Genomic DNA, 72,089 nt, shown 5'->3' on the forward strand with positions numbered 1-72,089 from the left:
AATCAAAGAACAGAATGCACACTTTCGGGGGTGGGGGGGGGGGGGGGGGGGGGTCAGTAGGAAACCCAGGAAATAGACTTCATGCCTTTGCAAGAAACAAAGTAATTTGAGATGAGCAGCTTCATTACATGGCGCTCAAAAGGGTGGAAGTTGAATTTGGAGGCTGCTGGTACTGGAGTGCGGAGCAAATAATAAAACCAACTGCAGGAGAGATTCAGCGGGTCAGGCAACATCAATGGGTGGAAATGAACAGTTGACGTTTTAAGGTTGAGACCCTTCATCTGGTCTGAAAGATAGGATGGGAGGTACCTCCCACCCCTCACTCCCTCACCTGTTTATACTTGCTATCTCCTCCACTCTTTCAGTCGAGATGAAAGGTCTCCTCAACCTGAAATGGCGAATTTCTATAAACATCCATAGGTGCTGCCTGACCTGCTGAGTTCCTCCAGCAGTTTTTTTTTGGGGCTGAAATTGAGCTTTGTTGTGTCTGTAATGTATAAAGTGGTTACTTGAAGGGCTACCTGCTAGTTTTGTCTATGTGTTTGGGTGACACTGCTAAATTGAATCTGGTGAGTTGTTGCATGCTGCTATAGATGTGATCGATCGAACTGTTTTCTCCTGAATAGCGTTAAGCTTCATAAGTGCCTTTATTTGAGGACCCAATTATATAGAGTAGTTGATGGGTCGGGGGATGAGTATGTTATTACAAAATATACTTTCTAAACTGCTTTTGTTGCTATTTGAATGTGAGTGGTTCAATTGAGCTCAAATAAACGTTGGTAAGAGAATGCAGGGCGACACAGTGGTGCAGTGGTAGAGTTGCTGCCTTACAGCACCGGAGACCTGGGTTCGATCCTGACTATGGGTGCAGTCTGTACGGAGTTTGTACATTCTCCCTGTGACCATGTGGGTTTTCCCCAGGTGCTCCGGTTTCCTCCCACATTCCAAGACGGGCAGGTTTGTAGGCCAATTGGCTTCTGCAAATTATCCCTAACATGTGGGCGGCACGGTAGCGCAGCGGTAGAGTTGCTGCTTTACAGCGAATGCAGCGCCGGAGACTCAGTTTCGATCCTGACTACGGGTGCTGCACTGTAAGGAGTTTGTACGTTCTCCCCGTGACCTGCGTGGGTTTTCTCCGAGATCTTCGGTTTCCTCCCACACTCCAAAGACGTACAGGTATGTAGGTTAATTGGCTGGGTTAATGTAAAAATTGTCCCTAGTGGGTGTAGGATAGTGTTAATGTACGGGGATCGCTGGGCGGCGCGGACTTGGAGGGCCGAAAAGGCCTGTTTCCGGCTGTATATATATGATGATATGATGATGATGATGATGATCATTGTTCGGTGCGGACGAGGTGGGCCAAAGGGTCTGTTTCCATGCTGTATCTCTAAACAAAACCAAACCCACATTACTGCGCAGTTGGCGCCTAGAAACAAAAGAAGGTGTAGATAGTGTTAGATATTACCTGGTCCATCATGGGTACTGACCACCCCACCATTGAAAGGATCTACAGGACAAACTGCTTCAAATATATCATCAAAGACCTACACCATCCTGGCTCACAACTACTATCAGGAAGAAGGTACGGTGTGAGAATTGTGGAAAGAACAGAGCTGTTCTTCCATTTTGTCATGAACATGGGCAGGATTCCATTCTGTGGGAATCGAACCGTACTCCAGTGAAGTTGCCTAACATGTCTGGTTCAAGAGGTCCACAAAGTCAACATCTTGACCACCTGCATGTCTTTTCTTTTGAGGGAAAAGGACATGTTTTTGAAGTGAAAATGACAGAATGCCGGATCACAATAGTTCACTTTGTGAACAAGTGTACGTGACTGGCCTTACCTTTATGCTATCAAAAATGATATAGAAATGCTGCATGCTTTGAGTCTGTGGAACAGTTTCTTGCTTGACTGTTCTCCTTGTCTGACAAGTTATTGCGAATAAAGAAGGTAACTGTCACTCATGCCTCATCTAAATTATTCCCACATCGGGAGTCTTAAAACCATGACCTCCAAGTTCAAGCACAGATTCTTCCCAGCAACCATCATACTCTTGAACAATGCACAATACTAAACACAACCCTACTTCAACAAGTAGGTGCGCAGCACGATGGCGCAGCAGTAGAGTTGCTGCCTTACAGCGCTTGCAACGTTGGAGACCCGGGTTCGATCCCGATACGGCCGCTGTTTGTACGGAGTTTGTACGTTCTCCCCGTGACCGCATGGTTTTCCCTGAGATCTTCGGTTTCCTCCCACACTCCAAAGACGTATAGGTTTGTAGGTTAATTGGCTTGATATAAATGTATATTGTTCCTAGTGTGTATAGGGTAGTGTTAATGTGTAGGTGTAGCGACCATAGAGAATGGTCCAGGTCGTCGAACCCTCGGATTGGCCAGCGAGGTCACGTGGGAACGCGACCATGGGGATTGGTCCAGGAAACGACATCGCTGATTGGCCAGCGATGTCAGGTGCGCGTTTGGCGCCCGTTTTAGCCAGTTCGGAGAAGTCTTCAAGGAAGACAGTAAGTTTATATTGGTTGTCCTGTAACTTGTTGTTTTGACTCTGTATTCGTGTATTGCGGCTGCAATAAACTTCGTCTACAACTAGCAAGTTTCGGACTCGCCATATTGGTGACCCCGAACGTGATCTGGACGATCACCAACTGAGCAGGAACCCGACGCCTCGTTGACGATGACCGAGCAGGGCACACCGGAGTCAAGCGCGGCAGACGTTCATCTTCCGTTATTTTGGACGTACGCACCGCAAGCTTGGTTTATCCACGCCGAGGCCCAATTCCACATAAAGAAGGTGTCGGACGATTCCACGAAGTACTTCTACCTCGTCAGCGCTCTATCGCCGGACACAACCAAGCGCGTGATGCGGTTTATCATAAATTCACCTGCGGAAGACAAGTATGTAACCATGAAGAAGGCATTACTGCGAACCTTCGGGTTAAATAAGCATGGTGGTGCGGCAAAACTTCTGCACGTACCGGAGCTTGGAGACCAACTGCCTTCCGTCCGCATGGCCGAAATGATGGTGCTAGCCGGTGAGCATACGGATTGCCCGATGTTTGAACAGGCATTCCGCGAGAAACTTCCCGAGGATGTCCGACTGCTGCTTACGGATTGTTCTTTTAAGGACCCCGAAGCATATGCAGCGAAAGCGGACGCGCTCATAGCGGGAAAAAACAAGGCAAGTGATTCAATCAACAAAGTCTCGACATCGGTGACCACGCCACAGCGACGGCAAGATGGCGCCACGTCTCCCGCCAATTCTCCGAAAGCCCGCCAAAAAGATCCGCACAAGCGCGGCTGGTGTTATTATCACCTACGATGGGGTAACGAATCCCGCAACTGTCGTTTGCCTTGTACCTTCGCGGGAAATGCCTCGGCCGATCGTACATAGGGGCAGTTACGATTGGCCAGAACCGGCGCCTGTATGTCCATGATCGATTCACGGACACAGAATTTTTGGTAGACACGGGAGCCATCGTCAGCATAGTGCCGCCGACCGACCTCGAAACCAGATCGGGTAAGACAGGTCCCACCCTCATCGCGGTTAATGGCAGCCCAATTCGCACTTTCGGTACACGGAAGATGTCCCTTGTGTTAGGCCTCCGCACGTACGAATGGCCATTCATCATAGCCGACGTCAAACAAGCGATCCTGGGCGCAGATTTTCTCTGGGCTTTTTCACTGGTTCCTGATGTCCGCGGTAACGACCTCCGAACCGCTGCTGAAGACGAGCACGTCGCTCCGGCAATCGCCTCCTCGCCCAGCCCTACTGTCCAGGCCGTCGTCGCGGCCCCCGACTCGTATGCTGCGATTCTGGCAGAGTTCCCAGAGCTGCTCGTCCAACGTTTTGACGCACCTTCAGCTAAGCACGGTGTGGTCCATCACATCCGCACCGAAGGCCCTCCCGTTTTCGCTCGGGCCAGGAGACTACCGCCAGACAAACTGGTGGTGGCACGGGCGGAGTTCAGGAAGATGGAGGAAATGGGAATTGTTCGTCAGTCTGACAGCCCGTGGGCCTCGCCGTTACACATGGTCTCCAAGGCATCTGGGGGGTGGAGGCCATGTGGCGATTATCGGCGTCTCAATGCTGTCACCACGGCTGATCGCTACCCCATACCGCACCTACAGGACTTTTCATCTGGACTGGAAGGAGCGGTGGTGTTTTCCAAAATCGATTTGGTGCGAGGATACCATCAGATCCCGGTGCGACCGGAGGACATACAAAAAACTGCAACTATTACTCCGTTCGGGTTGTTTGAATGGTTGCGTATGCCTTTCGGTTTAAAGAACGCGGCACAGGCTTTCCAGCGACTGATGGACCGCGTGGGTAGGGGTTTACCCTTTGTGTTTATTTATTTAGACGACATCCTGGTAGCCAGCCCCTCAGTGCAAGAACACCAGGCCCATTTGCGGACCGTGTTCCAGCGGCTCCAAGACCACGGGCTCATTATTCAACCCTCCAAATGTCAATTCGGCCTGCCTGCTCTCGATTTTCTAGGACACAGAATTACCCCTGCCGGCGCTGTCCCTTTGCCAGAGAAGGTGGAGGCTATCCGGGCTTTCCCCAGGCCCACCACAGTAAAAGGGCTGCAGGAGTTCGTAGGCATGGTTAATTTCTACCATAGATTCGTTCCGGCAGCGGCGCGAGTCCTGCGCCCGCTTTTCCAATGCCTTGCAGGTAATCCGGTAGAGTTGTTGTGGTCCCCGACTGCAGAGTCGGTTTTTACGGCAGCTAAGGCAGCCTTGGCAGACGCCACCATGTTGGTCCATCCGAGCCCCTCCGCCCCCACGGCCCTGACGGTTGACGCCTCTGACGTGGCGGTGGGTGGGGTTCTGGAGCAGCAGGTTGGTGGCCGTTGGCAGCCTTTAGCGTTTTTCAGCCGGCAACTAAATTCGGCCGAGCTGAAATATAGCGCATTTGACCGAGAGCTTCTAGCTCTCCATTTAGCTGTCCGTCATTTCAGGTATTTCCTCGAGGGCCGCCCATTTGTGGCATTTACGGACCACAAGCCATTAACATTTGCTTTTTTGAAATTGTCTGACCCATGGTCGGCCCGCCAGCAGCGGCACCTGACTGCTATCTCCGAATTTACCACAGATGTCCGTCATATCGCGGGTAAGCTGAATGCCGTTGCTGACGCCCTGTCTAGACCTGCTTTTCCCCCTATTTCGGCGGTGGACTGCGAGGTGGATCCCCAGGAGCTCGCGGAGGCACAGCTCCTGGCGGATACCGTTTCGACGTACCAGTCCACCACTTCGGGATTGAAGTTGGCCCAGGTAGCTTGTGGGTCGGAGGGCACGAAAGTCTGGTGCGATGTTTCTCTTCCTCGCCCCAGGCCGGTAGTACCGCCCTCCCTTCAGCGCCGGGTTTTCGATGCCATTCATGGGCTGGCGCACCCGTCCATCCGCTCCACCTCTGCCTTAGTGGCAGCGAGGTTTGTCTGGCATGGCCTGCGGAAACAGGTAGCGGGGTGGGCACGTTCCTGCGTGCCCTGTCAGACCGCTAAGGTCCAGCGCCACGTCCAGCCCCCCGTACAGGATTTCGAAGTCCGGGCTTTTCGTTTTTTCCACATCCACGTGGATTTGGTCGGGCCTTTGCCTTCCTCCCGGGGCTACACCCACCTCCTCACGGTGGTGGATCGGTTCACCCGGTGGCCAGAGGCTTTCCCATTGTTTGATATCTCGTCAGCGTCTTGTGCTAGGACTTTGGCCCTTCATTGGGTAGCTCGTTTCGGGGTCCCGGCAGTTATTACAACTGACAGAGGACCACAGTTCACTTCGTCCCTCTGGGCCGCGCTGGCGGAACTGTACGGGTCCAAATTACAACCCACAACTGCATATCACCCCCAGGCAAATGGACTCGTAGAAAGGTTCCACCGCCAACTTAAGGCGTCCCTCAGTGCAAGGCTTGAAGGCCCGGACTGGGTAGACCAACTCCCTTGGGTTCTTTTGGGCATCCGGACGGCTCCTAAGCCAGATCTCGGTGCGTCGTCTTCCCTGAAGGACTGTGAGTTTGTTTTTTTGCGTAAAGATGCCCATCGCGCCCCGTTGCAGAGGGTCTATCAAGGGCCGTTCCGGGTTTTACGTAAGGGAACGGCTACTTTCACCTTAGACATGGGCGGCAAGAGTGAACTCGTCTCGGTGACCCGGCTCAAACCTGCCCATTTGGACCCGGATCAACCAGTCCTGGTCGGTCAAACCCCTAGAAGAGGCCAACCTCCGTTAGTTCCGCCCAGTCCACAAACCCCCGTTCCGACAGTTCCTCCGGGACCCCCAGTTTCGGCAGTTCCCCTAGGACCCCCCGTTTCGGCAGTTCCTCCAGGACCCCCCGTTCCGGTAGTTCCTCCAGAACCTCCCGTTCCGGCTGTTCCACCAAGTCCGGAACCTCCGGCTCCTGTGGTTCAGGCTGTCCCTCTCCGTACTCGTTATGGTCGCGAAATCCGGCTCCCTGCTAGGTTCCGCACCTCGGGTTCTGGGGGGGGTCATGTAGCGACCATAGAGAATGGTCCAGGTCGTCGAACCCTCGGATTGGCCAGCGAGGTCACGTGGGAACGCGACCATGGGGATTGGTCCAGGAAACGACATCGCTGATTGGCCAGCGATGTCAGGTGCGCGTTTGGCGCCCGTTTTAGCCAGTTCGGAGAAGTCTTCAAGGAAGACAGTAAGTTTATATTGGTTGTCCTGTAACTTGTTGTTTTGACTCTGTATTCGTGTATTGCGGCTGCAATAAACTTCGTCTACAACTAGCAAGTTTCGGACTCGCCATATAGGGATCATTCGTCGGTGCGGACCCAGTGGGACGAAGGGCCTGTTTCCGCGCTGTATCTCTAAACTAAACAACAACTAAATAACGATGATCTACTTTGTTTTGGTCGCGCTATGTTTTTCAGTTTTGCACTGTTATGGTCTGGTTGACGAGCATCGCAGATTTTTAATTGATTATATTTTTGATGATTGTAGATTTAATTAAATGTTATTGCATTAATTAGCCTGTAAACCTGCAGCAAGCAAGTATTTAATTGTTCTGTTGCTGGTATATCTGACAATTAAACACTCTTGACTACTGATGAATAGTAATTATGACAAAGTACTGGACCTTTTCTAGTTGGAGATAGGCACAAGCTTGAATTTAATGGTGAGAATTTTAACTGCCCAGATCTGGATTTTATTTCAATATTGTTGTAGATTGTGAAGAGGCTTCATTATTGGAGGCACTGTGCTAAAGCTGAGCACTTTAAAATCATTAACAAGTGAATTTGCTCCAAAGATTCTGATAGATAACATTATGAAAAATCACCGCTGACGAAGCCAAAGGTTGTTGGGCAAGGAAGTAGCCCTCAGCACTTCCACCGGCAATGCCTGGGAGTGACTCTTATTTTACTATATATTAGGTATGTTCCCTGCCTTTGGAAGGTTTTCCTATTGACTTCCATAGGCTGTAGTTTTCATGGTATTGGTCTTGTTTACTACTGTAATGGGCACTGAGACAGAGAAAAAAATTGTTTTGCGTGCTATCCAGGCATATCATACCATAATAAGTATATCAGGCACAAGGGAAAATAAACAGAGTGCAGAATATAGTGTTATAAGGGCAGAGAAGGTGCAGATTTAAAAGGGCAAGGGTTGCAATGAGATGGATTGGAATATTGGAAATTCACCCTTAGCACATGAGAGGTCTGTTCACGAGCGAAAACAGTTGGGAAGAAGCTGTTCTTGAATCTGGTAGTAAGTGCTTTCGAGTTTTTGCATCTTCTGCCTTAGAGGAGAGTGGAAAAGAAAGAAAGACAGGTCTGTGAATGGACCTTAATTAGCTGACAGCATGTAGTGTAGACGGAATCGATGGTGGAAGGTCGGTTTGCCTGATGGCCTGGGCCGCATTCACAGCTCTCTGCAATTTCTTGCTGCATTGGACAGAGGATTGAGGCATCTGGATGAATGAAAAGTGACATATATAGAGGTGAATTACTCTCTTCTCATAATTTTTTGCATTGTGCAATATCTCAATGGAGCTTTTTGAAGATATTGTATGCTCTTTCAATCGAGGCTGTCCTTGTCCTGGTTCTGCTCAGGTTTTAAGTCTGCTCACATGGCTTGTGAAACACAGATACTTCCACAGATATGGCAAGAAGTGGCCAAAGGGGAAGGGCAGTGAGGAGTTTGTGAGGTGATCTCCTCTTGCTATCACTTACATAGAGCCTCTTCTTCATCAGCAGACCGCAATCAGTACATTGGGCGGCATGGTGGCGCAGCGGTAGAGCTGCTGCCTTACAGCGCCAGAGACCCTGGTTCGATCCTGACAACGGGTGCTGTCCGTATGTAGTCTGTGTATTCTCTCTGTGACCACATGGGTTTTCTCCAGGTGTTCTCCAAATACGTTCAGGTACATAGGTTGATTGGCTTCGGTAAGACATTGAAAATTGTCCATAATACGTAGGATAATGTTAGTATATGGATGATCGCTAGTTGACGCAGACTTGGTGGATCAAAGGGCCTGGTTCTGGGCTGTATATGGAGCCTTGAGGTTCTCAATTCCAACCTGAATGTATCTTCTCTACTTTGAATGCTCATGGTCCTGAGGTTCTTAGAAGTTAGTAAGGAAATTGCATTTCTTCCAGGAAGCTTTGTTCATAAGTTCCTAAGGTGTAGGTGCAGAAGTCAGCCTCTGGGCAAAGTCAAACATTATCTGAGGTTTGGGTGACCTTGGTGGTGGAATTTAATCACTATAGTTTCCCATTAGTTTTGAAGTTTCCTCGGATATTTTTTGGAGATAAGATGCCACATTGTGGCAAGATAGATGAACAACGTTTTGGGACATAGATGTGTTTCACCCTTGTTTCACCCTGGGCTTCATTGAGATTGGTTTTTCTGTTGGCTAGGGCCATGGTTGCATGCGTTCAAGAGCAAAGGTAAAATGTGACAAATATCTGTGGGCAGACAGGTGGAAGAAACATTTCCCCAGTCCTTCCAAATAGAATCAAGGTTTTTGTGAGGTTGAAAGGGTCCCTGGCAGTTTTTGCATGGAGAAGATTACTCCTCCATGTATCCATAGGCAAATAAATCGCACTGTGATTTGGGGGAGCAGATGTATGGCCATTGGGATGAGACAATTGAGGAGGACACTGGTAATGACTTTCATGAGTTTATAAGTCATAGGAGCAGAATTAGACCATTCAGTCTATTGAGTCTACTCTGTCATTCAATCATGGCGGATGTGTCATTCCCACTCCTGCCTTCTCCCCATTACTTTTGACACCCTTACTAATCAAGAATCTGTCAATCTCTGCTTTACTTTCCCTGTGGCAGACAATAAAGTGATCCCTCTGGCTTGTCAAGTTGAAGGTCTCCTTTCTGGAAGAAGATCATGATTGCTGAATCTCTGAAGAGTTTGGAATAACCTTCTGATAGGTTGTAGATTTGTAATTGAAGTTCTTCATGCTGATCTTTAGGACTTCAGTGAGGATACCATCAGACCTTGATGGCTTGTTATTTTTGAGTTGGGGTAAGGCATTCCATATTAACCCACTGATCTTTCACTAAATCATTTCCAACCTAATTATGTTGAAATCCTGCACTTGGATCCGATAATTAATAAATCTCCAACCAAGGTTATAATGTCACAATGCAAGCCATGATTTTGCATTGAGGATTTGACTGAAATCTCCAGAACTAAATATTCCTTGAGCTTTTTTATTTGCTGAGGATACTTATGTTTAATGTGATGTACATGAATCAGCGTGTGAATGATACCTCATTTTTTTGAAAGATACAACATGGAAACAGGGCACAAAGTGCTGGAATAACTTAGTGTGTCAGGCAGCATTTCTGGCGAACATGGACAGGTGACATTTTGGGTTGAGACCTTTCTTCAGACTCAGTACGAGTCTCGAAACATCACCTACCCATGTTCTCTGGAGATGCTGCCTGACCTGCTGAGTCAAGCACTTTGTGTCTTTTTGTGTATTAATTAGCATCTGCAGTTCTTTATTTCTAGATGGAAACAGGGTCTTTTAATACTGCTGCGTCTAGTTTAGTTTTTATTTTAGAGATACAACATGGTTCTTCAGCTCACCGTGTCCACGCTGACCATCGATCACCTGTGCACAGAACTTCGATGCTACCACACTTTTGCGTCCACTCGCTAAGCACAAGCAGCAATTTACAGAGAGCTATTAATCTACAAACCCGCATGTCTTTGGGAGCAACTGGAGGAAACCCATGCCCTCACAGGGAGAACATGTAAATTCCGCACAGACAGCATCTGAGGCTAGGATTGTAGCTGGGTCCCTGGTGCTGTGCACTACCAGCTACCCCACTGTGCCCAAATTTGATTGTTGCTCCAATTTTCAATGATCTCTGATGTTTATACTTGCACAAACAATCAGTGAACAGGATTGAAGGTGATTGCTGTTCTATTCTGCAAAGATAATAATTCGAGAAATATCTTGAATTGGAATAAGTGCATTTGTGCAAACATTGTAAAAATATGAATCGATATGTTAAGGACTGTGGATATCTGTTAATCAATTTTATTGCTGCAACAATAATGCTACTGGATTATTATACGGTCAATAAAGTAACATTATAAACAAAGAAACAATCTATTTGTGTTAAATTTGTAAAACATAGCATGATTTTAATTTAATTATTCCTAATTGTGGAAAAAAACGTTGAATTGTCAATTTTTGATGATAGCTAAGAGTTGCAACTGTTTCTATGAGATCCTTTGCAATGCTTTCTCATTTTAATACAGCACTTTTAATAAATATTTGGTTCTGCTAAATATAGCAGGTGGAATAATCCAGAGATGAATGCCGATGTGTTTTATTTGCCATTTTGATCCATCTGACTGCACTCTTGTTTTTGAGGTCATGGAGTTTGAGTTACACCACTCATCAGACTTACCTGCAGAATATTGACTACGTTGCTGATTTGGTCGTGGAAGATAAAGGTAAGAGCTGAAAGGCTGCTTTCCCGATTGGGGATCTGTGACCAATGGTGTGCTACAAGGGTCAGTGCTGGGTCCTCTGATGCTTGTAATATATATATATATATATATAAATGATGTGGATGAAAATGTAGGTGGATTGATTAGTAAGTTGGCAGATGGCAAAAATTGCTGGTTGTGGATAGGGAGGGAGGTTGTGAAAGGATGCAGCAGCATATAAATCATTGGGAACTTTAAGCAGAGAAATGGCAAATGGCAAAAAATTGAGTTTAATCCAGACAAATGTGAGGCATTGCAAATCGGGAGGTTAAATGTAAGTGGAAAGTACACAGTAAATGGCAGGACCCCGAGGAGCATTGATGTACAGAGGGATCTTGGGGTACAAGAGCATCGTTCCCTGATGGTGGAAATGCAAGTGGATGGGGTGGTAAAGGAGGGGTAGGTTATGGTTGGCTTCATCGGTTGGGGCATTGAGTATAGAAATCAGGAAGTCATATTGCAGACAACTTTGGTTAGGCCATATTTGTAATAATGTGTGCAGTTCTGGACACAACATTGCGGGAAAGATGTGGAGGCTTTGAAAAGGGCTTAGAAGAGGTTCAGCAGGATGGTGCCTGGATTGAAGAGTATCACGAGGAGAGGTTGGACAAACTTGAATTGTTTTCTCTAGACTGTTGGAGGTTGAAAGAGTGACCCGAAAGTATATTAAATTATGAGAAGCATAGATAGGGTAGATAGAGTTTTTTTTACCCAGGGTGGAAAGGTCTAATACTACAGGGCCTAGGGTTAGGGTGTGAGGAGGAACGTTTAAAGGAGACTTACAGAACAGGTTTTCGAAACAGAGAACGATAGGTACCTGGAATGCACTGCAAAGGGATGTGACAGAAGCAGATACCATAGCAACATTTATGAAGCATTAAGAGAGAGAAATGAACAGGCAGGGGATAGAGGGATGTGGATCATGTGCAGGCAGATGGGATTAATTTAGACTGGCATCATGCTCAGTGCAGAAGTGATGGGCCGAAGCGCTGTTCCGTACTGTACTGTTCTATATTGTGTGACAGCAGGAACTCGGGAGGACTGGGCTAGTGAGATACAGGTGGTCCTGCTGCGCTGATTTGTGTCAGCATAGTGAGTCATCAAATTGCTAACTCTCAGCATCAAACGTGACAGTTGGCATGCAATGCACAGAGCAGCAAGGGAGTTTCATCTAACAGATTGCTGACACCACACTTACTGAAATAAGTGTTAAAATATTATTTTCCAGTGGCTTGTAATTAGATTTAATGTGGGTTTAAAAACTGAATTAAAGACTGCGACTCGTCACTGTCACTTTATTGCGTGCATTTGTTATCACTTCTGTCATGTCCACATAGCCAGCTTGCAAAGAAATGAAACACCAGGCATTATTTATCAAAAAATATATTTTTTAATGAATTTTGTAAGAAACACAAATGCCTAGAAAATAATATTTCATGGGGTTGTGATTTTTTGGTGCTGTTCATTGTATTTTTTTGTTATTAAACCATGAAGTTCAATAAACGAGTCCCAAAGCTATTTGTTGTTACCTCAAGTGGGATGATGGACAGAGGGTGTTGTCATCCATAATACAATGCTTGTTTAAAAAGCTCAAATTGGGTAACGTTTTCCAATTGTATACTGCTATCATTCTCACCTTCTCCATCATGGTCTGGTTTGGCTCAGCCACCAAGCACGACATCCGGAGGCTGCAACGGATCGTTCGATCAGCTGAGAAGGTTGCAACCTTCCCCCCATTGACAAACTGTACACTGCAAGGGCCAGGAAGTGAGCGGGCAAGATCATCTCTGATCCCTCTCACCCTGGCCACAAACTCTTTGAGGCACTACCCTCTGGAAGGCGACTCCGGATTGTCAAAGCAGCCACAGCCAGACATAAAAACAGCTTTTTTCCACGAGTAGTAGTTCTACTCAATAACCAAAATCTGTAATCTCTTTTTTGCCCTGGTTTATTTTCACCCACATGTTTAGACCGTAATGTTGTATCCTTACTGTTTTGATGTGTTTATGCTTTATTCTTAATTGTTAACTATATGTTTGTGATGTCATTTATGAGTGGAGCACCAAGGCACATTCCTTGTATATGCACATACTTGGCCAATAAACTTATTCATTCATTCATTCATTCATTCATTCATTCATTCATTCATTCATCCATTCATTCATTTTCCTGCTTTAGGAAGACTGTTTAAGATGAGAGGGGTGAAGTTTCAAGGAGATTTACAAGACGTTTTTTTACACAGTGAGCTGATGGTGCATTGGCACAGTGGTAGAGCTGCTGCCTCACACCGCCAGGGACCCATGTTCAATCGCACTGACCTCGTGTGCTGTCCGCGTGGAGTTTGCACGCTCTCCCTGTGACTGCATGGGTTTCCTCCAGGAGTTCTGGTGTCCTCCCACAACCCAAAGACGTGTGGGTTTGTAGGCTAATTGGCTTTTGTAAATTGCCCCCAGTATGTAGGGAGTGGATGTGAAAGTGGGATAATATAGACCTAGTGTGAACAAATGGTTGGCGTGGAGTTGGTGGGCTGAAGGACCTGTTTCCATGCGGTATTGCTAATACAATCCCGGTCCCCAATTTAGATCCGATCAGCTAGGTTAGCACTGGCCACAATTATACACCCCATAGAAATTTGTTTATGTCTGGTGAAATCACACCCTGAGGTTGAATTTGTTTTCAAATAGATTAAACATCTCTTTGACAAATATTTAAGACTAATAAAAACCAAATATGCTATTCAAAGTTTTAAACCAACAACACTAAGCTCTAAGGTGAGAGCGGGAAAGTTTAATGGAGATGTGCGGGGCATGTTTTTTGCACATCGGGTGGTGGGGGCCTGGAATGGATTGTCAGGGATGGAGGTGGAGACAGACGTTAGTGGTGTTTAAGATGCTTTTAGATAGGCCTATGGAAGTGCAGGGAATGGAGGGATATGGATCATGTTCAGGCAGATGAGATCAGTTTAACTCTGAGATCCACAGAATCTCTTGCCCAGAGTAAGGGAATCGAGGACCAGAGGACATAGGTTTAAGGTGAAGGGGGAAAAATGTAATAGGAATCTGAGGGGTAATTTTTTCACACAAAGGGTGGTGGGTATATGGAACAAGCTGCCAGAGGAGGGACTATCCCAAAGTTTAAGAAACAGTTAGACAGATTCATGGGTAGGACAAGTTTGGAGGTATATGGACCAAATGCAGGCAGATGGCACTAATGTAGCTGGGACTTGTTGGCCAGTGTGGGCAGGTTGGGCCAAAGAGCTTGTTTCCACTCTGTATCACTCTATGACTCTATAACTTGGCATCATGTTCGGCACTAACATTGTGGGCCGAAGGACCCATTGCTGTGCTGTTCACTCTTTTGTTCTATGAAGTTTGCATCTATACTCTCAAAGCCCCTTACATTTCAGTGAGATTACCTTTCATTCTTCTAAGGGTGTACATTCCTGGCCTGCTTATTCTTTCCTTGTATGTCAGACCCACCATCTGGGGAATCAATCAGCTGAACCTTCCCTGCACACTCTCTTACTGGAAATAGATCTTTTCATTAGGTAGCAATAAAAGTAATCTGCAGAATATTCCAGATGTGGTGGCACCTGTAGAGCCTCTACATAACTGTAGCAAGACATTCTCACTCTTGTACTCAAATCCTCTTGCAGTAAAGGTCAATGTACTGTTTACTCTGCTAATTGCTTGTTGAACCTGCATACTAACGTGCAGTGATTCATGTTTATTTATTATTCTGTTGTGTGGTCATGTCTCAAAATACCTTAACCTTCTGGACGTTTGCATTTGCTCCACCAAGGGAGTGACTTTGGTGACTGCATCTCCACAACTTTTGCTTTACTTGAAAAAAATGCCAGAGGCTTCCAGTACTTTTCAGTGCCGTTGCAGGATTGAGCAGCAAACGTTTAAGGGAGAACTTAAAATGATTGTTACAGGCAACACAGAAGGAGTGGTGAATTCAATAAGCATTAAACTCTTTTAAAATGAAGACCAACATCATAAGGGACCCAGAAAAATGAGTCTTGCGAATTATATTTTGTGGGATATATTAATGGTTATCGGTTTATCAAGAGGATTGTAAATTGGTGTTTACCAGACAATGTTATGAAACAACGTAAGGTGGCAAAGTGGTACATGCGCAGCGCAGCGATGCAGCTGGTAGAGCTGCTGCTTCACAACGCCAGAGACCTGGGTTCGATCCTGACCTCGGATTCTGTCTGCGCGGAGTTTGTATGTTTTCCCCATGGCCGTGTGGGTTTCCTCGGATGCTCTTGTTTCCTCCCACACTCCAAAGATGTGTATTTTTTGGGAATAATTTGTCTCTGCTAATTACTCTGAGTGTGTAAGGAGTGGATGTGAAAGTGGGATGACATAGAACTAGTGTGAATGGGTGAACGATGGTCAACGCGGACTTGGGGGCCAAAGGACCATGCTTTATCTCTAAATTAAAACTAGAAATGAAACTAGATGTGGCATATTAAAGTTTAGTTTAGTTTAGAGATACAGCATGGAAACAAGCCCTTCGGCCCACTGAGTCCACGCCGACCAGCAATCCCTAGCACTTGCACTAGTTCTAACCGACAAACTAGAGACAATTTACAGAAGCCAATTAACCTGCAAATCTGCACGTCTTTCGAATGTAGAAGGTTACCGGAGCACCCGGAGAAACCCACGCAGTCACAGGGAGAACATGAAATTCCATATAGACAAGAACCCAGATAGAATAGTTTTTGGACTATTCTAAAGAATTCAGATATCAGTCATAATCCTTATATATAAAATATGATTTCTGCTGTAGTTCATCAACAATGGTTCTAAATGTACATGAAAAATCCAATGTCAATGTTTAAAGAAAGTTCGGCCCCGTGGCACTGCACTCCACAGATACGATTTCATTACATTTCTGTAATGTGTCCTTGAGAAATGGATCACAGCCAAGTCTTTGAGCTAACATTCACTGCACAAGCTGACGGATTAGTTGACCGAGGACTAGTATAGCATATTATCTAATGTATGGAAGATTCATGCACGAACTATGTGCAAAAAGATTAAGGCTGTCATTTAAAATAAAGGTGACCTGATGAGGTGTTAACATGCAGTAAGAGAAACAAGATCTCTAATTTTCTAGTAGAAAAGAATAGAAACATATTTTGCTTCAAGGCTTTCTTTGTATAGAAAGGATGTTGTTTATTGTGTTTTTTTTCTCCTTTATTGTATTATTTATGAATACTGCATTTACAGACAAGATATGCTGCAGTAAATAAGAATTTAATTGTTCTGTTTTTGGTACATATTGCAATTCAAGTCTCTTGGCTTGACTCTTGCGAAACACAATAAGCAATTTTTCTCTTGTAAGACTTGTAACTTCAACAGATAATTTTGTAATTATGAAGTATTTCAGAGGTCGCACTGAGCTTGGCAGCAACCATTTCTTTTCATGTTCCGAATGCCCTGAAAACGACAGAATGATGTCCAAAGGATGTGTACATTTATGTGGCAAATCATCCTGGCTGTCATAAAGCTATGAGCCTTATCACACTTGTACTGGAAGTATGCCATGCTCTGATACACCAGTGCTATTTTGGAGTGCAAGACTCCAGCTAATGCCCTTGCACAGCTCAACATTAATCTGGGCTGTTTACAGGAACCATTAACTACTTCCATTTAGTTACCGGCTGATCTCCTCTAGCTGTGGGTCCAATTCTGCAAGTGTTTCCTACTTTCTAGTTATTTTAAGTTGTAAAAGTCTTCGGGGAAGGATGCGACAAGCTTTAAAGGACTTTTTGCTGAATTCGAGGCTTCTTCAGTGAGCAGCTGCTCCCAGACATGGCTGCATGAATAGATAAAAGGCACAAAGTACTGGAGTAGCTCAACAGCTTAGGTAGCACCTCTGGAAAACATAGGTAGGTAACATTTTACATCGGGACCTTTCTTCGGTCTGAAGAAGGGTCTCAACCCGTAATGCCACCTATCCATGTTTTTCCAGAGATGGTGTCCGAGCCGCTAAGTTACTACAGCACTTATCACAAAATGCTGGAGTAACTCAGCAGGTCAGGCAGCATCTTGGAGAGAAGGAATGGGTGACGTTTCGGGTCTCGACCTGAAGATGCTGCCTGACCTGCTGAGTTACTGCAGCATTTTGTGATACCTTCGATTTGTACCAGCATCTGCAGTTATTTTCCTACTACAGCACTTTGTGTCTTTTTTTTCGCAGACCAGCATCTGCAGTTCCTTGTCTGCATGAATAGACATTTCCCTTCAAGTACAGAACAGCGTAGAACACAAAGTGTAGAGTAACTCAGCGGGTCAGGCAGTATCTGCAGATATGCGACATGTCGGATCAGGACCCGCCTTCAGGCCACACTTTGAGTCAGATGACATTCTCCGAATGGATACACGGAACTGCAGATGTTGGTTTACAAAAAAGAGACACCGTGCCTTTATGAGGATGTTGCCTGGACTAGAGGGTCTGATCTAGAGGGAGAGGTTGAGTTGGCTGGGACTCTATTCTTTGGAGAGCAGGGGGATGATGGGTGATCTTTTGGAGGTGCATAAAATCATGAGAAGAATAGATCGGGTAGATGCACAGAGTCTCTTGCAGAGAGTAGGTGAATCGAGGACCAGAGGACATAGGTTTAAGGTGAAGGGGAAAAGATTTAATAGGAATCTGAGGGGTAACATTTTCACACAAAGGGTGGTGGGGGTATGGAACAAGCTGCCAGAGGAAGACGTTGAGGCTGGGACTATCCCAATGTTTAAGAAACAGTTAGACAAGTACATGGATAGGACAAATTTGGAGGGATATGGGCCAAATACGGGCAGGTGGTACTAGTGTAACTGGGACATGTTGGCCAGTGTGGGCAAGGTTGGCCGAAGGGTCTGTTTCCACACTGTACCACTCCGTGACTCTAAGTGCTGGAATAGCTCAGCTTTTCAGGTAGCATCTTTAGAAGACATGGATAGGTGTGACTTTTTGAGTTGGGTCTGATTGTAGAAAGCGGGTGAAAGCTGGAGACGAGGTGGGGGTGGGATAAAGCCTGGTAAGTGACAGGTGAATGCAGGCGAGGGGCGTTTAATGCTCAGCATGCACACAAAGCATTTTACAGTGGTTAAATAGAGACGGTGATGATGTTTTCAAACTTCTGTCGGACCTTAATTTAATGGGATATTCAGAGGACATTTTCTCTACCTAAATCTCAGTTTTCATCATTGTGTGCTTTTCAGGAAGATTATTATGGAGTCATAGAGCCATACGCACAGTAACAGGCTCTTCAGCACATTCTGTCTCTGCTGACCATCAAGTCCTTGGTTCTCATTGAAATCTGTCATGTGTGGTGGTCATTGCTGCAATCTTAGAACACAGCAAAGGAATGTGTTGTCAGTTGTTTCAAGATGGCCATGCCAAGGATCTTTTTACTTGTCTACTTCATTATCTTAGAGGTGCAGATATTGTGTTATGTCACAATTTGATGTGCACCCTTCCTAAAGAAGGGTCACCGAGCCTCACATTTATGCAGTTAATTACATTTCATGTCCTTTTGCCAGAGATAAACAAGTAAAGAGTTAACGTGACTTAGTTGAGATTGCAGGCTTTCTCAGAGCACAAGGTTCCATCGACTCTCCACACATCTCTTGAACGCTGCACATTGTTACCACTCTGTACTGGAACTGAGAAAGACTCCATTCCCTTGGGTCTACTTATGAATTACCTTGGGTATGCACATCATTGTTTGCTGTCCTGACAGATATCGGGTGCCTTCATTCCGTGGCATTTTGCTGTGACAGCTGGAGCTACGTTGCAAGTCTGGACACTGGGGCCAAGGCTAAATCCATTCACAATTTGGCTGATGAATTTAGTGCTCACATGGGAACATACATGCTATATATCAGGGGTGGCCAAACCGCGGCTCGCGAGCTACATGCGGCTCTTTGACCTTTAATATGCGGCTCGTGGAAATATGTTGGCTGAGCTCCTTTTTTCATCACAGTTAATATAAAAGGTAAATAAGAAAAAAATTCAAGCTTTATAATTATTTACTGGGTATGAATTGAGACCCCATTGGAATAAAACGTAAGTTTAATGTTCATGGTTAGTAAAAATATTTAAGTTCATGTCTTGCGGCTCTTTTGTTCATGTCTTGCGGCTCTCAAACATCTGAACTTTATCGTATGTGGCTCTTACATTAAGCAAGTTTGGCCACCCCTGCTATATATGCCATGCTATCATGTGTAAAGATATCACCCAGAAATTATTCATCTGCCAGAAAATACTTTGGAGGAGCCTTACAGGATTTAATGCTCATGATAGTTTGAACCAACCATGGACAGATGGTCTTTTCAGCCAGTTGTACTGTGAGCAGCTGAGCGAGAGAGAGAGAGAGAAAACACTAACTTCCTAGAACAGAAGGTGGGGGGGTATGCTTAAAACAAGTGAGGCAGCCTCTGTCTGCTTAGACTATCCATGAAAACCGCAATTGTATGTGTAATGTATTCTCTCATTGTAATCATAATACCCCATTCATCAGAAGTTCATCTCTGTGACTGATTATCTTTAAAAAGTGAATGGGAATGTGATTTAACAATTCATTTGCAAGTTGGAATCACTGATTTACATTTAACATATACATAGAGTTCCACTCAAACCCAAATAAGAGGCATAATAGTATTGGTTTTTTTTTGTCAGGTGTACTGAGCTACAGTGAAAAACTTTAATTCAGGTCAGGACCATACCGACCCAAAACGCCGCCTATCCATGTTCTCTAGAGATATTGCCTGACCTGCTGTGCTACTCCAGCACATTGTGTCTTTTTTGTTAAACCAGCATCTGCAGCTCCTTATGTCTGTATTTAAATAATCCTGCTTTTCAATCTGAAGAAAGGTCTCGACCCAAAACGTCACCCATTCCTTCTCTCCAGAGATGCTGCCTGTCCCTCTGAGTTACTCCAGCATTTTGTGTTTCCCTTCGATTTAAACCAGCATCTGCATTTCATTCCAACACTGCTTACCTAATATATGGATGACTAAGTACCTGCACACTGAAAGATTAATTTTATGGTGTTTGAGTAATAAATCAGTGGAACTATCCACTAATCCCAATAATCCATACCAATTTGTGTTGCTATTAAATATTTGGTGGGAATAACATTGTTGAGCGATGGGATTAAAACTCGGACTGCATCCAGACAATATTTGGGCGGGAAAGTAAATTGAAAAGTGATGCATTTCCATTTTAAAATCACGAAGTTGCAATCTTCTTGCTTGGACATCAAGAGAGTGTCAAACATTCATTGCATGCAGCTGGATGGAGCCCAGGGACCATATCTTAGACATGTCACCATTATTCCTTTCTCCTGTTATTCAGTTTAACACTTTGAGCATGTTCCAAATGTGCTGCTTCTTACCAAACCCTAGTTTTTTATCTTTCATCCTTGATTTATCACTCAGTTTCTGCAATTAGCTGAGCACCGTTGACAGCCCCAGGCTTCCAGTTAGCAGTTCATTGCCAATATCCTTAGCCTTAATTATTAAGTAGTCTCTCTGGCAGTGATTGCAGTCCTGTAATTTCCAGACTGACGCTTCCTGTTTGGAGTAGTCATCGCATTAAGTGGAAGGTCTCAGATGGCAGGCTCTGAGGTATGAACCGTTCTTTAGGGTTAAATGAGTTGCCTAACAGACCTTTCAAAGAAATGTCGGCCTATCATTAAAAGAGTTTTTCTCAGTCACACCCATGTTGAGAGAGTAAAATAAAATGGCTGCCTTGGATTCATGAGTCAGATGTAAATGCACCTAATGAGCCACAAGGGAGTCTTGTGTATCAGGGGAAATCAAACATTTAGCAGCAATAGTCCACAACAGTATCAGTTTTCAGGTCTACAGCGATGTCAAGCACAAAGAAAGAGAGGGCCCTAGAGCCTCCTTCACTGGGTCTCTTTGAAGTACAAATCCTGAGCTACAGAAGTTATTTATTTTAGATGTATTTGGATGAAGTGTGGCTAGGTTGTACTCTATCTGCATCCATACTGTATATGGATTTGATTTCAAAGCAGTAAAAATAGGGTAGTTGATGAATTTGCTTCTGACATTAGCACCTATATCAGGTTGCAAAATAATGACAGTAAATCAACTTATTAGATAGCTGGTTACCCATATTTATTGGAAAACTGAAATTGATATACGTATTTGCTTGTACTGTATAACATTTATGAAAAAAATATATTTTAAATACCAAAATTACTTCATTTATATATTAAATATGTTAAAAGGCTAATGCATAGAAAACATCACATTTGAGATATAAAATATCTGAAATGAAATAAAATATCTGAAAAGAATACCAGAATAAAGAGATCATTAAACACATCATGTCAAATAGGAGACCAGCAAAAAATTCAGGACAGCCACATCTTGTTAACTGTGATTTAATATCAGGCTCCATATCGAGCAGGTAGATATATAGCCATTCATCTATGAAATATATTTTGTGAAAACTAATTATTTAATACAGAACAACAATTTATTTCCTCTTGAAAGTCACAGTTACTTTCTAATTCTCATCTGGAGATTTCAACGTGGATATTTCTTATGACCACTTAATGACAGAGAATTAAGCTCTTTGGTCACAGCTCAAAAAAATACCCGTGGAAAGACCATAGAGGTTTAATTATATGCCTGACCAGGTGATCTGCCCATCCGAGTCCTTCACTGTTTTCCGGGCGGACAGAACGGAAGAATCCGGGAAATCCAAGGGCGGAGGAGTCTGCTTCTTGACCAATAATAACTGGTGCAATCCTGGAAACATTAAGACGCTTTCTCGTTCCTGCTCGCCGGACCTGGAACATCTAACTATCTCATGCCGACCATTCTACCTACCCCGGGAGTTCAGCTCGGTGATCATCACAGCCGTCTATATCCCACCGCATGCGGACACCGACGTGGCACTGTCGACCCTACACGATGTGTTGTATCAACACCAAAACAAGAACCCTGATGCGGCTGTGCTGGTGGCTGGAGACTTCAATAGGGGAAATCTCAAAAAGGTCATGCCCAACTTCTACCAACACATCACGTGTGTCACCAGGGGGGAAAGAACTTTGGACCACTGCTACACGCCGTTCAGGAAAGGCTACAAGGCCGTTTCTCTCCCACCTTTTGGAAAATCTGACCACGCTGCCATTTTCCTGCTGCCGGAGTACAAACAACGGATAGTACGGGAAGCGACAGTGACGAGGGATGTAAAGCGGTGGGCTGACCATTCAGAGGCCATGCTGCAAGATCCACTGAGCGAAGTCGACTGGAACATGTTCCAAGCAAGTTCCAGAGACGTAAATGAGTTTGCGGAAGCGGTTACGGACTTCATTGCCACAATAGCCGATACCATCATCCCCACGGTAAGGGTCAGTATCTTCCCTAACCAAAAACCCGGGGTGGACAGGTCTATTCGCGTGGCCTTGAATGCTCGCACCACTGCTTACAACTCCGGCCTGGCATCCGGCAACATGGACCACTACAAGGGAGAGTCCTACCGACTGCGAAGGGCAGTGAAGGATGCAAAAAGGAGGTACCGGGACAAGATGGAGTCACAGATGGAACAACAGGACACCAGGCGCCTTTGGCAGGGGCTACGGACTATAACTAGCTACAGGTCCAGCACCCCCTCAACCGGAAGTGCCGGCTCCTCCTTAGCTGATGACCTGAACTCTTTTTATGCACGGTTTGAGACAGGTAACACCACCAGCTCGCCGTCTAAAAACAGCACAGAAGGGGCGCTGGCTAGCGAGGCTGGAGGGGGATCCACCGCCGGGGATGTGCACACATTCTCGGTGTCCGAGCATGAGGTGAGGTGGGCTCTGATGCGTGTGAACACGAGGAAAGCTGGAGGCCCAGATGGTATATCTGGGCGAGTACTAAAGTCTTGTGCTACTCAGCTTGCTCCAGTGCTCACCACAATATTCAACCTCTCCTTGGCAAAGTCCGTGGTCCCTGCATGCTTCAAAAGATCCATCATTGTACCGGTGCCAAAGAATGCCTCTCCAGCGTGTTTAAATGACTACCGACCGGTGGCCCTCACCTCGGTTGTCATGAAATGCTTTGAGAGGCTAGTCAAGAAGCACATCTGCGCCCTCCTTCCTCGCAACATGGACCCACTACAGTTCGCATACCGTCCGAACAGTTCCACGGATGATGCAGTCTCCCAGGTTCTACACACCGCTCTCTCTCATCTGGACAGCCAGGGGGGCTATGTGAGGATGTCGTTCATTGACTTTAGTTCAGCATTCAACACAATAGTCCCCAGCAGACTGGTTGAGAAGCTGCTGGAACTGGGGCTTAGCACCCCTCTGTGTGCCTGGGTCCTGGACTTTCTCACTGCCAGGCACCAAGTGGTCAGGATGGGGGAACACACATCTAGCTCCCTCACCCTGAACATAGGATCCCCCCAGGGCTGCGTCCTTAGCCCCCTACTGTACTCCCTGTACACACATGACTGTGGGGCCAGGTTCAGCTCAAACTCCATCATCAAGTTTGCTGATGACACTGTGGTGGTGGGCCGGATCTCCAACAACGATGAGAAGGCCTACCGGGAGGAGGTGGCTGATCTGGCACTCTGGTGTCAGGACAATAGCCTCCTCTTGAATGTCACTAAAACAAAGGAGCTGATTGTGGACTTCAGAAGTGCTAAAGATCCAAGGACGTACACGCCACTGGAGATAAATGGGTCTACTGTGGACAGGGTGAGCAGTTTTAAATACTTGGGAGTCCGCATCACAGAGGATCTGACGTGGGCAATGCACATTGCCGCACTGGTGGGTAAGGCTAAGCAGCGCCTTTACCACCTTAGACAATTGAGGAAATTCAGAGTGTCTCTGAGGATCCTTCATTGCTTCTACTCTGGGGCTGTAGAGAGCATCCTGTCCGGCAACATTACAGTCTGGTTTGGGAACAGCTCTGCCCAGGACAGGATGGCCCTGCAGAGAGTAGTGCGTTCGGCAGAACGCACCATGGGATCTACACTCATCCCCCTGCAGAACCTATACATCAGGAGGTGCAGATCCAGAGCAAGCAAGATCATGAGGGACCCCTGCCACCCCAGTAACGGACTGTTCCAGATGCTACGATCAGGCAAACGCCTCCGCTGTCACGCTGTGAAAACGGAGAGGATGAGACGGAGCTTCTTCCCACAGGCCATCAGGACTGTCAACTTTTATAACCCCAGAGACTAAATTTTTGTCGACACCAATAGTAACTTATTAACTTTATTTATATGCTGTAACTGTAATTCTTTTTTGTGCACAACCCGCAGGCATTGCCACTTTCATTTCACTGCACAGTATGTGTATGTGACAAATAAATTTGACTTGACTTGCCTTGATCTCAATAGGAATAAAAGGATTAAATATCAGAGAATAAAATGAAAAAGATTACAAATACAGCTGTCCCCTTTCAGTAAGTGTTCTTTTTTGTCAGTCGTATGTGTTTTTGATGCCAATTATTACGGTACTGTGGAGGGATGATTACCCCACCAAGTGATTTTTAAGTAGTTTTTGACTACATAAAAGGGCAGGAACAGGGTACTGATTGTGAATGATCAGCCATGATCACATTGAATGGTGGTGTTGGCTCATATCATCATATCATATATATACAGCCGGAAACAGGCCTTTTCGGCCCTCCAAGTCCGTGCCGCCCAGCGATCCCCGCACATTAACACTATCCTACACCCACTAGGGACAATTTTTACATTTTACCCAGCCAATTAACCTACATACCTCGAAGGGTCGAATGGCCTCCTCCTGCACCTATTGTCTATTGTCTATTGACATGGACAAAATTCATTTAGATAAATGACTTGGATGAGAGTGTACATGGCATGATTGGTTAGTTTGCAGATGGCACTAAAATAGGTTTCTGATTTTGTACTGTACATTGAACTATACAGCACAGAAAAAGCTTGTGCCAAACATGATGCTAAGTTAAACTAAATATCATCTGCCTGCACATTCCCTGCATATCCATGTGCCAGTCTAAAAGCCTCTTAAATGACACTATTGTAGCTTCCTCCACCACCAACACCAGAAACACGTTCCAGGCACCCACAGCTCGCATGTACAAAACTTGCCCCGCACATCTGCTTTAAACCTTGCCCCTCTCACCTTGAAGCTGTGCCCAGTAAGTAGTCTTTGACATTTCCACCCGGGGAGAAAGGTTCTGACTATCCACTCTATCTATGTCTTTCATGTCCGTAAAAACAGAAGTCGCTCATTATCTGGGGAGGAGCTGTACTAGGAATCTAGAATTTAAAAATCTGGGACCGAATAGCAGAGCTGCCTAATTAAGAAACCGAGTTGAGGTTAATTGGTATATATTTGGATTGCAGTCAATAACCAGAGTGGTGTCACAGGGATCAATGCTGGGACTTTAATAATTGATTATCAATATTGTTGACTTGGATGAAGGGACCGAGTGTACAGTGACCAATTATGTTAAATTTAGTTCATGTTTAGTTGTGTGGCGCGGCCACATGCAGCCTGCGTAGAGATAAAGAAAGAACCAGAATATCACACAGCACAAAAATTGAGAAAAGATTATGTATGATGGTTGAGCAGGTTGGGTCTATACTTACTGAACAATGAGAGATGATCTTATTGAAACACAGATATATAATAAATAGGACCAGGAGTAGGCCATTCAATCCTTCACCCTCCTCCACTGTCCAACATGATCACAACTGATCATTCACTTCAGAGTACCCATCTTCTCTCACAGAACGTAGAATGGTACACCACAGGAACAGGCCCTTCAGCCCACAATGTTTGTGCTGCGCATAATGCCTTATCTGCCTGCACACAATCCATATCCCTCCATTCCAAGCATATCCATGTGCTTATCCAAAAATCTCTTATAACCACCATTGTACCTTCTTTTCATGTATCATGATTCATTTATCATGACTTGCTTGATCCCAGCTGCCTATACCTAACATATGTATCCTTCGTTTTTCTGAGCAGAATCTCAATATCCCTCATCAGTCAAGGTTCCCTAAACTTGCTAGCCTTGCCCTTCACTCTAACAGGAACATACTGGCTCTGAACACTCCCAATCTCACTTCAAAAACTCTCAAGTGTCAGCTGTAACCTGACCAACAAACAGCTTCTCACAATCATGTTTTGCAAGTTCCAGTCCAATTTAGCTTTAGCTATTGAATTTAGCCTTACCCCAATTTAGGACTTTAACTCGAGAACCAGTCTTATCTATTTGTGAAACTAACTTGAAACTTATGGAATTGTGGCCACTGATCCCAAACTCCACTTGCCCAGCCTCATTAGCTAAGAGGAGGTCAATTGTAACCCATTCTCTGGCAGGGCCCTCTGCATATCGCTTCAAAATACTTTCCTGGACATATTTAAAATTTGGCCATCAAAAACCTTAGCACCAGTCAATATTAAGGAAGTTAAACTCGCCTTCTATTATAAATACCTTAGTCCTACACCAAATCGCTTCTCCAATTCCCATTAGCTTTTGGAGAAGTACAACAACATCCCATCAAAGTGATCACCCTATTTTTACAGTATTTTTAAGAACTATGCATATGACCTCACTAGATGTCCATTCTAGGATATTCTCTTGAAGTGCTGTTATGACGTTCTCCCTAATCAATAGTGCAACTTCTTCTCCACTCTTACCTCCACCTCTGCCATGCCGGAAGCAACAATACTTCAGAACACTGAGCTGTCAGTCCTGCCCATCTGCATTTGTACCGTGCATTTGCAAGAGCTATAATATCATAATCCGTGATCGGCCCATATTCTGAGTTCATCTGCGTTACCTGAAAGGCTTACATAAACATAGCACAAAAAGTAAGGAAATTTGTGTTTGGTAGATTATTTCTTTGTTGTAACAATGCTTCTTGGCAATAAATCTTATACCGTTGGAAAGCCTGTTTATTTCCCTTTTAAATGGTGCCACATTTGTAAGGAACATGCATTTGTGGGATGAGCAGCAGAGCTGAGTAAATGGGTTGCGCCCATGAAAAATTTGCCAAATCTTCTCTGCCAATGCCAAACAGCTTATTCTGCTGTTGCTATTGACTCTTGTTTTGAGCTTCTGGTACCCCCAGGTGCTGACAATCAGGTGCCTGATTGGCACCTGATTGGCAGCATCTGTGAGCATGGGCCCTGCTACAGTGGTCAGTAGGTGTCTGCTCCAAGAATCGGCATGCCACGTTTGACTGATCTGGATAGGGCCCGTGCGATAGGGCAACTTCAAGCTGGTGTTCCGCAAAACCAAGTTGCGGCATTATTTGGAGTGAGCCCTAGTACCATCTCCAAAGTGAAGGCCAAGTTCCATATAACGGGGGATGTCAGAGACAGGCCGCGAAGTGGGCGTCCCAAGAAGACGACACCCGAAGAAGACCGTTTCCTCACCCTGTCAGCACTTAGGAACCGTAGGCTGTCTTCTACAGATTTGCAGTCAAGGTTTGCAGGACGATATGGCCGATGGCTCTCTGCCCAGACAATTCGGAACAGACTGCATGCAGCCGATCTCCGGTCTCATAGGGCTGCCAGGAGGCCTGCCATGACTGCCTTTCACCGTCAGGCCCGTTTGCGCTGGTGTCGGCAACACGTGCACTGGAACCTGAACATGTGGAGGAACGTTATGTTCAGCGATGAGTCCAGATTCTGCCTACGGCAGTTGGATCATAGGGTCAAAGTGTGGAGAAGACGCGGAGAACGCTATGCTGATTGCTGCACCGATGGAGTAACATCTTTTGGTGGAGGCAGTGTGATGGTGTGGGGCGGCATCTCCCTCACTGGAAAAACTAGGCTTGTCATCATTGGAGGCAATCTCAATGCAGAGAGATATCGAGATGAGATTCTGCAACCAGTGGCAATCCCATATCTCCACAGTCTAGGACCGAACTCTATCCTCCAAGATGACAATGCTCGCCCCCACAGAGCAGGGTTTCTCAGAGACTACCTCCAGAATTTGGGAGTGGAGAGGATGGAATGGCCTGCCAGCAGTCCTGACCTCAACCCCATTGAACACTTGTGGGATCAGCTTGGGCGTGCTGTTCATGCCAGAGTGACCAACACAACCACGTTGGCTGACTTGCGACAAATGCTGGTTGAAGAATGGGATGCCATCCCACAACAGTATGTGACCAGGCTGGTGACCAGCATGAGGAGGAGGTGCCAGGCTGTTGTGGCTGTGTATGGTTCTTCCACACGCAACTGAGGCTCCTGTTTATTAAATGAATAAATTGTTAAATTGCCAATATGTCTTGTTTCTTCAGCAATCATCCAATCCACCAAACAACACGAACAAGAGTCAATGGCAGAATAAGCGGTTTGGCATTGGCAGAGATTTGGCAGATTTTTCATGGGCGCAACCCACATACTCAGCTCTGCTGCTCATCCCACAAATGCATGTTCCTTACAAATGTGGCACCATTTAAAAGGGAAATAAACAGGCTTTCCAACGGTATAAGATTTATTGCCAAGAAGCATTGTTACAACAAAGAAATAATCTACCAAACACAAATTTCCTTACTTTTTGTGCTATGTTTTTAGATACATAGATACATAGACAATAGTTGCAGGAGTAGGCCATTCGGCCGTTCGAGCCAGCACTGCCATTCAATGTGATCATGGCTGATCATCCACAATCAGTACCCCGTTCCTGCCTTCTCCCCTTACCCCTTGATTCTGCTAGCCCTAAGAGCTCTATTTAATTTTCTTTTGAATGCAGCCAGTGAATCGGTCTCCACTGCCTTCTGAGGCAGAGAACGCCACAAATTCACAACTCTCTGTATGAAAAAGTTTTTCCTCATCTCAGTTCGAAATGGCCTACCCCTTATTCTCAAATGGTGGCCCCTGCTTCTGGACTCCCCCAACATCGGGAACATGTTTCCTGCATCCAGTGTGTCCAATCCCTTAATAATTTTATAATATATTCCTTTATTCGTCCCACACCGGGGAAATTTCCAGTGTTACAGCAGCAAAGTGGATAGCAAGAGAGCAAGAGATCATTAATTATAAATAAAAGATACATAAATTGTCACCAGTTTTCTGTGTGTTTTTAGCTGTTATTGTTGCAGTCTCACAGCAGCGGGAAGGAAGGACCTCCTATATCTCTCCTTCACGCACTTGGGGTGAAGGAGTCTGTCACTGAAGGAGCTACTCAGTGCAGTGACAGTGTCCTGCATGGGGTGGGGGTCGTTGTCCAGCAGTGATGTTAACTTTGCCATCATCCTCCTCTCTCCCACCACCTGCACTGAGTCAAGGGGGCAACCCAGGACAGAGCTGGCCTTCTTGAACAGCTTGTCTGCTCCAGCAGACTACTCCATAGAAGATGGCCGATGCAACCACCGTGTTGTAGAAGGTCCTTAGGAGTGCCCCATGCACTCCAAAGGACCTGAGTCTCCCTAGCAGATAAAGTCTGCTCTGGCCCTTTCTGTATGGTGCATCGGTGTTTTCAGTCCAGTCCAGTTTATTGTTGAGGTAGACACCCAGGTACTTATAAGAATCCACCCTTTCGTTGTCCATTCCCTGGATGTTCACTGGTGTCGGGGGGACATGGCTGCACCTGCGGAAATCTACCACCATCTCCCTGGTTTTCCCCGCGTTGATCCGGAGGCAGTTCCGCTGGCACCAGTCCACAAACTCCTTGATCAGTTCTCTGTATGCCCTGTCCTCGTCGCCTGCGATGAGGCCGACGATGGCAGAGTTGTCAGAGAACTTCTGTAGATAGGAGTCTGCGGAGCTGTGCCTGAAGTCCGCAGTGTACAGAGTGAACAAGAATGGTGCTAGCACTGTTCCCTGCAGAACCCCAGTGCTGCAGACCACCCTGTCCGAGAACAGGTCCTTTGTCTACACTATAGTAACTTATTAACTTTATTTGTATGCTGTAACTGTAATTCTTTTTTGTGCACAATCCGCAGGCATTGCCACTTTCATTTCACTGCCCATCGTGTATGTGTATGTGACAAATAAACTTGACTTGACTTGACTTGACTTGGTGGGGATGGGGCAGGAGAAGCAGGAGAAGCAGAAGACTGTGACCCAAGTGCTGTGGGAGGGGAGGTGGGGCAGTGTACTGGATGTGCAGACAAGGGGGGCTGCAGCAGGGGTGTCTGGACCGGGGGAGGGGTAGGTGACTGATCGAACCAGTTGAAGAAAAGGTTCAGATCGTTCACCCACTTCTGGTCCCCCACGGCTCGGGAGTCCGGTTCCTTGTACCCAGAGATGGTTTTGAGGCCTCTCCAGACTCCACTGATGTTTTATATGTTTCTATAAGATCCCCTCTCATCCTTCTCACATTAAAACCTTAGCCTATAGTCTAGACCATCACTGCTCCCTGCCCTTCCCCCTGCCTCAACCGGCTACGGGACTTGCTTGTTTTAACCTCTATATTTGCCTCACCTGCTCCTCCGTTACACTATTACGTTGGGTCACAGGTCCCTGGCAGATGCTTATCTCCTACCTTAACTTCTATCTTTATAATAACCTCCAGCCTATCATACCTCCCAAGATCTTCTTATTGTTTATATTCTGACCTCCCTCATGACCCCAATTTACAGCAAGTTGTTACTGTTTGCCATGCTTTTCGCTGTCTGATCCCACAAGCTCCGAAATCTCCATTCTAAATTCTCTATCTCTTTACCACTTCTTTTAAAATGTCCTTGACCAAACTTTTGGTTACACCCTTTACTTGCTGCATATGTGGCTTATTTTCAAACGTTTGCCTGATAATTTACAGCAAAGTGGCTTGGTTTTATTTTAATTGTGCTATATTTTAATGGTGCATTATTTTAATGGTGCTATATGCTATATGCTTTTTGCCAAAATGGTGTTTTGCTTTTGTGACCCTCAGCTGCAACGTTTCTCAAAGCTACCCTGCAGTTAAAAAGCTGAAATCGTTTCAATAAAAAAATCATTTTCCGACTTGGGAACATGTCACTGGTATCTTGCTGCAGGTGGTTTAGAGTCATACAGTCATACAACATAGAAACAGGCCCTTTAGCCCAACTTGTTCATGCTGACCAAGATGCTCCATCTAAGCCAGTCCGTATTTTTCCCATTTGTCCGATATCCCTCTAAACCTTTTCATGTCCCATGTACCTGTCTAAATGTCTTTAAATGTTGTTATTGTACGCACCTCAATTACTTCATCTGACAGCTCCTTCCATATACCCAACATCATTTTTAGTTTAGTTTAATTTAGGGTTTAGAGATACAGCACAGAAATAGGCCCTTTGGCCCACCGGGTCCATGCCGACCAATGATCCCCGCACACTAACGCTATCCTGCACACACTAGGGACAATTTACATTTATACCAAGCCAATTAACCTACGACGATGATAGTGATATAACATTTGAAACATTGATGATGGACACGAAAGAAGAAGAAGACCTACAAACCTGTACAGGGTCTTTGAAGTGTGGGAGGAAACCGGAGCACCCAGATGAAACTCACACAGGTCACGGGGAGAACGCACAAATTCCATACATTCAGCACCTGTAGTCAGGATCAAACCCGAGTCTCTGGCGTTGTAAGGCAGCACCTCTACCACTGCGCCACCATGCTGATTTGTGTTAAATCTTGCTCCTCAGGCCCTATGTTATCAGTGCTTGGTAGCTACTCTTATTAACCCTTATATGCCCCAACACATCAGACACTGAGTCACAGAAATGTTAAACATTTCTGTTAATGAGTTGATCCTGTAATAAAACACAAGGTATCTTGGTGCACACCTCTGCTACTGCAGTATAGGATCAACTGAACACTGAAAAGAAATGAATTGTGTGAACAAAATTATTAATTATTTCTGTTTATAAATCTCTACGCTGATGAGAGAATAAGCAGTTCTTGGCAGAAGTATTTGACCTTCAAATGAACTGCAGCTTTTCTGATGAATAATAATGCTTTGTAAAGGCCGATCATAAATTGGTGCTTTCAATTTTGTGACACACAACATAAAGCAAAGAATAAACTTGCAAATTTACAATAATTGAACGCGACCCCAATGAAGAATATAAGCAAGAGTTCTCATGGTTTACAGTGATCATTATGTCTCGGAATTACAAAAAAATGCCTTTTCGACATTGCTGTTCTGGTTCTTGTTGTTGGTATATCAGTAGATGTCACAAATTTCAACAATGTCAAAGTTATGAATCCAGGCAAAACTTTGGCTGTAGTGCTGAAGATTTGTGTTCCAAATCTGCCTGTGCCTCTAACCAATTAGTTTCAACATTATTACAACACTGACATTCATCTGATGATGTGGATAATAGACCCAACTCCTGCACTTGCTTCTCCCTACCACGAGCTTTCTCCCACCTGCAGCAACACTACCTCTTTTCTCCAATAGTTCTGATAAAATGTGCTTACTCAGCAGCAATTTTCTTCCTGGCTTTTAGTTAGGGTTTTCATCAGGACTACTAAGATCTGGATATGTCTTTTAACTCTTTATCCAAAGATAGAGTGAAAGTGGCTGAAGGAGAACAAAAGAAAATTACAAAAGGTGGTGGACGCCACCAAGTCCATCATGGATAATGACCTCTCCACCATTGAAGGGATATCTAGGTGGTGCTGCCTGTAAAAGACAGTCAGCATTTCCGAGGACTCACACCACCTTGGCTGGGCTCTCATTTCACTCCTGCCAAGCAAAATATGTTGAGCTTTATTGCAAGAGCATTTGAGTACAGGAGTCAAGCCAATTTGCTCCAATTACACTGAGCCTGGTTGAGATCACATCTAGAATATTGTGAAGGAGTCCGTTCTCTTTACCCAAGGAAGGTTATACTTGCAAAAGAGGGTACATAGCAAAGGCGCACTAGATGGATTCCTGATTTGGTACGCTTGTCACGTGAAGATAGATTGAGCAGAATAGGACTATACCTTCTTGAAATGGTTCTTTACTTTCTTATGCTTAGATGATTGAGAGGGAAGAATGAGTGATAATCTACAATGCACAATGTTCTTGACCAGACTAATGCAAAGTTGATGTTTTCGTTGACCAGAGTGTCTAGCACCAGGGGTGACCATTCAGGACTGAATAGATTGCATTCTGAATTTTCTTCCAAATGTGGGCCATCGAAGCATGTTTACTAAGTATATTCAAAGAGAAGATGGATACATTTTAGGGAATCAAGGAATGCCCCCTGATAATGTTTTGGGGTGAATGAAAGAACAGGATGCCAAGAATGAGGTAGGAAAATGTAAAGGTTTGGCTTTGACCACACTGAATGCCAGCATAAGCGCAAGGAAATGAATGGGCTTCTTTTGCTTCTTTATATTTTTGTTCTTACATTCATACGTTACAGGTTAGTATTTCTGAAAGTGAATGAGCCAGCTGCTCTGGATGTTGTGCGCACTAGATTGCTAGGAGAAGCAGAGACGGAGATAGCCTCAATCTTTCAATCAGTGCTTTCTTTGTACACAATAAGGTGCCAGTAAGCACATCAATTAAAAATTAAGCTACATTTATCAATAATTTATTTCCATCAGAAGGGAGCGTATACCCCTCTCTTCTGTTTTGATTTTGTGACCAATCAACCCCTAATTTAATAAACTAATAACTAATAAGGTTTATAATTCACACATGTTAAAAATTAAACATGTTATTCAGTTAGTATGCTTTTAAGTTTTTAGAGCTGCTGGTTCACTGTACCAGTATGTACTGTCACAATAAGAGCATTGTTTTTAATTCTCCTCGGATATGGAAGAAGCACCAGATAACTGGAGAACTTTATATTTCTCATCCTGTTCAAAAGGGGAAAGAGGCAAATGTGTTAGTCACAGCCTTGCAGGCAAATGCAATTGTTAAGGAAACTTTCAGAGACATGATGATCCTTGGAAAGGTAACTGACAGCCAGAACAGAATTGTTAAAAGCACATACGTCAAACACTTTTTGATTAAATTCTTCATTGAAATAACAGGGAAATGTTCAGAAGAATCACGTGCATGAAGCTGGTATCTGGGCTTTCAAAATGCTTTTATTAGACTATCATAATGGAATTCTTAGCACAAACATAATCTGAAGGTCCACGGGCGACAATGCAGCAATGCGCAATATTAATTAAGGAGCTAACAGCAGGCAGTGGCAGTGAACATTTATTTATTAGATTAAACAAAAGTTTATGGTAGAATTATCAAGGGATTCTGACTTCTGTCCTTTTTGATATCTGGGCATAGTGCCATTGAGTCATACGACATGGGAATAGGCCCTTTGGCCCAACTCATCTATGCCGACCGGGTTTGAAAACTGAACTAGATGCATTAATCTACATTTAACACATCCCCTTCTAAAGCTTGCCCATGCTTCCCTATCCATGTCCCTGTCTAAATATATTTTTAATGTCACAATTTTACTCACCCCCACAGCTTTCACGCAGGACTTTTGTCCCTGCTCACCTTGCACACCTAAGATAATCACATAAGCTTATGTTTGGCCCTTATCCCTCTGAATCATCCCTATCCATGCACCTGTCTAAATATATTTTAAACAGTGTAATCATACTTGCCTCCAACACTTCTTTTGGCATCTTGTTCTATAACCCACTGCCTTCTGTGTGAAAAAGTTGCCTCACAGGTACTGTTTAAATCTTTTCCCTCTCACCTTATAACTATGCTTTCAACAGTTAAAGAGTCATAGAGCTGTACAGCATAGAAATAGACTCTTCAGCCCAACTTATTCACACTAATAAAGGCTCAATTGATCCTTACTAATAGGGCCACATTTACCCCATATCTCTCTATCCATATATCCACCTAATTGTCTTTTGAAAGTCATAATTATACTCACTAACATAGCTTCCTCTGGCAAGTTATTCCAGATACGGTCTACCCTCTCAGTTAAAATATACCCCCCCCCACTCCCCCCGTCTTCTCTCCCCCGGGGTTCCTCTTAAATCTCTCCCCTCTCATCTGAAGCCTCAAATTTTAGAATCCTCCACTCTGGGAAAAAGATTGTGAGCATTCACTTTAACACTTTATCCATGTCCCTCATGTTTCTGCATACATCAATAGGGTCCCACATCAGCCCCCTGTGCTAGATAGAAAAAACATCCAGCTTAGATTTCTCTAATCTGGGAGAAAGACTGTGACCCTACAACCTTATCTATGCCCCTCAAATTTATGTTCACCACTTAGCCCCAGCCTATCTATTCACTCCTTATAACGAAATACATCCTAACCCGGTAACATCCTTATGAACCTTTTCACACCCTTTTCAACTTAGTGATCATCCTTCCTATCAGGAGGTGACCAAAACAACACACAGTAGTCCAAGTTAAGAGGACAAAAGGCATTTTATTTTTTTGCAGAAGGATTGGAGATGCAGAAGAGGGAAGTTCTGTTACAGTTGAACCAAGTGTTGGTGAGAGCACACCTAGGACCTTGTGAAAATGTTCTGTCACCTTAGCTAAACAAAGTATATAGTATCATTGGGGGGAGTCTCATGGAGATTCACCAGACTATTTCCAGGTATGAGATGGTTGTCTGATCAAGTCAGGGTAGACAGTCTGTATTTCTTTGAGTTTTGAAGAATGAAGGGTGACCTTATTGAAACATATAAGATGCTAAGGAGGTTTGAAATGATAGATGTTCAAATGCTTTAATTAGCGGGAGAGACACAAATGAATAGACATCTATCTATCTATCTATCTATCTATCTATCTATCTATCTATCTATCTATCTATCTATCTATCTATCTATCTATCTATCTATCTATCTATCTATCTATCTATCTATCTATCTATCTATCTATCTATCTATCTATCTATCTATCTATCTATCTATCTATCTATCTATCTATCTATCTATCTATCTATCTATCTATCTATCTATCTATCTATCTATCTATCTATCTATCTATCTATCTATCTATCTATCTATCTATCTATCTATCTATCTATCTATCTATCTATCTATCTATCTATCTATCTATCTATCTATCTATCTATCTATCTATCTATCTATCCATCTATCCATCTATCCGTCTATCCGTCTATCCGTCTATCCGTCTATCCGTCTATCCGTCTATCCGTCTGTCCGTCTGTCCGTCTGTCCGTCTGTCCGTCTGTCCGTCTGTCCGTCTGTCCGTCTGTCCGTCTGTCCGTCTGTCCGTCTGTCCGTCTGTCCGTCTGTCCGTCTGTCCGTCTGTCCGTCTGTCCGTCTGTCCGTCTGTCTATCTCTCTAAAACTCAGATCTTATATATATATATATCCGTATGTAAACATATGTATTTCTGTGATTTTGCCAAAACGGTAAACCATAGCGCCTCAATTTTTGCGCCACCTTAATCACCATTCTCGCAGCGACTCTTTATAACAAGTTTCATTTAAATCGGTTTTATATATTTTTAAGTTACATACATTTTAAAGTTGAAAAATCTCATTTTTAAAGACCTTTTTCCAAGGGCTGCTGTACGTATGATGTCACTATAGCGCACGCACGGACTCTCTCTTCATTTGCACAAACAAGATGGACGCCGTTAGCTGAGCCACCCGCCCACAATCAGGGGCTCCCCTCTCCTTTCTCCCCTCGCTTCTCTCCTCTCTCCCCTCGCTTCTCTCTCCCCTCTCCCCTCTCTCCCCTCTCCCCTCTCTCCTCTCCTCTCTCCCCTCTCCTCTCTCCCCTCCCCCTCTCCCCTCTCCCCTCTCCTCCACAGCCGCCGCCGCGCTGCCCGGCTCCAGTAGTCCGCTGCACTGGGAGAGTAAGAGTGGGGGGGACGGGGAGGGTGCGAGGAGGAGAATGTGGGGGTGGGAGGGAGAGTGGGACTGAGGAGGGGGACAGAGGGGGAAGGGGACAGCGGGGGTAAGGGTGGTGGGGGGAGGGGGTTTGGCGGTGGGGGAAGAGAGAGTGGATGAAAGGGGGGTGCTGGGAAAGGGGGGTGGGGGAGAGTAAGAGTGTGGCTGGGGAGGAGAGAATGGGGGGTGGGGGGAGGAGAGAGTGGGGGAAAGGGGGGTGGTGGGGAAAGGGGAGAGTGAGAGTGGGGGTGGGGGAGGTGAGAATTGGGGGGGTGGGGGAGGAGAGAGTGGGGTAAAGGGGGGTCGTGTGGAAAGGGGAGGTGGGGGAGAGTTAGAGTGGGGGTGGGGGAGGAGAGAGTGGCCTCCTCAGTCACACCCTCTCCCCTTCCCTGCCCCCCTCTATGAGGAATGGGCCCAACTTGTCTAGTCTATTACTAAAACTCTTTGTCCTTGTGTATGTGTGTTTGTGCGCAGTATAACCTTTATGGTTTGCACAGCCAAAATGGTACAACATAGCGCCACAATGTTTGCACCACCTTACTCGCCATTATCATGGGCATAATATGTAACAACTCTCATTCAAATTGAACCTACATTTTTAAAGCTAGAGACATTTTAAAGTTTAGAAATTCACTTTCTAACCCATTTCCTGAAACTCCTCAGCGTATGACATCACAATGCCCCACATTCCACTTCATTTACTACTCACTCCCCAAAATAAGATGGCCACCGGCAACGCCGCTGCCCGCCCGGCCTCAGTCCTTCCCTCTCCCCTCACCTGGCCCCGGCCTCGGCCTCTCACCCAGCCACAGTCGTTCCCTCCCCCCTCTCCCCTCTCCCCTCGCCTGGCCTCAGTCGTTCCCTTGCCCTTCTCACCTCGCTTCTAGCCCGGCCCCGGCCTTGGCTCCCCGCCTCTCACCTCTCGCCTCTCGCCCGGCCTCAGTCGTTCCCTCGCCCATCTCCCCTCTCCCATCGCCTCTCGCCCGGCCCCGCCCCGGCGGAGACTCGCACGTCGGCAGTCAGCGTTGAACGCACGGGCACTGGTAAGTGCTTTTTGCAGCCAATGGCTCCACGGAGGGGAGTGGGCATGGCGGCCGTGTGGGTGGAGGGGAGGGTGTGGGTAGGTGGGGGGAGTGGGGTTGGGGGGAGGAGGGGGATAGTGGGGGTGGGGGTGGAGGGGGGGAGGTGGGGGAGAGTGGGGGTGGGGGAGGAGGGGGAGAGTGGGGTGGGGGAGGGAGTGGGGGAGGGGGAGGAGGGGGTGGGGGCAGGGGGGAGGAGGGGTTGGGGGGAACAGTGGGGATGGGGGAATGGGGACAGTGGGGGGCAGGAGAGATTGGGGGTAGGGAGGAGGGGAAAGTGGGGGTGGGGGGAGGGAGGGGAAAGTGGGGGTGGGGGAAGGGAGGGGGAGGGAGGGAGGTGGGGGTCAGGAGAGGGGGAAGGGGGAATAGGGCTCCCTCAGTGACGCCACCCTCTCCCCTTCCCTGTCCCCCCTCCACAAGGAATAGGCCCAATGGGTCCACTTGGTCTAGTATGTACTAAAATTGGACTCGTCATTGCAAACTGAGGCATGTAGAAATTTCTTCTCTCACAGTGTTGTGAATCTCTGCAATTCTCTGCCATTGATGATAATGGTGGCCAGATCACTTGATGTATTTAAGTTGGAGATAGATAAATATTTGAAAAGTTAGGATAGTGAGGATTATGGGGAACTGGTACAGAAGAGGAGATGAGGCCAGCATAAATCAATCATGATTATATTGAACAAGGTAGGGCAGGGCATGCATGGGGGGCCTGGTGCCCACACCAGCTCCTATTTTTAAAAGGTGTTGTGAGTTTATGCTCTTTCTTAAACTTATCACTGTCACCAGAGGGATGTGCACGTGTAATGCCTACATCAGGTATATGTATTTGCTTGCAGGGTTCTTTTCCGTGATCAACAAGACTGGACACTCAAAGCATGCCAGGAATTGAAAATTCCCCACCCTTCCTAAATATGAAAATTCTGCTGCTGATTGATGTCTTAAACCCAGCCAAGTCATACTAACAGCTCAAAGTCACCAAAATGAGCGTAAAACATTTCCTGAGGTAATGCTAAATACAAAGCGTTTATTTACTGTACATTGTATGATCACTTGCAATAGGCATGTGAGTAAGAGATGAAGGTTTAGGTTTAGATGTAGAAACACAGAATTGTAATGCTAGTTTATACAAAGGATAGATACAACGTGCTGAAGTAACTCAGTGGGTCAGACAGCATTTCTGAAGAAAAAGGATACGTGATGTTTCAGGTTGGGACCCTTCTTCAGACTTTAGGTTCAGGTTATTTATTTTTGTTTATTACTGTTATGTTGTCATTAGTCCCTAGGTTCTGTGAAAAGCTTTGACTTGCATGCTATCCAATCAGATCAGAGAATACTATACATAAATACAATCAAATGAAACTTAAGTACAACAGATAGAATAAAGAGGACGATATGTGGTGCAGAATAGAGTTCTCAGCATTGTAGTGCAAAGTCCAATGTCCGTAAGGTAGAGAGGAATCAGACAGTAGCCTGCCTTATGGAAGCACCATTCAGAAGCCTGATAGCACAACCTTCCCGATTGTGGAAGAACTGTTCCTGAGTCTGGTGGTGCACGCTTTCAAGCTTCTGTACCTTTTACAAGGGGAGCAGGGAGACCAGGGTGGCACAAGTCTTTGATTATGTTGTCTGACTACTGTACTCAATGCCCAGATTATGAAGGACAGCATGCGAAATGCCTTCTTTTCCATCCTTTCTACCAACAAAACCATTTTCACAGAAATATGTACTTGTACTCCTTGGCCCCTGTGTTCCACAATACTCCCAAGGGCCCAACCATTCACTGTGAAAGCTCTACATTGTTTGACTTCTCAACATGCAACACCTCTCATTTATCTCAATTAAAAGTCATTTCTAAGCCCACTTACTCAAGATCCTGCTGTAATTTTTGATAACTGGTTCAATGGCTCAATGGTTCAATGGTTTCTTTATATAAGAAAATAACTGCAGATGCTGGTACAAATCGAAGGTATTTATTCACAAAATGCCGGAGTAACTCAGCAGGTCAGGCAGCATCTCAGGAGAGAAGGAATGGGCGACGTTTCGGGTCGAGACCCTTCTTCAGACTGATGTCAGGGGGGCGGGACAAAGGAAGGATATAGGTGGAGACAGGAAGATAGAGGGAGATCTGGGAAGGGGGAGGGGAAGAGAGGGACAGAGGAACTATCTAAAGTTGGAGAAGTCGATGTTCATACCACTGGGCTGCAAGCTGTCCAGGCGAAATATGAGGTGCTGTTCCTCCAATTTCCGGTGGGCCTCACTATGGGCTGTTCCTATGAGGCCCACCGGAAATTGGAGGAACAGCACCTCATATTTCGCCTGGGCAGCTTGCCGCCCAGTGGTATGAACATCGACTTCTCCAACTTTAGATAGTTCCTCTGTCCCTCTCTTCCCCTCCCCCTTCCCATATCTCTATCTTCCTGTCTCCACCTATATCCTTCCTTTGTCCCGCCCCCCTGACATCAGTCTGAAGAAGGGTCTCGACCCGAAACGTCGCCCATTCCTTCTCTCTTCAGATACTGCCTGACCTGCTGAGTTACTCCAGCATTTTGTGAATGGTTTCTTTATTGTCATTTGTACCAGGTACAGTGAAATGCATTTTCTGCATACAGCCCAGCAAGACTATCTCTGTACATAAGCACAATCACTCCAGTCTGTACAGCACAGTATGGTCAGAGCAGCCCACTGAGTCCATATGCACGAGGCGCCATTTTGGCATCATTATACAGTCCCAGCTGCAGCTGGCCACAAAGCCCATTGCAGCCAGTGCCTCCATTCCGGTCGTCCTGCGATCCGATGTCCCTCTCACGCCTGGCCCTCTTTAGCCCTTGTTCTCTTGTCTTGGTTCTCGATGATACCATCTACTTTAGTGTCATCTGCATTCTTATGAACCGTGCCCTGTACATTTTTAACCAAAATTGTCGATATAGAAGACAAACAAGAATAACAATCTGCCTCCATTATCCTCTCGTTCATTCTGTCAAGACAATCTTGCATCCAATGAATTTGGAGACCTTGAATCTCATGCAATCTAACCTCAAGACTAGCCTACCTGCTGGGTTTTGTCAAAGGTTTATTAAAGTCCATGGAGATGATATCCACCCCCTTGCCTTCATCAATCCTCCTGGTTATCTCTATTTAAGAAGGGCTGCAAGGAAAAGCCTGGGAACTCCAGGTCTGTGAGTCTACCATCAGTGGTCAGGAAGTTACTAGAGAGTATTCTAAAGGGTAAGGTTTACATGCATTTAGATAGGTAGACACAGGCTGATTAGGGATAGTCAGCATGCTTTTGGACATGGAAGATCATGTCTTAGGAATCTGAGTTTTTTGAAGGTGTGTCCAAAAAGGTTGATGAGGGCAGAGCTGTAGACATTGTATATATGGATTTCAGCAAGGCATCTGACAAGGCTCCTCATGGTGGCTGCTTTGGAAGCTTAGATTGCATAGGATCCATAGGATTGGATTGAAAATTGGCTTCATGGAAGGAAGCAGAGAGTGATGATGGAAGGTTGTTTATCAGACTGGAGGCCTGTGACTAGTAGTGTGCCTCAGGGTTTGGTGCTGGGCCCATTGCTGTTTGTCATTAATATCAATGATTTGGGTGAGACCATACAAGGTATTTGAGTTTAGGAGCAGGGAGGCTCTACTGCAGTTGTACAAGGCCTTGGTGAGACCGCACCTGGAGTATTGTGTGCAGTTTTGGTCTCCTAATCTGAGGAAAGACGTTCTTGCCTATGAGGGAGTACAGAGAAGGTTCACTAGATTGATCCCTGGGATGGCGGGACTTTCATATGAAGAAAGACTGGATAGACTAGGCTTGTACTCGCTGGAATTTAGAAGACTGAGGGGGGATCTTATAGAAACATATAAAATTCTTAAGGGGTTGGAGAGGCTAGATGCGGGAAGATTGTTCCCGATGTTGGGGGAGTCCAGAACCAGGGGTCACAGCTTAAGGATAAGGGGGAAGTCTTTTAGGACCGAGATGAGAAAACATTTCTTCACACAGAGAGTGGTGAGTCTGTGGAATTCTCTGCCACAGAAGGTAGTTGAGGCCAGTTAATTGGCTATATTTAAGAGGGAGTTAGATGTGGCCCTTTTTGCTAAAGGGATCAGGGGGTATGGAGAGAAGGCAGGTACAGGTTACTGAGCTGGATGATCAGCCATGATCATATTGAATGGCGGTGCAGGCTCGAAGGGCCGAATGGCCTACTCCTGCACCTATTTTCTATGTTTCTATGTTTCTATGTATGATTAGTAAGTTTGCAGATGACATTAGATTGGGTGGTATTGTGGACAGCGAAGATGGTTATCAAAGGTTACAGCAGATAAGATTTAGCACATTGGCTTTCATCAGTCAGGGTTTTAAGAATAGAATTTGGAATGTTATGTTACAGTTGTGCAAGGCACTGGTGAGGTCATAGTTGGAGTATTGTGTTTATTTTTGGTCACACTGTTATAGGAAAGATGTTCTTAAGCTGGAAATCATGTATAGAGGATTTACGAGGTAGTTGCCAGGCCTTGAGGGCCTGAGCTATAGGGAGAGGGATGGGAAGGCTAGGACTGTATTCCTTGGAGTGTAGGAGGATGAGAGGTGACCTTATGGACATACATAACTTCGTGAGGGGAACAGATAGGGTGAATGAACAGAGTCATTTACCCAGAGTAAGGGAATCAAGAGCCAGAGGATATAGGTTTAAGGTGAGAGGGGAAAGATTTAAGGGGAATCTGAGGGACCGGTAATAGGAATCATAGGGAATGAGCTGCCAGAGGAGGTATTTAAGTCAGAAACTATAACAACATTTGAAAGGCATTTGGGCAGGTACATGGATAGGAGTTTAGAGGGATATGGGCTATATGTGTGCAGGGGCCTAGTGTAGATGGGGCACCTTGATCGGCAAGGGCAAGCTGGGCTGAAGGCCCAGTTTCCGTGCTCTATTACTCTATGATTCTATGATTATACAATCCTATTCTAAACTATCAATCAGTGTTAAAACAAGGGCGGCACGGTAGCGCAGCGGTAGAGTTGCTGCTTTACAGCGAATGCAGCGCCGGAGACTCAGGTTCGATCCTGACTACGGGTGCTGCACTGTAAGGAGTTTGTACGTTCTCCCCGTGACCTGCGTGGGTTTACTCCGAGATCTTCGGTTTCCTCCCACACTCCAAAGACGTACAGGTATGTAGGTTAATTGGCTGGGTAAAATGTAAAAAAAAAAAAAATTGTCCCTAGTGGGTGTAGGATAGTGTTAATGTACGGGGATCACTGGGCGGCACGGACTTGGAGGGCCGAAAAGGCCTGTTTCCGGCTGTATATATATGATATGATGATAATTCAAAACATCATCTACTTGTAAGTTGCTTTTTACTAGCTTACTCGCTTTGCTCTCTTCCATAAAAGCCAAAATCTTAAATCTTAAAGACCAAAGACTCCCAGAACAATCATACGAAAAGATAATTGATTGCTACCTATTTTTTCTTTTCCTAAGGTCATCTCGAGTCAGATTCAGTGCCAAACATGATTGACAGTGATGCTTCAAGCTCTCAGGCCTTACTTTGCGTAAAGTCAACAATCAATATTAAAAATGTTAAAAATGATCTGCATAAACCAATCATTAGATTGAAGTTGGTCAACTGGGAATTCCTGCTACGATTGATTTATGCTGTTGGAAGGAATATGATGTGGATGTGCTCTGTACACTGTACCCTCAAGTGTTGTATTATTCATGAGTTTACCATTTTATGAGTTTCTTATATCTGAATGCAAATGACTTGTGAATTTAATGGATAAAATATACTTCCCTTTGAATGCTTTGGCTGGGATGAAATCACACTAGCCGCCAACCCAAGCGAGCTGTTTTGTATTCAAAATGGTCGAGCTGATAATGTGAGGTTATGAACTTCATGATGCACTCAAATCTTTGTTCCACAGTGGAGTGTGACGTTGGAGAATTGATGCTTGAAGTCTGCTGGCAAATTGCTTTAATGGCAATTCCTGTATGGGGGTAGTTCTTTCAGGTAGGAGTGCTCTTTTAATAACGGCACTGGTGCTTTATGCAATGTGGTGTGAATGACTTTGAAATATTGAATTCGTTTAGTTGACTACAAAGGCCTGAGGTTAAAGAAGTGAAGATGGATGATGTATGATTAGATGGTTATTTGCAATGCATCAGTTGAATGCGGACAGATTTTGCCATTTATAATAAATGCTGAATGCCTGAACAGGGTTAAATGGTTTAAGAAAACCATCTATTTGTTATACAATTAGATAGCCTGCCAGTGGAGGAAGATTCCATGTTTTCCTCATCTTCTCCTCATCGTTTCATACTCATGAAGTTAGCATCTTGCGTGATGTATTATTTTATTATAGGTAATGCTCCTTTGCTATCTTGCTCAAATGTCAGGTGTGACCCTGGGCAGTTCTCGCGGACTGTTTGTGCAATATGTCATTGCTGACCAGGTCTGAAATTGTTAGTGTGAAAGGAAGATTCAATGGGATGGATATCCAATGATTTGAAGTCAAGTTGAATTTATTGTCATATACGCTACACTGACGAACAGGTACAATGAAAATCTTGCTTGCATCTGCATCAGACAGCACACAAAAATCATAAATCACACAGGTTCTACAAAACAGTGAAAACAAAAAGATTGTGTAAAAAAACAAGGTATTTGTGTGTTAAATGATTAGAAAACAAATACATGGTCATGCAAGAGCCAATAAGAACACATTTGCTTTGGACCTGTTGTGGTTATAGGCAAAGTGAAGTGGATCCAGACCATTTCTAAGGCAGGAGTTGATTTGCACCATAAGCAACTACTCAAAGCCCTTCATCATAGTAGATGTAAGACCTCATTGGCACGGAGTAGACCAGATGGTAGTCATTGTGGCAGGTCACCATGCTCTTCTTGGGCACTGCTATGATAGATATCCTTTTTGAGGAGGTAGGAACCTTCAGACTGCAGAAACAAGAGATTGAAAATTTCATTCGCTAGTTGATCCACAACACTTCTTTAGCACTTGGCCATTTACACCATCGGAGCCAGACACATTGTGGGGAGTCACCCTCATGAAGGATGTTGCAAGGTTGGCCTCAGACACTGAACCCACAAGGTCACCATGGTCTGTGGGAGCTCGTGTATGTATGTCATTGTCCTCCCTTTCCATGATGAAATGTTTTGAAGCTGGAAGCAAAATTTTAAAAAAAATGATAGAAAAAGATCCTACCTCTGAAAGAACTAATAAGAACTAACAGCAATTGAAAGTTTGTAACAAAATAAAATGTCATTCCACTTACTGGCTTCAGAATGGAGGTTTCTCTATGGTGACAGCACCGACCTTAACCAGTTCCTCCAGACTGATTTTATCTCAGCAGGGTGCTCCCAATTGTCATTGGGAATGCAGAATTTCTCAAAACCTTGTCTGACCTGGGAACTTTGACCTATCTCTGCCTCATTGGCAAGGAGATGACAATGGACTACAAGTTTTGGCAGATGATCTGAAAGCATGAGATTCACTTTACACAGCCACTGAAGCCTCTGAACAACTAGTTAAGTTGTCTCATGATATTTGTTGGTGATCTCAAGGGATTTCTTCTGAGGCACAAAGCTTGCAATTGCTCTTCCTCCACTCTTGCATAGAATATGTGACACAACTTCCATGGGTGTAGATTACGGAGGACAGGTCTGATATGGAAACATCTTGTCATTGTTAACGCTTTCTTGTTCCGGACAAATAATGTAGGTTTTATTGAAGAGTCACATCAAGTTGTCTATCAACATTAAGGAGGCTGGTAAGAGTTAAGGTGGGGTAGCAGAAATATTCAATATTGTCCAGAACGTAATTATTGTTTGAGATTTTATGCTGGATGTTGGTACCTTGTAACATGATAACAGTTACCTTGCATATTTGGCTCTATCTCATGGATTCCTTGTGAGGGTTTATATATAGGTTTTATCTAATATTAGAGCAAAATATTAAATTTCTGGTATTTTTATCGTTGATCAGCTAGTTGGATGCTCAAATAGCACATTTGAGTTTCTGTTTCTAATAAAATAATTTCCACTGGGTGAGCTGGGAAAGAAAATCTAGTCAAAGATGATTACATTTCTTTCTGTCTCATTCATCATATCATCATATCATCATCATATATATACAGCCGGAAACAGGCCTTTTCGGCCCACCAAGTCCGTGCCGCCCAGCGATCCCCGCACATTAACACTATCCTACACCCACTAGGGACAATTTTTTTTTTTTTTAAACATTTACCCAGCCAATTAACCTACATACCTGTACGTCTTTGGAGTATTTGGAGTATTTGGAGTATTTGGAGTATTCCTTGCCAGGATACCAATATCCCATAGGAGGAGTTGAGCCTGGAGTAGATCAACCATGAATGGCACAGCAGGCTTGAGGGGTGAGCTGGCCTGCTCATGCTCCTATTTTATTGTGTTCTTTTAAAGGGGTAAGGGAAAGATAGATGAGATTAAGAAAAAAAGACATAATGGAAAAATGCGAAAATGATTATGTTTTTGAAACCTCAAACAGCAGTTAATCACACACAGAGATGGGATCATGGACCTGTTTTCTTGAGTGTTTCGAAGCATGAGGGGAGATGTCACTGAAACATATCAAATTCTTACAAGCTAGATGTCGGGAAGATGTTTCTTCTTGCCTAGTTGTTTCGAACAGGGATTAAAATCTCAGAAATTAAGGGTAGGCCATTTAGGAATGAGGTGGAGTGAAATGTCTTCATGCAGGGGGTGGTGAATCTTCGATATCCAGTATATATGCTGGACTGTATATCACCCACAACTTTCTGTAATTTCTTGCGGTCTTGGGCAGAGCTGTTCCAAAACCAAGCTGTAATGGAACCCCAAGTTACGATTTCTAAGGCGCATTAACAGTAGTTTGTAAAAGTCCTTGGACACATGTCAAATTTCTTCAGCCTCCTGAGGAAGTAGAGGTGTTGGTGGTCCTTCTTGGCTGTTACTTCAATGTGGTTTGTCCATGACCGATCGTTGGTAATATTTACCGCAAGGAACATGAAGTTCTCAATCATTTCCATTAGGCACCATTGATAACAAACTTTCATCTTGCTGACCTTGAGAGGGAGGTTAATGCTCTGACAACTTATTACTAACTTCTCTATCTCTCTATATTCTGCGCTGCCAGAAGGATAACAACGCTGGTTGCTTTCTCCCATCAGCTACAATCTTTTGGATGTTACAAAAATTAAGTTGGCAAAAGATGGTGCCCACCTTTAGCTTAGTTTAGAGGTACAGCCGGAAGCAGACCCTTCGGTCCACCGAGCCTGCACAGACCAGCGATCCTTGCACATTAACAATATCCTACACACACTAGAGACAAGTTATGTTTGTACCAAGCCAATTAACCTACAAACCTGTATGTCTTGGGAGTGTGGAAGGAGATGGAAGATGTCGGAGAAAACCAACACAGGTCACGGGGAGAATGTACGAACTCCATACCGACAGCACCTGTAGTCAGGACAGATTCCGGGGACTCTGGTGCTGTAAGGCTGCAACTCTACCGCTGCACCACCGTGCCACCTACCAAATGTTATAAACTATATTAATTATTCACAAAATGCTGGAGTAACTCAGCAGGTCAGGCAGCATCTCAGGAGAGAAGGAATGGGCGACGTTTCGGGTCGAGACCCTTCTTCAGACCAGCATCTGCAGTTATATTTTTAAACTATAGTAATAATCACTTGCTCCAATGTACTTCTTATTTTGTAGATCTAATGTCTAAGTCCAGAACTCTGACTTCCTACATTGAATGGGAATTCAGTAAATGTATTGAAGGGACGTTTTTTAACAGTGACTTATATTTATATACTAAAACTCTCGTTTGTTTGTTTGTTTGTTCCTGAACTACAGCTAAAACTGTACATGATAACGCAACAACTTTGGCCCACCTTACTCGCCGTCGTCCCTTTGGTGCTAATGGAAGAAGTTTCATTGAAATCGATGTTATATTTTTAAAGTTATTTACATTTTAAAGTTTAAATCTATCTCCTAAGGAGGGAGGCAGGGAGGGGGGTGGAGGGAGGGGGGATGGAGGGAGGGGGAGGAGAGGATAAGGGGGGTTGAGGGGGATGGTGGGGGGAAGGGGAAGGGGGAGGGGAAGGGGAGGGAGAAGGGAAGGGGAGGGGAGGGGGAGAAGAGGTGGAGGGAGGGGGGAGGGGAGAGGAGGGAGGGAGGAGAGAGGTGGGGGGAGAGGGGAGGGGGGCGAGGAGAGGGTGCAGCACCAATGCAGGAGAGGTTTGGACCCAATGGGTCCACTTGGTCTAGTTTTCCCTTTCCCTGACCTATTAATGGCCACTGCTCTGAGAAATAGAGTGGCAGTGGTGAGAGCTTGGAAGGGAAATCCCAATAAGCTTGATAAAAAGCAAATGAGTAAAGACTATAGGAAAGTGGATAGAATTTGTTTTCCTCTAACACTTTGTACATTGGCAGTAGTGTGACTGTAAACCATTCTCGCTGTTCAGTGTGCGACAATGTCTTTAACATAACTTTAAATTTTCCTTTCAGGCAATCTCAGTTAAAAACATTTTCCGCAGGCATGCTTTAATATCTTTGCTTTATAACACAAAAGCTCACATGTCCTGTAGTAATGATACACAATTTATTCTTCATATCTAGCTATTTTTACAAGCAATATAATTTGCAGGTTATTTCCCTTCTACAGATTATTCATTGTCCACCATTCCGTGCCAAATAGCATGCTAATTGTTTGCCAGCCTCTTCAAATCCAGCTGAACTTTGTTACTTGCATTATCTTCAAACACAGAGAAGTTTGATTTTATCCTGACTTCCAAACTAATGGTATACCATGCAAACAATGAAGGTTCAAGGACTTTACTGCTGATTAAAATCTTCAACTTTGAAGCCATTATATATAAAACTACAATTTCCTTCTTTTGATTGAGTCATTTAGTGATCAATGTTCTGAGTTTCTCTACATTCCATTCCTTTGAATATTCTAGACCAGTCTAACATGGATTGAGGCAAGTGGTATTGTCAAACGTTTTACTGAGCATTAAGTATAAACAATTGGATCCTGTCAAATGTTTTGAATCTTCATCCTAGTCTTTACGCATCTCTATTCCAGTGGAGGTGTGATGCTGCATTCATTAACTTCCATTTGAATATTTAATCTTTCTAGTTGAGATGGTGGATTTGTGCAAGTGCTCCTAATTTCTGACCATGTCCTATTTATTGGAAATTGCATTCTTCCCAAATCCAGTGATGAAGGCATCTAAAATGTGTTAATATCTGCTGGTAAACGAATCTCATTCGATGTTGCATACAATTTCTTAAATAACATTTTAAATTCAGTATGCAGCATCTCTGGAGAGAAGGAATGGGTGACTGAGATGCTGCCTGTCCTGCTGAGTTACTCCAGCTTTTTGTGCCTATCTTCAGTTTAAACCAGCATCTGCAGTTCCTTCTTACACATTTTTAATTCAGTTGTCTGACATAACTGTCAAAACATTTTTCTAACCTCTTGCAAAATTTTTAAACGCAGAAGGAAATCTTGAACAAAAAAGAGTTCTGTTTGACATCTAGTATAAGAAGATAACTGCAGATGCTGGTACAAATCGAAGGTATTTATTCACAAAATGCTGGAGTAACTCAGCAGGTCAGGCAGACTTGACATCTTTTGTGTCGGATGTTAAATTACAAAGTGTCATTCCTGATCCAATCCAATCCAATAGAACTTTATTGTCATTCGGTATAAGTACCGAACGAAATTTCAGCAGTCACAAAACACAACAAAAAAAAGAAAAAAGTACACAGGACACACGACCCCAAGACAAACATCCATCACAGTGAGTCCAAACACCCCCTCACTGTGATGGAAGGCAACGAAACTTCCACTCTCTTCCCCCCGCGCCCACGGACAGGCAGCTCGACCCCTAACGAGGCGACCGACACGCACAGCCCCGGAAGGCCCCGCGGCCGAGCCGCACCGGGCACTGAAACGTCTGAGGTGTCGGAAGGAACTGCAGATGCTGGTTTAAACCGAAGATAGACACAAAAATGCTGGAGTAACTCAGTGGGACAGTCGGCATGTCTGGAGACAAGGAATGGGCAACGTTTCGGGTCGAGACCCCTCTTCAGCCTGCAAAATCCTTCTCTTCAGAGATGCTGACTGTCCCACTGAGTTACTCCAGCTTTTTGTGTCATTGCTGATGTTTGCTTCAGTTTCTTTATACTAACTGTGTTCTTTAAGTATCACATGATGCAAGTGAGTCATAATCCTGTGTCACTTTTGAAAAACCTTCAAGATCGCATGACTTTCCCTCGGAATTAATTTGCTGGGCACAACCTATCACTGCATCATCAAAGCCATAAAAAGCGGATGAAACGACGAGAACATAATTTAAGCTGCCGTGCCCCCTCTCACTGCCTTCAAGATCTGTCGTCCTTGAATTAATGATAAGTTACATTTTACCAACAGCAGTCAAAATAAATCATGACGAATCATGAGCGTGTGTGATTTTAAGATGCATGCTCCCTGAAAGCATGGCCTAGAGATAGCGAAGAGCTAACACTCATTTGTGTCACTGTACTATGGATTTATTCAAAATTATTTCAAGCACTTAATGACTCACTTAATTTGAAAGTGATCGCCAGACAGACAAAAGAGGGCAATCAGTTGTTGAGATGACTGAGTATTTCTTGCTCTCTGACCAGTATTGAATGCTGATAGGGCAAATGCTTTAGTTTAGTTTAGTTTTGAGATTCAGCATGAAAACAGGCCCTTCAGCCGACCGAATCCACGCTGACCAAAAATCACCCCATACACTAACTCTCTGAGGACAAATTACGGAAGCCAATTGACCTACAAACCTGCACGTCGTTGGAATGTGGGAGGAAACCGGAGCACCCGGAGGAAACCCATGCGGTTACAGGGAGAATGTACAAATTCCGTACAGACAGCAGCAGTAATCAGGATTGAACCCGGGTCTCTGGAGCTGTAAGACAGCAACTCTATCGCTGCGCCACTGTGCCACCAAATGCTGAATGGGGGGGAATCTATGCAGAACCAAGACTATATTACCATGGTCATGAGTGAACCCTCAGGGGAAGGAGGTGAAAGTTGCCCTCCAAACCACACACCATCCTAAGGTGGATAGTTATCACAGTCCCTTCAACGTTCTAGGTCAAAATCCTGCAACTCTCTCTCTTGCAACAATGTGGGTATATCCATTCTCCAAGATCAGCAGCAATTCAAGAAGGCAGCTCACTGCGTCCTTCTGAGGGGAATTTACAGTGAGTGATTAAATGCTGGCTCAGCTGCAAAGCCCACAACCCTTGAGTGAACAAAAAAAGCAATAGTTAAAGGGGATTCTAAATCTAGGAGCAGCAGTAGACTGTAGTTGCAGATGTTAATCTAAGATGGTGTTTTGCTTCCCCGATGCCTCGAGGTTAACAATCAGAGTGATGACCCACATTGCATTTGTACTCATGGCATAGGTAGAAAAGGCCATTATCTCCTGTAAGCAGACATTCAAAAGTTAGGTCTGGGTAGAATGGTTAGAGGGGCTATCTTTGCAGGAAACTACTTTCCTGAATAGATTTAATAAAATGCATTTATTTTTCAGGAATGACAAATCTTCATTGGTCTCTAATATTTTCAGTTTGCCTTCATCTTCAGACCCGTCTTCAGACTGGTATTGTCTGATTATTGTCATCACACAGATACAGGGAATGGAGGGGTAGGGATCTTATGCAGGTATATGAGATTAACATCTTGGCATTATGTTTGGCACAGACACTGTGGGCCAAAGGGTCTGTTCCTGTGCTGTACTGTTCTATGTTCTCTGCTTACAACACTTTTCCTATTTGCATGTCTTGGGAATATTTTTGGATTTCATTTTCTGTTCACCTCACACTTTGTTTCTCTTTGCCTTCCTTATTTTCTCTGTTACTTCTCCTCGAATCTCTGTAAACAGCCTAGATCTCTCACTTGCATTATTAAACTGCTCTCTGCCATGTCCCCTTCTTTACTGCCCTGTTTTACACTCTATCATTTGGCTGAGTGAGGGAAATAAGCTTTAATTTCCCTGCTCTCTCCCTCATGGGAACATATCTAGACTGCAGCTAAAACATTTTTACCCTGAAGGCCTCCCATTGTTCAATTACAGTTCTGCCTACCAAGGCTTTATTTCCAATGTTCTCCTTACATGGAAATTGCCCTACTCCAGATGAACATGTTAATGCTGTTCCATATTGTTTCCCATTGCAATTCTAAACCTTATGTCATTATTATCACTGATTCCTGGATGTTTTGCCACTGGAACTGAACTAATCCGGCCTGGTTAATTTCCCCAAAACAAATTCAGCAATGCCTTCTTCCTGAATGGGAAAGAAAAGTCCTAAAAAAAAGTAATTGCATACATTTCACAAGCCCATCATACTCTGGCTGCTTATGTTATCCCAGTCTTCTCAGCTCGCCCGAACCGTTGCTCCCTGATTCCTGACTACTGAAAAAGATACTGAGTACAGAACATAGTTCTTAACATTGCAATGCACCAGTTCCATAGAAAAAAATCCAATGTCTGTAATGGGGTAAAGATGAATTGGACAGTACCCTAGTTTATGAAAGGAACATTCAGAAGTCTGGTAATAGAGGGGAAGACTCATTTATCTGGGCTCTCAGCAACAATCAATTTACTCTACACTGAGTCTATTTAAAGAGTACAGGAAGAAAACATTTGGCAGAAACTACAGCAATGTTTCAAGATAATTTCTCCTGAAAAATGATGTAAGTGCAGGATAGATATATCAACATTATGGACATAAAATCATTCTCCGTCACTCACAGTAGTCACCCAGGCATGACTGACAGCAGAATTAGCTAATGATTGGCACTTTAGGAATAATGTTACCAACTAAAACAACTTCAAAAATGGAAAATTATTGTGATAGCAGTAATTCTCTAACACAACTCTTAGAAGTTCAAAAATTAGTTGTCAGTTCTTGTAGATTTGTTTCAAATTTCCTTCCTGTAGCCGAGTTTGTTTATTTAAATGGACTTACTACCATTTCTGAAATAGAATGGAAGACATTATCAGAGGAACGCATTTCATGTTGTATTTCTTATGTTCACGTATATTGTATTGAATTCATTGCCTATATTTAATCTAGCAACAACAAAGAACGATCATATCAAAGTAAACACAAAGTTCCACAAGTTCCAAAAAGGGGAAAAGATTTAATAGGAATCTGAGAGGTAACTTTTTCACACAAAGGATGGTGGATGTATGGAACGAGCTGCCAGAGGAGGCGGTTGAGTCAGGGACTATCACAACATTTAAGAAACAGTTAGACAGGTACACGGATAGGACAGGTTTAGAGGGATATGGGTCAAACACAGGCAGGTGGGACTAGTGTAGTTTGGACATGTTGGCCGGTGTGGGCAAGTTGGACTGAAGGACCTGTTTCCACTCTATATGATTCTATGACTCGATGACACTAAATGAGGAAGGCATTTTTCTGGCCTAACTGATCCATTTGAATTTAGTTGTGTATTTGTAGCTTAGATTTAAATGCAGCCAATGAATCTTATATCAGAACTAGGGAATCATAAACAGTGGAAGAAAAGAGAAAGAAATGGGATGAAGAAATCACAAGGGATGGCCAGGGATTGTTAAGGATGTTGCAGAATTGATCATTCTCCTTTAAAGGAGCTGAATAAGTGAAGCTGTTGTACTTTTGTACTGCAGACTTTGTTTGGAAGTCAATAGCTGAGGCACTACCTCATTTATAATGCATATCTTCAATTGGAATTCACCTGCTCAGGAAAGAGTTCAGAACTTCTGAATGCTGAATTTTAAATATTTTGAGGATGTGGACAGGATGTGCCTGCAAGCTCCTTGCATTTAAATCAGTTTGGGGTAAATTTAAAGAACGCTTCAGAGATTACACTCCAGACTAGTGTTAAACTTTGCCTTAACAAGTGGGTCAGCAGGGAATCACAGCCTCTCCTTCCTCTACACTGGTGAATGCTATTGTAAACATTGAACCACTTTCTAAAGGAAAAGTATCAACGTGTCCTTGGGTGAAATTAGAATGTGTCAGATTTCCATCCATGTTCTTGCAGCCTTAATGCAGAAACCCAGTCAAAGGCCTCAAAGAAGTCGTGACAAACTGATAATATAATTGATACTTTTGCATTCTGCCAATGCTCAGAAAAGATGAGCTCAAAATAAATCCAGTTGGATTTTGCAGCATCTCGCAAACATCCCTTGAGCATAATCCATAAATTCCTTTTGAAAAGCTGTATATCTTCAAATATCATGGTTTAAAACAGCAAATGAAGAATTCTTTGATGTTGTTAACTTAATGCCTAACAGAGGCTAATACAGTCAGAATATACAACTAGGGCTTTAAATAGTAAATTGTGAAAATTTGTGTAAGGCATGATTAACTTATGTGGTGCTTGTAGCCCTTGAGACAATAAGCTTGCTTGATTTATTCATTTAAGCACTTTGAAGAGGACTGATTCAAGAATTGGTGTCGGAAAGGAACTGCAGATGCTGGTTTAAACCCAAGATGGACACAAAAAGCTGGAGTAACAGCGGGACAGGCAGCATCTCTGGAGAGAAGGAATGGATGATGTTTAGGGTCGAGACTCTTCTTCAGACTGGTTAGGGATAAGGGAAATGAGAGATATAGACGATGATGTGGAGAGATAAAGAACAATGAATAAAAGATATGCAAAAATGTAACGATGATAAAGGAAACAGCCCATTGTTAGCTGTTTGTTGGGCGAAAACGAGAAGCTAGTGCGACTTGGGCGGGGGAGGGATAGAAAGAGAGAGGGAATGCCGGGGCTACCTGAAGTGAGAGAAATCAATATTCATACCACTGGGCTGTAAGCTGCCCAAGCGAAATATGAGATGCTGTTCCTCCAATTTGCTTTTAGCTCACTCTGACAATGGAGGAGACCTAGGACAGAAAGGTCCGTGTAGGAATGGGAACGAGAATTAAAGTGTCCGGCAACCGGGAGATCAGGTAGGTTCAGGCGGGCTGAGCGAAGGTGTTCGGCAAAATGATCGCCTAGTCTACGTTTGGTCTCACCGATGTATAAGAGTCCACATCTTGAACAATGGATGCAGTAGGTGAGGTTGGAGGAGGTGCAAGTGAACCTCTGACTAACCTGAAAGGACTGTCAGGAATTCGTTGTTTTAAGTTAGCCCAAAAACTTAAGTCACAACATAAAGATTCAATGAACGTATACACTGTGTTGACAGGATAAAGATACTGCTTTTCATCAGTATACCTTTGATGCAGGTGTAAATTGCCTTCCTATTATGAAATAGAAAGACCAGAGCGGAGGTCAAACTCAGTGAAATGATTAATTTATATGAGATCCTGATAATGAGAGGAACAAATGTTCCAGATATTTCACTTCAATATAAATTTGCATTTAAAGTGTAAAAGATTAAACGTGGCATGTAATAACCAAAATTGAATTTAATTGTGGATTTCTTCATATTCATAAGATCATACAGTCATAAGTGATAGGAGCAGAATTAGGCCATTTGGCCCATCAAGTCTACCCCACCATTCAATTATGGCTGATCTATCTCTCCCTCCTAACCCCATTCTCTTGCCTTCTCCCCATCTCTGACACCTGAAATTATGAGGTATTATGAGATTTAGAATAAGGATGGAGAAAATGTAGACCATTCCAATGTAAAAATAGTTTACTGGAGAAGGATCAGATTCAGAGAGAACATCTGACCCAGGTAAATTGGAATCAAAGCTTGGCAGGCAAAAATGGAAATGAACAATGGTCAACCTTTGAAGTTCCAGTTCCAGTTCCAGTTTAGATACATTCCCGTGAGTGGCAATGACCAAGAATACTAAGCAAAACAGGCAAAAAGACGACGTGACAAATGGCAAGTTGTTAATACACATGAGAACTGGGCCCATTGCAGGAAGTGTAGACGAGAGATGAGAAACTAAGTAACAGAGGCAAACTGAGGGCGTAAAGATGGGGAAGAACCATAAAGGGGAATTGGAAAACTTGTGCATATGAGCAGATAAAGAGTTGTAAGAAAAGAATTGTTATAATCACAGAGTCACACAGTACTGAAACAGGCTCTTCTACCCAACTCGTCCATGCCGATCAAGATGGCCCATCTAAACGAATCCCATTTTGGCCCATATTCCTCTAAACCTTTCCTATCCATGTATCCATCCAAATGTATTTTAAATTTTGTTATTGTACCTGCCTCAACTACTTCCTCTGGCAACTACCCACCACCTTCCGTGTGAAATGTTACCCTCGGGCTCCTATTACATCTTTTGCCTCACACCTTAAACCTATGCCTTCTTGTTCTAGATTCCCCTACCAGGCTCTGTAGATATACCCTATCTATTTTTCTCATGATTTTATACACCTCCATAAGATCCCGCCATAACCTCCTGCACTCCAAGGAATAAAGTCCTAGCATTCCCAATCTCGATAGCTCAGGGCCTCGAGTCCAGGCAACGTCCTTGTAAATCATCTCTGTGCTCTTTTCAGCTTATTAAAGTGGGAGTGATTATGTTCTCCACATTGTATGAGATCAGAGATCAAAAAGGAAATTTACTCACAGAAGCAGAAGTATCATGGAGGTAGTGAATGAAATCGTGGAAGATGATTTAGCTGGAATCTCAGTAAAGCAAGATGTAATTGAGATTTTTGATGGATTAAAAAAATGATAATGAGAAGGTGCTAGAAAGGCTAGCTACACATAAAATGGATAGATTACTTGGTCCAAATGGAAGGAAATGCAACACAATTACTGGCAGGAATAAGGGAGAAAATTGCAGAGGCCCTGCCCATAGTGTTTTCTATTTTCTTAAATTCAGAAGGTGGTCAAAGACTGGAAAATTTAAACTGTTATACCCTGGATCAAAAAAAAAGACTGAAGAGAAAAACTGAGCAAACACAGAACCATCAGTCAGTGGGAAGCTCCAGTAAAGCTCTCCAGAGAGCTATTTAGAGCTCTTAAGGATAGCGGAGTCAGGGGGTATGGGGAGAAGGCAGGAACGGGGTACTGATTGAGATTGATCAGCCATGATCAGATTGAATGGCGGTGCTGGCTCGAAGGGCCGAATGGCCTACTCCTGCACCTATTGTCTATTGTCTATAAGACCAGGGACAGAATTATTAGGAAAAACCCGCTGAACTTGTTACATCCAAATAACCATGGAGTTTTTTGATGAATTAACACAAACTGTTGAGGAAGGAAATATGTGGTATATATGGACTTTCAAAAGGAATTTGGTCAGATAGTGTTTAATAAACTCATCGTTAAGGTTGAAAGCCATGGAATAATAATGACTGCAACAACCTGAATGGAAAATTAACGAAGGAGCAGGAGACAGAAACTTGTAATGAAAATTATTTTGGACCAAGGAACTTATAGAGTGGATTCAGCCAAGTTTGAGATAACCTCTTCATGTTCCATATATGTTTATGATTTGGACTTTGTTGCATACAGGGCAACAGTTTTCCAAATTTGCAGGGTAACACAAAAAATTGGAGACTTACTGAACTGTGATGCGCATGGTAGAGGACTCTAAGAAGATATAACCAGGCTAGTGGGGATGGGGAAGATAGGAGAAATATAATGTCATACATTTGGCTGGAAAGAATGAGAGTGGCAATACAAATATGAGTACACATCTCTATAAGCCTTAGGAGTACCAGAATACACACACAATGCCAGACACAAATTTTCTCATCATAATCAAAGCGCATGCATGCCTATTTTCACATTTCTTAATCAATTAATATGATTCATAGAAGAGGAAAACATAATAAAATTTGTTAGCACATGTTCAAAAACAGTGCCACCTGACTTCCGAGTGTAGCATTACTCTATTTTGGGGACAGCGGGCCTGAGCGGTTGAACTTCCAGCATGGTCACAGCATTTCCGCACGCCCATGGACACATTGCAATACGACATGCAACTTTTCAGTTACTATGAAGACAAGGCTACGGTGTTGAGAGATGAGTCCATCAACGGCAATTCAATGTTTGTTTGCTTTTTGAGATTTTACTACGATTGATGAAAACTGTAAATACCAATTTACACAGGTATTTATTTCACAAAATGCTGGAGTAACTCAGCAGGTCAAGCAGCATCTCAGGAGAGAAAGAATGGGTGACTTTTCGGGTCGAGTCCCTTCTGATTTACACAGGTACTTCACTATTCTCAAAGTTAATGTCAGAGTCATCCTCAGTCTCAAAAGCCTACTCCTGGGTTCCTTGCAGGCTTTGTTAACCGAGATGTGCAACACATGACATGTTGCTGTTCACTGCTGCATTGCAGATGTTTAAAAAAATACTCACAGAGGGTAATCCACAATTTTAATCAATACAACTTTACTATTCACCCTAGGAAGGGACATTTGATTGCATTTGATTGCATTTTAAAGCTCCCAAAAGTACATGCATTTTAAAGAGAGTACTCATGCCTCTTTGAGAGTATCTTGATTTTCAGAAGCCTGTGCAGTTTTCTCTGGTCTCCTGTGAAATCTTTGCCACCTCTCTCCCATCTTGGCAGCATGCACTTGTTCCTTGTGAACATTCCCCAGCAGGTGAAAAGAGTTCTGGTAATATTGTGGGCTGACTCTTTTTGTATTTGGAACTGTTAACTTCTGCTTCACACAGATGCAGCCTGACTTGCTGGGTGTTTCCAGCATTTTCCATTTTTACTACAGATTGATGCCTGTGATTAAAAATGGCTTCCTTATTTTGTGATTATATTATATTGAATAAGAAAAGTTCATAAATTTTAGGAGTAAGTACAATGTATTGGAGAGCATTTAAAAGGTAAGTTTTGAGGGTCTAGATGGAAAGTGAAGCTTGATTGATTAGTAGGACTAGATGTTATAATCCCTAAGGTTTGCACTACAATTGACTGGTGTTGTTCTTGGGGGTGACCACTAGGTGATGTTGCTACCATTCAGACACATCTTCAGTTGTGTACCTCAACGTCACTGGGTGTTTCGGCCTTTTATCACAAGACACCCTCAGTCGAGGCAGGCCCACCACAGGGTGATCAGCCCTGGGTGTGTGTTTTATGGTTAGCCTCTAGATGGTCACGTGGCAGCCCAGACAGTATCTCTTCTTTTCAGCCACAGCCAGTGACTGCTCCGTTCGGCGGCATTTGCAAGTTCTTTGATTGCCCACCTTTGGGCCTGCCCTCTGACTCCAACTCAGATATAAAATATCATATGGAACAAGCACAAGCAAAAAAAACTAAAAAAGCCAATTAAATTTTGGTGCACCAGATGGAAAATTACAGCTCTGATTTTCAATATATTTGGCGCAGGGAAATATCGATAAACTACTTAACTAACCTTCTGGAACTAGCAGAATCTTAACCTACTTAGCCACATCTACATCCATCTCAAGGAAATACAATTAGAATTTTAACTGCTGCAAACATAATAATAAAACTCAACTGCTGTTATCATAATGACACTGCTTTAGGCGTGACAATCAAACATAGCACAATTGCATTAAAACGATGCATATTTGTTACCTGTGGATTTCTCTTCCCAAACATTCTCCTTTGTACCGACACAGTTTACCTTCGATGCCATTTTTATTGTTTTGATATTGATCTCAATGACGTGATTCAGAAGCTTTAATTTGGAAGTTTCCTTCTTGAAACTCAAGGAAGATATAACTTCCAATTGCCTATTTCACATTTAGACACAAAAGAATGTAACATAGAGTTCAGCTTGCAATGGCAAAATCAAAATTATTTGCAGTTTTTCCCAGCACTAATAGATTCTAATTTAGTTTACACTGGAATATATGTTATCATGTCAGGCTACCGATCAACTTCTGTTAAACAAACCAATGTGTTCTTGATAACGATGCAATTGGGAGAAATATTAGACAAGGCATCAGCACACAATGACTTCCCTGGCGTAAATCATGGAATTATTTTTCACTGCGTGAATAGTCAAAATGGATCTTAATTTGAATAGGGGTAGCTTTAACAGCAAATTGCTGCAAAATATTGTTAGTTAACTTTAGCTACAATTTTCATGATTGGAAACTAGTTGAAAATAGAATTCTGGCACAAACATAAGGAATAGAGATACAAAATGCTGGAGTAACTCAGCGGGTCAGGCAGCATCTCGGGAGAGAAGGAATGGGTGACTTTTCGGGTCGAGACCTTTCTTGTCTCGACCCGAAACGTCACCCATTCCTTCTCTCCTGAGATACTGCCTGACCCGCTGAGTTACTCCAGCATTTTGTGTCTACCTTCAATTTAAACCAGCATCTGCAGTTTTTTCCTAAACATAAGGAATATCATAAGAAATGAGCAAAGGTAATTATTAAAATTGGACACGAAGAATAGGTTTTGCACCTTATCTTTGTACATTCTGTCAGATTCTGATTTACAAAGCATTTCAGACTGAAGCTTTTTGTTAAAATGTGCCATAGGAATTAGTGAATACACATCGACGATATCAACTCTTTTGCCTTATAATAGCTACAGTAAATTAATGCTTTGATTGGAAATCAGTATGCGCAATAAAGCGCATAAGTTTGTGAAGATGCCCTGTAAGGGGGAACTGCCCTGTGAGAACCATTGGCGATGCAATTCCATACAAGAACAAGCCTTGCACACTTTACATAAAAACATAAGAAAATAGGAGGAGCCAGCCAGCTGGTCCCTTAAGCCTGCCCCACTTTTCAATGTAGTGATCTTCTGCAGGCCTCAGCTTCTCATCTCTGCCTTTTCTTCATAGCCTTTTATGAGCGGCACTGTGGTGCAGTAGTAGAGTTGCTGCCTTACAGTGCTTGCCGCGCCAGACGATCCCGACTATGGGTGCTGCCTATACACAGTTTGTACGTTCTCCCTGTGACCGCATGGGTTTTCTCTGAGATCTTCGGTTTCCTCCCACACTCCAAAGACAGGTTTGTAGGTTAATTGGCTTTGGTTTGTATACTTGGTATAAGTGTAAATTGCCCCTAGAGTGTCTATGCTTGTGTTAATGTGCGGGGATCGCTGGTCGGTGAGTCACCAACCTCTGTAATAAGAGATTCCTACACACCTCCCGTAAGGTAGGAAACAATGTGATTCTTCTCTACCTCATTGCAGACATTGGATTTGGTTGGACAGCATGCCAAACAAAACCTTTCACTGTGGCTCAGTATATGTGACAAAAATAAACCTAACTTAAACATTAACTTAAACCTCAGTTTACAGTCATGTAATTATGTATCCTTGTTCAAGACTGGCCACTAATGAAATCACAAGGACTTTTTCCCTACCATTTTCCTCCATTGTGAAGCAGACAGAGGAAGTACCATAACTATTATAGCAACTACTATCATCCATATACTAAAACTCTCGTTTGTTTGTTTGTTTGTTCCTGAACTACAGCCAAAATGCTACACGATAGAGCGACAATTTTAGGCCCACCTTACTCACCGTTGCCCCTTTGGTGCCAATGGAAGAAGTTTCATTGAAATAGGTGTTATATTTTTTAAGTTATTCACATTTAAAAGTTTAAATCTATCTCCTAGGGAGGGGGGTGGAGGGAGGGGGGGGGAGGAGGGAGGATAGGGGGGGGGTTAAGGGGGATGGAGTGGGGGGGAGGGGGAGGGAGGGGCAGAGGGGATGGAGGGGGAAGGGGGGAGGGGGGGAGGAGAGGGTGCTGCACCAATGCAGGAGAGATTTGGGCCCAATGGGTCCACTTGGTCTAGTAATATTTAAAATACATTTGGACTGATACATGGATAGGATAGGTTTAGAGGGTTATGGGTCAAGCATGGGCAGGTGAGACTAGTGTAGATGGGACATGTTTGACGGCATGGGAAAGTTGGGCCAGAGCCTGTTTCCATGCTGTATGACTCTTTGACTCTAAGTGAGTTAGATTACATTCATGGACACAGATATTGAAAGGACAGGAAAGATCAGGCCACAATCTGACAATAGATGCAGGTGGAGGCCATTCGGCCCTTCGAGCCAGCACCGCCATTCAATGTGATCATGGCTGATCATTCTCAATCAGTACCCCGTTCCTGCCTTCTCCCCATACCCCCTGACTCCACTATCCTTAAGAGCGCTATCTAGCTCTTTCCTGAATGCATTCAGAAAATTGGCCTCCACTGCCTTCTGAGGCAGAAAATTTGTTCTGGTTATGGAGTAGGAATTCTGTCAGAAAGGAGACGAGTGAGGTTGTAATCAGTAGTTGGGCATTAGTAGGAGAGACATTATTGAGATTATGTGGACATTTAAATAGAGGTTGCACAAATAGTATAAGGAGATGGTGGTCATTAGATTGAGAGATAGAGTGGTGGTTGGTGATTGTGCGGAGAGGTGAAGAGATGTTTCGGGACACAAAGAGTAAAGATAGCGAAGTAGGTGAACTGGTAGGTTGGTGGGACATTAGAAACAAACCAGATAAATGTGAACCCATTTGAAAATGGTGGATGTGTTGGGCTCTCTGACCATAGACCAGGTGACATAGAGTTCCTTTGACAAATCCTGCACCTCATGCTGCTTTAAATTGGGCATAACATCCATCAAATCCATAATGGTAACCTACATCCAGCAACGAGTGTGTATTTTGGCCACATTGACATGGCTGTGACTGGAGATGATAATATGAAAGAATCTAGCTTGGTTTCATATCATATCATATCATATATATACAGCCGGAAACAGGCCTTTTCGGCCCTCCAAGTCCGTGCCGCCCAGCGATCCCCGTACATTAACACTATCCTACACCCACTAGGGACAATTTTTACATTTACCCAGCCAATTAACCTACATACCTGTACGTCTTTGGAGTGTGGGAGGAAACCGAAGATCTCGGAGAAAACCCACGCAGGTCACGGGGAGAACGTACAAACTCCTTACAGTGCAGCACCCGTAGTCAGGATCGAACCTGAGTCTCCGGCGCTGCATTCGCTGTAAAGCAGCAACTCTACCGCTGCGCTACCGTGCCGCCCATGAATGTGCCGCCCATTGGTCTCCCATGAATGGTTCAATTATCCTTTTCTAAGCAATATTAAGTGGGCAAGCACGGTGGCATAGATTTATTGCCTTACAGCGCCAGAGACCCGAGTTGGATCCTGATTACAGAGTTTGTACGTTCTCCCTGTGACCTGCATGGCGGCACAGTGGCGCAGTGGTAGAGTTGCTGCCTTACAGCAAATGCAGCGCCGTAGACTCAGGTTCAATCCAGACTACGGGTGCTGTCTGTACGTTGTACGTTCTCACCGTGACCTGCGTGGGTTTTCTCCGAGATCTTCGGTTTCCTCCCACACTCCAAAGACGTGCAGGTTTGTAGGTTAATTGGCTGGGCAAATGTAAAAAAATTGTCCCTAGTGGGTGTAGGATAGTGTTAGTGTGCAGGGATTGCTGGGCGGCGCGGACCCGGTGGGCCGAAGGGCCTGTTTCTGCGCTGTATCTCTAAATCTAAATCTAAATCTAAATCTCTGAGATCTTTGGTTTCCTCACACACTCCAAAGATTTACAGGTTTGTAGGTTGTAATTGGGTTGGCATCAATGTTAAAAAGAATTGTCCCTCGTGTGTGTAAGGTTGTGTAAATGTTTGGCTATCGCTGGTCGGCACAAACTCGGTGGGCCGACTCGCCTGTTTCCATGCCCCATCTCTAAACTAAACTAAAATGATTTGATTCAAATTGGCACAGCATTTTGTTTCAATCTATGAGCATTTGTGCCGTTGGTGCATTCTGCCAAGCAATTAGAAGATGGGCGGATTAAAATGAAGCACCTGGTTATATTCTGTGGTGCCACCACCATCTGTTCTTAGTACTGAGCAAATTCCCATGTATGAACATTTACAGCAGGGTAGTTGCCAAAGCAGCTGAGCTTCATGCCACCTTCATGAATTATTTTGCTTGCCAAATGGCCAGCAATAACTTTACCTCTTAGTGTCCATTCAAGCAAGTAGTAAGTGGAAAAAGATCTTCGCTCCATGATTTAGTTAGAATTTGAGTCTGAGCAGAGAGGAAAATGGACAACAGAAAAAATCTGTCTTAAATAAGTTCAAAGTTGGCTCACAGAAAATACTATTCAGCCAAGAATCATGTATCTTTGTGCTCTGCTTCAATCAGTGGCTTTTATTTTCTTTATCTGTGTCTTATTTTATTCTTTTAACATTGCAAAAGGATATCATTTAGCCAATGTCAGCTCCCAGTGAAGCAATCTCTTTAGTCCCAGTTCACCTCTCTTTATTCCTTTGCTTTAAATCTATACTAAGATCATTTAAAGTAGCCAATTAAGCCATCAACGTGTCCTTCAGGATGTGGAAAGAAACGGGAGAACCAGAACAAATCATCCACAGACCGGTGAACCTCGCATCAGTCGAGGGTAAATTATTGGAGTTGATTCTGAGAGAGAGGATCTACATGCATTTGGTAAGTCAAGAACTGATTAGGGATAGCCTGCGTAGCTTTGCGTGTGAGAAACTATGTCTCATGAATTTAATTGTTATTTGAAGAGGTGACCAAGACAATTGATGAGGGCATCCATGTCTACATGGACTTCAGCAAGGCCTTTGACAAGGTTTGGATTGGCTGGTCTGGAAGGTTAGATCACATGGGATTAAGAGCAAGCTAGCCAATTTGTTACACAATTGGCCAGATGGTTGGATATAATAGAATGACCCCACTGTACACAAAACTCCAGGTGGTAGTAGAGCTTTTTTTTTCAGACTGGAGACCTCTTAAAAAGTGCTGTACCATAATGTTTGGTGTTGGGTCCATGTTATTCATGACTTATATTAGTCATTTAGATGTGAATGTGAGTGGCATGGTTAGTAATTTTGCAGAGGACACCAAAATTGGTGGTCTGGTGGATAGTGAAGAGAGTTAGCTAAGATTACAAATATATCTTGATCAACCAGGCCAATAAAACTGAGGCATTGCAAATGGAGTTTTATTCAGATAAATGCTTGCTGTTGCATTTTGATAAGACCAACCAGAGCAGGATTTACACAGTAAATGGTAGGGCCCAGGGGAGTGTCATAGAACAGAGGTACAGGTGCATTGTTCCATAAAAGTGGCAACAAAGGTAGACAGGGTGGTGAAGAAGGCCTTTGGCACATTTGCCTTCATTGGTCAGTGTGTTGAGTGCAGGAGTTAGAATGTCATGTTACAAATGTACAAGACATTGGTAAGGCCGCATCTGGAGTTTTGTGTACCATTATAGGAAGGACGTCATTAAACTGGAAAGGGTATAAACAAGATTTACGAGAATTTTATGGGGCCTTGAAAGTGTAAGTTATAAGGAGAGGTTGGATAGGATGTGTCATTTTTCCCTGGAATGTGGGAGGCTGAAGTGTTACCTGAAGAGTAAGCTAAACCTTATAGAGGTTTATAAAATCATGAGTGTCATTGATAAGGTGAATAACTACAGAGCTTTCCCCAGCGGAGGAGAGTCAAAAACTAGAGGGCTTAAGGGTTAAGGTGATAAGGGAAAGAGTTAATAGTGACCTGAGGGGAAACTTTTTCATACCGAGGGTGGTACATATATGGAATGAGCTGTCAGACGAGGTGATAGAGATGGGTACAATTCTGACATTTAATAGACGCATGGATAGGTAAGCGGATAGGAAAGATTTGGAGGTATATGGGCTAGGGGCAGGCAAGTGGGTGGCACAGTGGCGAGGTGGTAGAGTTGCTGCCTCACAGTACCAGAGACCTGGGCTCCATCCTGACCACAGGTGCTGTCTGTGTGGAGTCTGTACGTTTTCCCTGTGACCACATGGGTTTTCTCCGGGTGCCTCCCACATTCCAAAGATGTGTGGGTTTGCAGGTCAATTAGCTTCTGTAAATTGCCCCTAGTGTGTAGGACATAGAACTAGTGTGAATGGGTGATCGATGGTCAGTGCAAAATCGTTGGGCCAAAGGGCCTGTCTCCACATTGTGTCTCTAAAAACTAAAAACTAAAACAAATGTGGGACTCGCCCGATCAGGCAATGTGGTCAGCATTGATGAGTTGGACCAAAGTGCCTGTTTTTGTGATGTACATCTCACTGAAGTAAATGTGCAAACTTCACCTGAGGACAGGATAAACATACAGTAGAACTGCCAACATTAGCTGTTCTGCTTCATAGTCGCCCTGGAGTAGATACAATGACTGTAGGCAAAAAGAAATCTAAGCCACTTCATTGTCAGTGTATGAAGTTATTTATTCTTGGATGTTAGAATCCTTCTAAATAATAGGTCATAATTCTGTAGACAAGATCTTTAGTGCAATCTAAGTTGACAAAGTGTGAATTTTATTCCCAAAGGGATTCTGATGCATTTTGACTGCCCTCAATATTCAGGCGCAAAGGCTATGATGGTTTTCCGTGTTTGCAGCTTATTATGGTTCAAAGGTCCCAAGTTTCCTTTGAACTCTTCAAAGTCAAAATATATCACAGTGGAAGCATGTTATAAATCCTTGCGAGGTTGTGGACCCAAATCTTTAATCGACTAATGTTATTGATCCTGAAAGAGATACCAATGAAACCAAAATATTCACTATTGCTTTCTGCATCTGGAGGATTTGACTCTCCCAGGCAGACCTAATTAACTTGAGTCAGCATCACAGGTTTTATCTGTCCATTGCCAATATCAAATGTCAAATTTACAGGTTTAATACAGACAATTTAGTACTCAATAGGGCAGATTTTCTGCATGCATTTTTCACTGCTTTTTTAATGTGCCACCCATCGTATTAGCAAAGGTTGAGAAGTTTCTTAAATTTTTTGCCTGAAAAGGATGGTCCGTGCAGGAAGAAACTCCAGATGCTGGTTTAAACAGAAGATAGACACAAAATGCTGGCGTAACTCAGCGGGACAGGTAGCATTTCTGGAGAGAAGGAATGGGCAACGTTTTGGCTCGAGACCCTCCTTCAGACGTTGGTCCTTATGATATGAATTTGGGAACCTCGGGGCTTTGTTCATGGATATCCAACATCAATAGGCCAAAAAATATCCATTATTCCACATTATTAGATAATTTCACTGGCAATTAATGTAGTTGGAAAGTGATGAGATATGTCCAAACAGATATCAACATTGGCTCTGGCTCTGTAATTATTTTTTCTAAACAGAGGAAATAATTACATGATTGATCTCAGATATCCAAACTATCAATCCACTGAGTGGCCTCCAGAGATGCCAAGTTGAAAAATGAGGCGTTGCCCACTGTGGATCTTCATGTGCAGGTTGTTCTATGGTTTGGATCCCTTGGTCACAATCACACTTTGGTAGATAGACACAAAATGCTGGAGTAACTCCACGGGTCAGCAGCATTTCTGGAGAAAAGAAATAGGTGATGTTTTGGGTCGACCCGAAACGTCACCCATTCCTTTTCTCCAGAGATGCTGCCTGACCTGCTGAGTTACTCCAGCATTTTGTATCTATCTTCGTTGTAAACCAGCATCTGTAGTTCCTTCCCAGACACCTTAGTAGAGTGTAGTTTATTACGTTCAGTTTATATTGGTTCGCGTACTGAGCAACAGTAGAAAGGTTTTGTTTGCGTACTATCCAGTCAAAGAAAAGGCATGAATATAATCAAGCCAAACACAGTGAAAATATAACGGATTAAGGGTACGACATTTATTGTAAGATATAACATTAGAATTCGATAAAAAATAGTTCAAAGGTCTCCAATGAGATAGATTTAGATTATTGAGGCAATTTAATTGGCAATTTAAGCAATCTCCAGATGCAGACTCTTTCAAGTCAAGTCAAGTCTACTTTATTTGTCACATACACATACAAGATGTGCAGTGAAATGAAAGTGGCAATGCCTGCGGATTGTTCTAAAACTACAAAACAGAATAGAAAATGTTTTAACACAAAAAATAAATGAATACAGTAAATTAGTCCCTGGTGATATAAGAGTTAACAGTCCTGATGGCCTATGGGAAGAAACTCCGTCCCATCCTCTCTGTTTTCACAGCGTGATAGCGGAGGCGTTTCCCTGACCATAGCAGCTGGAACAGTCTGTTCCTGGGGTGGTAGGGGTCCCCCATAATCTTGCTGGCTCTGGATCTGCACCTCCTGATGTATAGGTCCTGCAGGGGGGTGAGTGTAGTTCCCATAGTGCGTTCAGCCGAATGCACTACTCTCCGCAGAGCCTTCCTATCCTGGGCAGAGCTGTTCCCAAACCAGATTGAGATGTTGCCGGACAAGATGCTTTCTACAGCCCCAGAGTAGAAGCACTGAAGGATCCTCAGAGAGACTCTGAATTTCCTCAGCTGTCTGAGGTGGTAAAGGTGCTGCCTTGCCTTACTCACCAGTGCAGCAATGTGTGTTGTCCATGTCAGATCCTCTGTGATGTGGACTCCCAGGTATTTAAAGCTGCTCACCCTATCCACAGCAATCCCATTTATCTCCAGTGGCGTGTACGTCCTCGGATGTTGAGCCCTTTTAAAGTCCACAATCAGCTCCTTAGTTTTAGTGACATTCAAGAGGAGGCTGCTGTCCTGACACCAGAGTGCCAGATCAGCCACCTCCTCCCGGTAGGCCTTCTCATCGTTGTTGGAGATCCGGCCCACCACCACAGTGTCATCAGCAAACTTGATGATGGAGTTGGAGCTGAACCTGGCCACACAGTCATGTGTGTACAGGGGAGTACAGTAGGGGGCTAAGGACGCAACCCTGGGGGGATCCTGTGTTCAGGGTGAGGGGGTTAGATGTATGTCTCCCCATCTTGACGACTTGGGGCCTGGCGGTGAGAAAGTCCAGGACTCAGGCACACAGGGGGGTGTTAAGCCCCAGTTTCAGCAGCTTCTCAGCCAGTCTGGTGGGGACTATTGTATTGAAAGCTGAACTAAAATCAATGAACAGCATCCTCACATAGCCCCCCTGGTTGTCCAGATGAGAGAGAGCGGTGTGCAGAACCTGGGAGACCGCATCATCCGTGGATCTGTTCGGACGGTATGCGAACTGCAGCGGGTCCATATTGCGAGGGAGGAAGGCACAGATGTGGTTCTTGATCAGCCTCTCGAAGCATTTCATGACCACCGAGGTGAGGGCCACCGGTCGGTAGTCATTCAAACAAGCTGGAGAGGCATTCTTTGGCACCGGTACAATGATGGATCTTTTGAAGCATGCAGGGACAACGGACGGCCAAAGTGAGGTTGAATATTGTGGTGAGCACTGGAGCAAGCTGAGTAGCACAAGACTTTAGTACTCGCCCAGATATACCATTTGGGCCTACAGCTTTCCTCGTGTTCACACGCATCAGAGCCCTCCTCACGTCGTGCTCGGACACCGAGAATGTGTGCACATCCCCAGCGGTGGATTCCCCTCCAGCCCCGCTAGCCAGTACGCTGGTGGTGTTGTTTTTAGATGGCGAGCTAGGGGTAATGTTGCCCGTCTCGAATCGTGCGTAGAAGGAGTTCAAGTCTTCAGCTAAGGAGGTGCCGGCACTTCCGGTTGAGGGGTTGCTGCACCAGTAGTTAGTTATAGTCCGTAGCCCCTGCCAAAGGCATCTGGTGTCCTGCTGCTCCATCTGCGGCTCCATCCTGTCCCTGTACCTCCTTTTTGCGTCCTTCACCACCCTTCGCAGTCGGTAGGACTCTACCTTGTAGTCGTCCATATTGCCGAATGCCAGGCCGGAGTTGTAAGCAGCAGTGTGAGCATTCAAGGCAACGTCTCTTTGAGGATTGGGCAATGTCTTCAGAAATGATTGAACCCAGGGACAGGGAACAAATATCTCATCGCTGATCCCTACCTGTTGAGATATTTGTTCCCTGCATTAGTTCTTTGTCTCCCTTTGGGTGGTGGGTTTCATATCATATCATATCATATATATACAGCCGGAAACAGGCCTTTTCGGCCCACCAAGTCCGTGCCGCCCAGCGATCCCCGTACATTAACACTATCCTACACCCACTAGGGACAATTTTTACATTTACCCAGCCAATTAACCTACATACCTGTACGTCTTTGGAGTATATTTGGGTATATTGGCTGCCATTTTCCAGAGTTGGTGGTATGATTGCAAATGGTTTTGTGGTTGCTTTGGTAAGTCCTTGTGATGGGAAAGTGTGCATCGCACAAGAGTTTCATCTTGTGGAGGCAACAGATTTGAAATCTATTTTGAAAGAAAGTTTATTCTTGAGATGTGGTTAATGCTGACAAAACTAGATTTACTGCACGCCCATCTTTACTCTGAGCTGGCTGTGATGAGACTTTCTCCTTGTTACTGAAATACAAAGGTTGTGTAGGTCACTTGACACTGTATTATGGAATGATCACTTGGTGTGGATTATAATTGCATATGGTCTGGCTTTTGGGTGAGTTGGCAATTTCCCTTGCTTGAATGTCATTAAAAATGCAGATGTGTTTTAACAAACAAAGCAAAACAGCTTTCATCTGTTATCTGGTGTTGTCCTACAAATTACTTTTCTTATTAAACCCAATATGTTATATCTGTACTTGAATTCATGGCTGAGTGGGTTAGTTGTCTTACACTGGTCATAAACGCTATATTATTGTGCCTATTATATAGAAAAAGTAGTTTGCATATAGGTTACATGCACATTAATGTAATGCTGCTGATGTTGGTTTAAGTGATGCTCATTTTATTGCACTTCACTGATTTTACATATGAGCAATATACTTGTTTTATTGAGTTTTATTTATCATAGCAGTTTCTTTTAATTTTCAAGATGGATTTTTAACAGCCCATCTGCTGCAGTGAATTTTATGAAGAGCTCTAAAAGTATATTTTCAAACATTGTACTTTGGAATGCGCTGATCAGAGAGTTGCCTTGACTCCATATAACCATATAACCATATAACCATATAACAACTACAGCACGGAAACAGGCCCGTTCGGCCTTACCAGTCCACTCCGACCACTCTCTCTGACCTAGTCTCATCTACCTGCTCTCAGACCATAACCCTCAAATCCCCTCTTATCCATATACCTATCCAATTTACTCTTAAATAATAAAATCGAGCCTGCCTCCACCGGAAGCCCATTCCTTACAGCCACGACCCTCTGAGTAAAGAAGTTACCCCTCATGTTACCCCTAAACTTTTGTCCCTCAATTCTGAAGCTATGTCCCCTTGTTGGAATCTTCCCCACTCTCAAAGGGAAAAGCCTACCCACGTCAACTCTGTCCGTCCCTCTTAAAATTTTAAAAACATCTATCAAGTCCCCCCTCAACCTTCTACGCTCCAAAGAATAAAGACCCAACCTGTTCAACCTCTCTCTGTAGCTTAAGTGCTGAAACCCAGGCAACATTCTAGTACATCTCCTCTGTACCCTCTCCATTTTGTCGACATCCTTCCTATAATTTGGCGACCAGAACTGCACACCATACTCCAGATTCGGCCTCACTAATGCCCTGTACAATTTAAACATTACATCCCAACTTCTTTATTTGATTCTCTGATTTATAAAGGCAAGCATACCAAAGCCTTCTTCACCACCCTATCCACATGAGATTCCACCTTCAGGGAACAATGCACAGTTATTCCCAAATCCCTCTGTTCCACTGCATTCCTCAATTCCCTACCATTTACCCTGTACGTCCTATTTTGATTTGTCCTACCAAAATGCAGCACCTCACACTTATCAGCATTAAACTCCATCAGCCATCTTTCAGCCCACCCTTCCAAAAGGCCCAAATCTCTCTGTAGACTTTGAAACTCTACTTCATTATTAACTACACCACCTATCTTAGTATCATCTGCATATTTACTAATCCAATTTGCCACACCATCATCCAGATCATTAATGTAAATGACAAACAACAGTGGACCCAACACAGATCCTTGGGGTACTCCACTAGACACTGGCCTCCAACCTGACATACAATTGTCAACCATTACCCTCTGGTATCTCCCATTCAGCCATTGTTGAATCCATCTTGCAACCTCACTATTAATACCCAACGATTTAACCTTCTTAATCAACCTTCCATGTGGAACCTTGTCAAATGCCTTACTGAAGTCCATATAGACAACATCCACAGCCTTGCCCTTATCAATTTCCCTGGTAACCTCTTCAAAAAATTCAAGAACATTAGTCAAACATGACCTTCCAGGCACAAATCCATGTTGACTGTTTCTAATCAGGCCTTGTTTATCCAAATAATTATATATATTGTCCCTAAGTATCTTTTCCATTAATTTTCCCACCACAGACGTCAAACTAACAGGTCTATAATTGCTAGGTTTACTTTTAGAACCTTTTTTAAACAAAGGCACAA

This window comes from Rhinoraja longicauda, chromosome 8 (assembly GCF_053455715.1).
Source record: "Rhinoraja longicauda isolate Sanriku21f chromosome 8, sRhiLon1.1, whole genome shotgun sequence".
Classification (NCBI taxonomy): domain Eukaryota; kingdom Metazoa; phylum Chordata; class Chondrichthyes; order Rajiformes; family Arhynchobatidae; genus Rhinoraja; species Rhinoraja longicauda.